This window comes from Otolemur garnettii, unplaced genomic scaffold (assembly GCF_000181295.1).
Source record: "Otolemur garnettii isolate 467f Iridium unplaced genomic scaffold, OtoGar3 scaffold00027, whole genome shotgun sequence".
In the NCBI taxonomy this organism is placed as follows: domain Eukaryota; kingdom Metazoa; phylum Chordata; class Mammalia; order Primates; family Galagidae; genus Otolemur; species Otolemur garnettii.
In genome coordinates this window covers 19,906,733-19,978,821 of record NW_003852422.1, presented here as the reverse complement: position 1 = coordinate 19,978,821, position 72,089 = coordinate 19,906,733, and the positions used below count along the sequence as shown (strand labels likewise).

Below are 72,089 nucleotides of genomic sequence, written 5' to 3'. Positions count from 1 at the left end.
GAAAATGAAGTAAGGGTGGGGGTACATAACAGAATAATAGACACCAAGTTATGGGAGCATAGAACAGTGACGCAGCTTAAAATTATCATCAGACATTATACCTGAACGTGAGCATGGTCCAGCTCCTGACAAGCAGAGCGTTCTGGGAGAAAGGACACTGCTGAGGCCCAGTGGGGAACACTGAAAGGAAGGCAGCTGGGTAGAGCTTGGCTCATAGTAAGTTCCCAGTCGCCTCTTGCCAGGTCTGGACCTCCCAGAGATTCCTGCCTGCCAGAGAAAAAGTAGCTATGCTTCAGAACCTTGGCTATCCCAGTTGTTCTATATATATGCGTTTATACAAAAAACTCAATTTTAAATAATACCGTCTATACACAGCCTACTCCCTGTACCTTCTCTTCTCTTCTCTTCTCTTCCCCTCCAGCCTCCCCAAACAACGTTTCATTGACCAGGTTCTATTCTTATGTTGCCGACAGGTCTACATCAGAAGGCCCCTCATCTCTTCGCATCTTCTGAGTCAAGAAGCTCTACCCACAGGCATGGAGTTCTCTGCTTGACTGAGGTCTCCTTGCTGGTAACAATATCTGTATATAGTTAGCCAGGAGTGACAAGATCATGTTAGAGATTTACAGAACAAAGACATTTCTCACCTGTCCTGAGTTCTCTACAAATTTGCAGAACTATAACATTTTTAGAGGACAGAAATTTTGTTCCCAAACCACAGTTGAGCATTTCTTTGGTGCAGCCCTTTGCTTCTAATGAAATACAAATGTTCAATAAATATCATCAGCAGAAAGAACACTTTCCTTCTAGAATATTTAATGTCCACGCATATTTCTAATGACTACCCCGTCCTTTCAATCAGGAGACATCTTTTGGCTCCCACAGATGGCGATAGGAACCATAAGACTCATGTGCAAAGGAATTCTTTTATCAAGAACTTGGTAGACAAGGATAGCAGGAATCTCCGACAGAGGGAGTTTATCCAGGCTGATCTAATGCTTCCTAGCACCTCATCTCCTTTTATGTAATTAATTGCACATCTCATTAAGTACCTTTCATTCATGCAGCCCAGTCTCATTTCATTGCTTCAATTATCTTGCACTGATGAACACCTGGGTGAAATATGTGGCTTTCTACAGGGTATGATCGCAAAAGCCCCATCAGCCCTAAATTATTCCCCCTGAAAGGCACTCATTTTAATAAGGGTACTGCCTGCAAGAAATGCGCCAAGTCTGGTCATTTAATTCAGTTCCTAATCAAAAGGGCCAGAGCAGAGAGCCCATGGCTGAGAGCCATATGGTCAGCAGCTGGGGAGAGAGGTGGGTCACTGATCAGTGAGGTTCTACAGTAGGGCTCACAGGTGGGAGGTGCCAGAAACTCTGAATTTCCAACAAGTTATTTGAGTAACAGAGAGAGAAGGACCAAAAATAGATTAGGACCAAGATAGGGCCTGGGAAGAGAGCCGGACAAGGTAGAAACTCAGCCTAGAATGTAGGAGGCCAGAAAAGATTCTTCAGAAGTTACCAGGAGCCCAGTCTTATACAAAGAGTCCTATACAACTTGCCCCTCGAGATCAGTGGTCTTAACATAAGGGTTTTGCTTCCCAGCAGCAGTGGTGGTAGCAGCAGCAGTTCTCAAACTTGTGTGAAATGCAAATGCCCCGGCCCATCCGGGACCTCCCTACACTGTGGGATGGGTGGCTCAGCAGCGTGTGACTTTCTAGGCTCTCCCCTTGCCCCATGCCTGCTGGGATCTAGAGCCCTCACTTCAGATCAGCTGGGAGAGTTGGCAGGCGCTAACTCATCAACTTCAGTCCTTGTCTTCCTACAAGGATCCCCCCACCTGAGAGTACACCGTAATTTACATTTTCCTCACCCTGTTTCCAGAGGATCAATAACACAATGCCAGAGGCTACTTTTGTAGGCAAAGACTCTTTGCTTCCCAAACCCACTGGCCTCTTTGGCTCAGGTCATCCTGTCAGTCAACGCTTTCTGTTACAGAGGCTCAGGATTTGAGAAAGAATATTGACATTTCAATGAAGGGAGAAGAGGGTGTTAAAGTGAGGCTCCTTGATTAATTACTGGACAGGTGCAGGTGGGGGACTCCTTCGGACAGTGTGGCTCAGGACATGCCTGATGTAGGACACTAGTGTTTATTATTCCTTCTAAATTCTCCTCTGAAAGAAATAACTTACTCTGCATTGTTTGTAAGTTCTAACTTTCTGCTAGAACAATTTTCATTCATTATCTGTCTAGGGAAAAGCTAAACAGAAAAAGCTAAACGCCAGAGGCTGGACTCTGGTAAGTATCCGTGTGGGCAGGGGATCTTTGAGCAAGCTGGATGCCTGGAATCAAAGAGAATTCTCCACCTTTGCTCTTTCAGGACAAAGGCAGGAGACGATGACTCTCCTGTTTCCTGGACTCACGGATTGACAGCATCATTACGAAGCTTGGGTTTCAGCCATCTCACTCGTTCCTAACATTTACTGGACCATCTGACTGTGAAAACTTGCCTGTCACCACGACCTGAAAGCAAGCAAAGGAGGAGCTGGGCTGAATCACCGGAGCGCTGAGTGACATGCGTGCTGGTCCGCATGCTCCGCAGAACACCAGGAATTCAAATCCCTCCCCTGGCTTAGGACTCCCTGCAAAGCCTCCAGTTCTCTTCCGCGGTGGCCTCCCACCTCCTCCACTAACAACAGCCACGCTGGCTGTCCTCAAGCACTGGGGCCACTCCAGGCTCCTTCACCTTAGAGCCGCAGTGCTTGATCACTCTTCTGTCTGGAAAGCTCTTTCCCAGCTCCACCCCTGGCTATGTCCTACTCACTCTTCAAAAGGTCTTTCCTGACCCTACAACCTAAATCGTATCCTGCAGTTACGCTCTTTGATAATGCCCTGAATCTCAGCCTCGTGGCATTTGGTTCACATTTCAGCTTTATGTCTGTCTTGGCACTGCCTGTGGTCTGTGTTGTGCTCGGAGTGTCAGGGTTATGATGACGGCTTGTTCTCAGGGCCACTGGGGAATGCTAGTTATTCTGATTTGCCATTATTGAACAATTTCTTAGATAATCAGTGTGCATACTTACGGGTCTAGGTCAGCTGTCTTCCTTAGGGTCTCTGCAGCTATGTGATCAGGAAGCAGCTCTATGTAGAAGCTTCACAATTGTGTTTAGCCAGGAGCAGTCAAAGCTTGAACTAACTCATCCTCCCCCAGCCGTGGTGCCTCCTCTCCTCTCTCTAGGCTCCAATTTGAATTTCATCCTGAATTGTTTGGGAAGCACAACCGTATTCATTTCCTATTGCTGCTGTACCAATCACTGCAAACACAGTACCTTAAAGCAACATTTTTTTTCCCTTACAATTCTGGAGCTAAAATCAATGTGTTGGCAGGGCTGACTCCTGAGGCTCCAGGGAAGAATCCATTCTTGCCTCTTTCAGATTTTAGAGGATGTTGGTTTAAGGCCGTAGCACTTCAATCTTTGCTTCTCTCATCATATTATCTCTTTTTTTCTTTTTTGAGACAGAGTTTCATTTGTTGCCCTCCAGTGCTGCGGTGTCACAGCTCACAGCAATCTCAAACTTCTGGGCTCAAGCCATCCTCTTGCCTCAGCCTCCTGAGTAGCTGGGACTACAGGTCCCCACCATAATGCATGGCTTATTTTAGAGAAGGGGTCTCACTCTAGCTCAGGTTGGTGTCAAACTCCTGGGTTCAGTTGATCCACCTGTCTTGGCCTCTCAGAGTGCCAGGATTACAGGTGTGAGCCACCGTGCCCGGCCTCTCTCGTCAGTCACCTTGTCTTGTCTCTTCACATTTGTCTCCCCCTTATAAGAAACCCTGGGATTGTATCAGCCCACCTGAATAATCTAGAATGATCTCCCCATCCCAATGTCCTTAATTAAGTCATATCTAAAAGTCTTTTTTACCACATACGGTAACACATTTAGAGGTTCTGGGAGCTTACACTGTAAACATCTTGGGGGATCATTATTCAACTTGTCACAGCACCAGAGGAAAAGTTTGTGCTCTGAATTGTGAATTAACTATAATCCAGTGTAACTACTCCTTTGTTTCTGGTTCTTGCAGGAAGCCACAGTTTATTAATGTTACCAGTCGGGGGTGGGGTGGGGGAAAGACTTCTCTTAATCCCCTTTCCTTTATTTTTTTTTTCATTTTCACTGTAGCCAAAATCATTTCTTCATTCTGGTTAACAGACACACAGACAAGTGCTGGAGCAGGTGAGTACCTTTTAGTGCAAGAACAATTTTTAACATAAGACAAATCCCTGTAGCTAAATTTTGGATATCCAAGCGTATATACATTTGTAAGACTTCTAAAACATTTTACCCAGTTGTTATATTGGTTGGGTAATGTTGTATAATGTTCAGAAACATTATAGAAATTTACTTTCCTGCCAAAAATAGGAGTGTTAGTTTCTTCACACTGTCGCCAAGACTAAAGAGTATCATTTTTAATTCATCCCAAATTGACATAAGAAGATCAAAACAGAAGATATATTACTTTCAAGACATTTTAAAGTAACGTGTCCTAAGAATTTTAATATATTTATTTTATTTTAGGGGGACAGAGTTTCACTTTGTCACCCTTGGTAGAGTGCCATGGCGTCATAGCTCACAGCAACCTCAAACTCTTGGGCTCAAGTGATTCTCTTGCCTCAGCCTCCCAAGTAGCTGGGACCACAGGTGCCCACCACAATGCCTGGCTATTTTTATTTAATTCATTGATTAATTTATTTTTATAATGTGCTGGTTTTATATACAATTTGAAATATTTTCATCAAACTGGTTAACGTAGCCTTCATGGCATTTTCTCAGTTATTGTGTTAAGACATTTATATTCTACATTTAGTAAGTTTCACATGTACCTGGCTATTTTTAGAGACAAGGTCTTCCTCTGGCTCAGGCTGGTCTCAAACCTATGAGTTTAGGCAATCCACCTCCCCAGCCTCCCAGAGTGGGAGGATCATATATTTATTTTTAAAGAGAGAATTTGTGCCCTGAAGTAAAGCAAACAAATTCTATGAAAAAAAATTTATCTTTTAGTCTGCCAACAGATGTTTCTGAGAGCAATAGTTGTTTATGAAAAGAACACCTTTGTGGAGAGGGAGAGACATCTGGTGGACACCAGTTACAAAGAATGCAATAGAGTCAGTGGGTGCCAGGATTTGGAGAGGGTTTTTTTTTTGTAATCTGTGTGCCTTCACAAGACATTACTAGCTAAATAAAAACAAAAGACAGTAAGGATATTAAAAATCTTAATAATTTACTGATTTGTGTTTGTTAGCAACAGTTAAATCTCTCCGATGTTCCATCAGAAATGCACAAGAGAACATGTAAAACCATATTCATTATGTTCGTTTGTGACAAACAAAAACCTGGAAATAACTCGGATTTCCATTGCAGGGAGAGTGATTAGATAGTCGTATGTTAGGAAATGTCGATGTGATGAAATGCAACTGCTGCACAGAACGGGACAGATCTTTTGTCATTAAGTTGTTTTCTGAACAGTATTGCAGTAATAAATCATTTGTGTAAAAAAGACATGTATATACATAAATATTTGTTTAGAAGTTTAAAGAACATGTATTTTAATGGAATGCTACATTCATTAATCAATATCTACATTCTTCTAATGCTGAGGCCAAAGTCAAACATCCCCATTGAGGGAAAGGGACTGTCGCAGAGGTCCATGCGAGTGAGCTGGGCCTGGAGAAACAGGGGGCAAGTTATTTGGGGGAAATATGCCCAAATCCTGGAAATGATGGATGCATAGATGCAGTCTTACTGGTTTGATAACCATTTCATACAAGTAACTTCTTGTTGAAGAAACACACCAACTGAGAAAACCAGCATTACTGTGAAGTTTCTGAATGCTACCAAACAGCCTACTTGTCTGTAGTCATTAAGAGAACTATTTATTAAACTGTACAAAACATTAAAATGGTCTGTTTTTTTTTTTTAAAGAGAGAGAATAAACTCATGGGGTCAAAGAAAAAATCTGATATATTTTTTAAATCTGATATTTTATCATGTACAATTATGATGAAAAATTTGTTATTAAATTTTTAGAATGAAAATACTGAAATTTAATATTATAGTACAAGCAACATTGACACTACCGGTGCTGCAATGGTCCCTTTATTATGCCTTCGTGATACTTTGGAGATATTTTCATTTTGAAATGAAATATTTTACAATATAATTTAACTTCTGTACAGCAGAATACAATTCGGGATGAAACATGTTTAGTAATCCATTCTCAAAATGGTTCATTATATCTGGGTTTGGAAGTAGAATTTTGTACCAATAACTTTGACGAGATTTTCGTGTAAATCTGAGGTGCTAGGATCTCAAAACTATAAGTAACTGTCTTAACATAGTTTTCCTGGAGTCTGGTTGTTTGAAATTTTAATAGTGAAAGCAAAAGAGGTTCTCAATTTTCTCTCTGCATTTTTGGATAATTTTTATTCAACCTGTTTAATACTTTTCATTTTATATTGATTACCTATGACATTTTTATATTCATGATTTTGGAGTTTTTCTTCATAAAGAGATTTGAGGAAATAAAATTCGAATGTATTCCTTTTAATTTATGCCCTAAGGATGTGAAGAATTCTCACACAGAAGGTCTTCTTAAAAAACGTATAGTCTAATTGGAATTAAATTGCTAAAAATTGAAATGTATCCATAAAGAGCACATATAATGACCACTAGATAATACACTATTTTACAGTAACATGGGCTACTATTTTAAGGATATATTAAATACCTAACACATAGCGGATGAATAAATGATTTAATTTTTGTATTTACAAAATTAATAGAGGAAATACAGGCTACAGACATTCAGAGTTGGAAAGAACTTAAAATTGTTCAGATACATTTGCTATTGTTTTATAAATTTACTGAATTCTTTTTACAATAATATATTTCTTAAATAAGTACTCATAAGGTTTTTTCAAATAGGGCAGCACCTGTGGCTCAAAGGAGTAGGGTGCTGGCCCTATATACTGGAGGTGGAGGGTTCAAATCCAGCCCCGGCCAAAAACTTAAAAAAAAAAAGAGATTTTTTCAAATAATATTATAGTTGCATATAATGCATAATAAATAAGTTAGTTTTAATAAAAACACTCATAGTAGATCAGCATATTGTTAATATTGTTTTTAAATAAAATATTTAATAATATTATAACTAGATAAAGCATGTTTTTCCAAAATTACTTTACCACTAATACCGGTAGCCAAACTTCATGGCCACCCTGTATATCCAACTATGTTTAACTACCTTTACTTATATACAGCATGATTGGTTAATAAATAATTTCAGCCATACTATATTGTATTTGGTTTGGGGGACTAATATACATGAAATGTAGAGTTAATTTTGATTATGCCATAGTGTAAAAAATAAACAGAAGTGGCTTGGTGTTTTGGTGTTTAGAGAAGTGTCAGTCATTTAGTTCTTCACTCCTTTAACAAATGTTTATGACTAGGCCAGGTGACAGAGGTTAATTTGCTAGGTTCAGGAAACACAAGATCTGGGACAATGATCACCCTCTAGTTTTAACTAGAGGCAGCAAATTACCCTACCCTGTCTGCTCACTCACGGCCACTTCCAAGAACGTCTCTGCTCAGAGCTCCAGCTCCAGGGTGGCCCAGGGCTCATATTTTGTGTTATGGCGTCATGGACCTCACCACACTGACTCCACCGACTCCCGCCTCCAGCTGCTTCCCTCCAAGGTATATGCCTCAACGTACAGAGACCACCCTGCCACCCACTCATGGTTTTCTAAGAAGTGAAGAGCTGGGTTTATCAGATTGCCTGAACTGGAAATGTGAACTAGAACATGCCAGAGAAGGAAGTGATCAGTAGGTGAGAAGTTTGGGTGTGGATAGAAGTGGGAGAGGCCATATGAGCATTTGAAAGACCAGTTATGAAGGGGCGAATACCCTGATCCCAATGTCTGAGCTGGGGGAAGGGGAGACATGAGTCTGTGTCTGCACACATCCTGTGAAGCCCTGGTGGGAAGAGGATGAGGCCACACAAGAAAGGAGGAGCCTTGTTGAAAAGGACAGAAACACCTGAAGGGACGGTGTGGACATATGACCCCTGAAAAGTAAGTACGGCGCTCTGGGGAAAATAAGTCCATCCCTTCATCTCCATGTCTGCAGTTCTGGATAACTAGCTTGGGCATGAGAGTTGGCACATCCTATATAAGAAGCCAAAACATTCCTGAATTATATCTTTCAGATAATGCTATCTGAAAATTATCTTGAATAGAAAAACAAATCAATCTTGGAAGGAGAGTGGTGGGACTCTCCGTCTGTCAGGATTTGGGATGAGAGCAGATACTCAACTCCTCTACAATAAGGGGAAAGAGTAGTTAACCACAGGAGGGGGCTGAAGGATTTGGGACAGGTAGAGTCAGTGACCAGGTGGATAAAATTAAAAGTCTTTCAATTGAATAAGACCTTTTTCTAATTTAACAGAAGAATACTATGCTATTAAAAGGAGAGAAATTCATTGCATTTAATGCACATATCATATATGATACACAGAAATAGAAATTTCGGAACCTCTTTTTCACATTTGCAAAAAGTGACATTTCATGGCTTTCTACAGTTTCATTCACATTTTACAGACTTGCATTTATAAATTATATTAATAACATAAATAATACTTTTTTGGAAGATAAATAACACTTCAGTATAGATTGTATGCTTTGCGGTATTTTTCTAATGTCTTTAAAAATGTCTTTATATTAATCTGAGAAAAGACGGATTCTAGTGAAATTTTTATTGAATTTGTCTTGAATAGAAGTTGATACTGGGATATCCCATATTGAAAAGAAACATGATTGTATTTTATGAAAGATGAAAGCATACAAGTTAGAGAGTAGACACTTTTCAGAAGTTAGTTGATACCTTGGAGAAATAAGTTTATGCTAATATCATAGATGACTCAAAATTCATTCATTCTGCGTTAGGCTTTGAAGAGGTTCTTAAGACACAAGTACGCACTAGGCCTCTCCATATGGAGTTTAGCCCATTTCTGAAGCATCTTTATATGTATGAAGGGAGTGGAATGTCACTCGGGGTTCCTACCACAACACAGCAGGGTGAAGCAGAGACATTAGACCACAGGACAGGGGCTGCAATGGCAGAGCTGCCTAATAAGCAAAATATGAACTTCTAATATTCTATAAGATGAAATGGAAAGTACATATAATACACTTGAGATAAAGCATGTGGACAGTAGTTTAAATTACGAACTGAACCAGCTGTATTTTTCACAGAACTGACTATAATTATGCAGATTTGGATGTTTGGCAGATACTTTTTTGAAAATGAAACAACATGGAAAGTGATGGAAAGTATTTGTGCCCCAAGATTATTTTTTAAAAATAAACATTTAAGTGAAAATTTGAATTTTGGAGAACTTTTATCTACCACTGTGAGAGCTATCGTTTCCCAAAATGTAAAACATTTCAAATGAGATTGGTGGTGATAGCCACACCTGTACTTTTTTAAAAATAGTCTATGGGGAAAATGTTGCAACATTTAAAAGGTCTGCCTGACTTAGAGAACCAATATTTTCTGTGAACCACATATCATGTACAAAATCATGCCTGGGTAAAAGATCCACTCAACGATGGAAGATAGAACAGTGAATTTTAATGTAATAGCGCAAAATGTTCATTGGTAAGGTTTTGGGTTTCATATTGGGGCTAACCTTTAAGTAACTACCACTTGTGAAGTTTTGGTATTTGTACAATTGCAGAATATCTGCAATAATTTAAAAGACCTCTCCCTGTTCCGCTCCGTATTGTGAGAGCTAAATTTTCCTCATTTTACTTCATCCAGGACAACATGAATGTAGAAAGAATACACAGGAATCTAGCTGTTGGTGAGGGCTCCAGCCACATGCACCGAGGGTGGCGGGGTTGAACTCCACCAAGGCCAGCTAAACAACAATGACAACTGTAACAAAAAATAGCTGGGCATTGTGGTGGGTGCCTGTGGTCCCAGCTAGTTGGGAGGCTGAGGCAAGAGTATTGCCTAAGCCCAAGAGTTTGAGGTTGCCTTTAGCTGTGATGCCACAGCACTCTACCGAGGGCAACATACTGAGACTTTGTCTCAAGAAAAAAAAAAAAAGAATCTAACTATATTCCATTACTCTGAACACTGAAGAAATGTACAAAAGTAATACCACTCCTTGCTCTGTTTTCTTTTTCTTGGAAAATATACTTACTGTTCATAAAAATTATGTATGAATGGTTTTATGAATCAAGTTATAAAATTTTTGGTTTAATTTTAATTAATTTTTTGTTTGTTTGTTTGTTTCAGTTCTAAAGAGTAGCGGCACATCACTGAGACGCTGGAAGCAGAGGAGTAGCTAGCGTAGGCCTGCGTTTTGCACAGATCAGTCTGGGAATGGGGATGGAGAGGGGAAAGGTAGGAGTCGATATAGTAAAACAAGACCATTGAAGGAAACCCCAGGGGAGATCCCGGGTCTTTGGAGAAAGATACTAGTTTTGGAGATTGAGAAATGGATTTATTTGGGAAATGTTTTAAAAGTAAAATCCAGAAGGTAAAGAAGAGAGAAGACTCCACAGAGTTAGATGAAGCTGATAAGGGTGGAAAGAAATTCCACCTTGGACATGTTAAGAGTGAATTGTCTTTGAGAAGTTTTATTTTATTCTATTTTGTTTTATTTTTTGAAGCAGAGTTTCACTATGTCGCCCTCAGTAGAGTGCCATGATGTCACAGCTCACATCAACCTCCATCTCTTGGGCTTAAGTGATTCTCTTATCTCAGCCTCTTCCCAAGTAGCGGGGACTACAGGCGCCCGCCACAATGCCTGGCTATTTTTTTGTTGCAGTTGTCATTGTTGTTTAGCAGGTCCCAGCCAGTTTTGAACCCATCAGCCCCGGTGCATGTGGCCACCCCCTAACCCCTGAGCTATGGGCTTCGAGCCTCTTCAAGAAGTTCTAGAGGACATGTCTGAATCACAATTAGATGTAAAGGTCTGGAGCTTTGAGAAGATGTTGGGGTTAAAGATGCAAACTTCTGACAAAAATGTAAATAAATGTATTGAAGGATATTGAAGGCCACTTTTGCTGTTGCCTTGATTCTCATTAGAGCCTCAAAGCTGAGCACAGTAGGCATGAGTGACACCCTAAGATGCTTGAATTATAGGGCACCAAGGAGGGGCCAGGCAACCTTCCAGGGTCTTGCTGCAAATGAAGCAGCCAAAGTGGTCCTGAGATTCCCACCCGCCTCCCACTGTGCATAGTTCAGGACTAGGCATGCTCAGAGCACATTACAGCTGGGAATCATCAGCATCTAAGAGCCAATGAAAAATATTTTTTATTCTGTGTATAGTGACATAACTTTAAATGATTGAAGTTAATCATTCAAAAATATGAATAAACACCATTTTTCCAAATTAGATCATTCAACAGTGCATCATTATAATTACTGATGGAAAAAAATCACTCATTTTAATTACTTTATGATCACTCTCATTTGATTACCCCAATAACACCATACATCTAAAATGTTGAGGCTGAATGTAATAATTGCATTCTCTATCATCTTCTTAAATTTTCCATTGACTTTTCATCACCAAAGCATCCATTTCAATGACTTTCTCAACAACCATGTCCAACCTAAGGTTAGCCTCGGTGCTGCTATGACAAATTGTCTTGCCAGTAGTTACTTTCATAATTACCTCCACGGACTTCTCACAGTTTAAGCACAATGTTTTGCCTAAAGGATTCTTCCTAGAATGTCATGAGTCAAAGACACCTAATATGAAAACCACGGGACCTCGAGCTGACAATCTTCCATCTTAGAAATAGACTCCAGGCGTTTTTCTGTTAATTAATTTTATCCGTTGACAGGGACAATTTGAAAAAATATTCAGCAGGTTGCTGGGCCATTTCAGGATCTATGGAGCTTCCTGCCCGGCACCCTGGTGAATTGGTGTGTTGACTCCCTTGCTGGGCCCTGCCAGGAGGTGGAACACACACCGAGCCCAGCTGCTCACTGCTGCTTTTCCTGAGAATGAAATCACCTTGTATAAATACAGCCAGTACGTCACCCGCCCCAAATTATTTCTCAGTAATTGTACTCTGTCCAGTGGCTTCTTCCTTGAGTGTAAAAACAAGAGGAATGTCATTCAATGTCTCTCAGTTGTGTGACACCACAGGAAAGGAAACTTCCTGAATTTCCATGGTGCACGGAAAGCTGCTTTACTAAAGTAAACCAGTGTTTATTTTGTGAAGAATCAAGAAATCCAGTATTCTACATCAAAGTAAGTGAGATACCATGACGTGTTTTATATAAAAGGTGAGTGTACTGTCAGACGCACAAAGACCATGCGATCAATGGCAGCTGTCACTGTTATCTTTGTTCATAATGGCTATTACAAAATCTGCTTTAGAGGGTGGTGCCTGTGGCCCAAAGGAGTAGGACGCTGGCCCCATATGCCGGAGGTGGTGGGTTCAAACCCAGCCCCGGCCAAAAAAAAATCTGCTTTAGAGACTGATTGTTTGACCTTCAAACTTCATCAATCAATCAATTAATAGATGTATACTGGGAACATAATGTGGCAAATAGCCAATTCAGCAGCTAGCCACAAAGTGTAGTAATTTAGAGAGATAGGATTCACCATAGGGTAGATAAGCACTTTCTCTCTCACACACATACGTACACATGCACACACGCACACATGGTGGCATTTAAGGCAGGATTTAGAGGATATTTAGATTCTTTACAGGCAGTATATTTTCTTCCCATCTCTTTCCAAAATTATATTTTATTTTGAAAAATCTCAAGCCTACAGAGAAGTAGAAAAAAGCAATGTCTGTTTATTCTTGACCTAAAGCCTACATTTTTTTTTTGTTGTTTTGGTTCAACCATTTGAAAATAAGTTGCAGATAACATAACACTTGACCCCTTAATACTTCAGCATGGATCTCCAAAGAGATAATCACAATATTATTGTTATACCCAAGAATATTAAAAAAAAAATGCCATCATAATATTATCTACTATACAATCTATCTTCAAATTTTCCCATTTGTCACAAATATTTTTATAGCTTTAATCTTTGGTTTAGGAAACTGTCAGTAACAAGCATTTGGGTGGTAATAAGGTCGCGTCTCTAGTCCCAAGTGCTTTTTATACAGGTCGTTTTACATACGTGAAAAGATAGGCACTTTATCAATCCTTGAATTAACCATTTTTGGTAATGAACAAATGCTCCTAATTGACTTCTCATTTAATAGGATTTTCAAGAAAGTCAAGCAGAAAATTAAAGCAATTACTCATATAGTTCACTTTTTAAAGAAAAAATTCACGTTCATTTTCCAATAATTGAAGAGATAAAGAGGAAAAGGGGGTAGGAGGAAATGATGGGTTTTTCCTTAATTATCTACCTAATGGCTTTCATTCTCCAAGATGCGCCATTTGTGATGATCTGGACTTAGCATTACATTGGGAATACAGGGGGCTCACAGATAAATATTATTTTTTACCTTCTGTGGTTAATTTGGGATAGTTAGAAACAGACAGACCTGTTTCTTTTTCTACCCGCATTGTTGTTTGTGGAACATAGATCACATATCTTTAGAAATAAGTAGATTATGCAATAATGCTCCGCAGCTGCTGAGTTATTAGCCAAATGCTCACCAAATGGGACCTCTCATTAGGACTCATGAACAGGTAATCTTTCTTGATAAATGAACTTATAATTCTCATATCCATTATGCAATATACAGATTTCTCCTTTTATATGGGTTTCTAATGTCTTGGAACATAAGATGGCATATTTGATTTCCCATTTTAAAGGATGTAAAATCATTACTGACACTTGATTAAACTCTTGTTCAAAGTGGCACAAGGGCCCACTAGGAATTAGCTCCCTGGGCAGGGATGCTTTATGCATTAAGGCTCAGATTTTTTTTTTCTAATTTTAACTTCAAAGGAAAGTCACATCTTCTGATGAATAGTTTGATATCTTCACCATTAGGAAAACCCAGATGACAATCGTTATTCACATAAAAATACTTCTGATGTCCTTATTTAACCAAAGCTGCTGAATAAAAGTTAAAATTAAGTGACAAACGAAAACAGATAAAAGTGTTCCTGTATCTGAGCCAGATTGTTTCAGAATCGAATCTGCTCCCTGGTCATAGCTTAGGCATTTTGGGAAAGCTCATTCTTTTTCTGGATAAGCTGAGAGAATTCCAGTATCTTCCTTCATTGCAAGCAGGAAAAACTCACATCATTGACAGAAGTTAACAAATACACCTGCAGCATCTCCATTTTTTTCATCATTCAAAGACACTGTTGAAATTGGAAACTTTATGTGTCACTGATGGGAAGGTATAATGGTGCAGATGCTCTGGAAAACAGTCTAGAAGTCCTTAAAAAGGGTCAATATAGGGTTGTCGTATGACCCAGTCATTCCCTTCCTAGATATATAATCAAGAGAAATGAAAACATATGTCCTCACAAAAACCTGTTCAAAGCAGAATTTTTCAAATGACCCTGAATGGAAATGAACCAAATGTCCATCAACCGAAGACTAGATAAATAAAATTTACAATAACCGTATAGAGAAATATGATTCAGCAAGGATGTTATTTTGCAATAAAAGGGAATGAAGTACTGCTATGTGCTGGATGATAGATGAACCTTGAAAACAGAATGCTGAGTGAGAGAAGCTTCTTACAGAAGAATCAAAGGGGATTTTATGATCCCCTTTATAGTAATTTCCAAAATAGGCAATTCTGTAGAGACAGAGAGTAGGTTAACTGTTCCTTAACGCTGAGGGAGCTGGGGGGAAATGGATAGTGACTGCTCATGAGTTCAGGGACTTTTTTTAGGGCAATGAAAACATTTTAAAATCCATGTGACAATTGATGTTTGCATAACTACATGAATACATGAAAAGTCATTGGATGTATCGGTTGTATGGTATGTGAGTTATATCCCAATAAAGTTATTTTAGATATGATTAATAATAGATATTAATATGCTACATTATACTTAACATTACATTAAATGATGTCAATTTGTGACAAAATGTAATATTTATATAATAGTTTTTATTTTTCCTGGAGTAGGCTTTGTTATGATGTAGCCAAAGGGCAATGTAAATATTAATCCATGATTATTATTAATATTGGAAAGGTATTTGAGAAAGATTTCTACCCATCATATTTAATCAATTAGTATTGAAGACAAAGCACAAATGCTTTGATCTCATTATCTGTGTCTGCCATACATGAATGGGATTAGATATATATTTGATTGTATTATCTGTGTCTGTCATATATGAATGGGACATAGACAAGTTATGATATGATGGCCTGAAGAACACTTTCTCATTAGCAACAATGAATAAGGTCAAAGTTGCTGTTCTTACAGGCTCTGAGTTCCATAGTAACCTTGGAAGATGCCAGTTTTTGCTAATATATCTGATGTACTGAACATGCATATTAGGAGTAAAAATCACTGCCTACAACAATGGTCTATTATAATCTCTATTTTCCTCTTGCTTAAGACACTTCAGGATGATCCCAGAGATTTTGTATCACTCTGTAAAAGATATTAATTCAGTTGAAAACCCCCAATTATACCTCATCCACCTCCATGGCTCCATGGAACCTGAAAGGCAGAGAAAGCTTGTCTGTTCTCACATGTCCCCTTACCTCCTTTATCTTGTTCTAGAATTTTCAGGGAGCCTCAGGGAAGATGAAGAATGGGTGGCAGTAGTAATAAATATGTGTTTATTTAACTGGAGATGACATGGCACAATTTGTGGTTATTCTTGTCTGGTTAGCACTAATTAATACATGCTCTGTGGGAAGTGTCCAAGAGTCATCCACTCGATGACTGGCTGCTAGAGGAGACATCTCTCACGGGGTACAGGTATGATTTTTCCTTTGGTGTACCAGCTGGGTCAGGCTATTTTTTGCTGCAGTACAAATAGCTCTTTTAAATTAATAGCTTATAAATGAGAAGCCTTGTTTGTTTGTTTCTCAGTCTACACATCCATCATGCACAGAAGCGAGGGCTCCCACCCCAAATGCCCTCATGGTAGAACTCTAGCTGATGGAGTCTCAAATGTGCCCTCAGGATAGTGAGCTCTGGTGGGTCTGACATCAGGGTTTCATAGCAGAGGGTAAGAACAATTCTTGCAGAGTGTAGGAACAACTCTTGATGGGACTAAATGATACCATTTTATTGTTCCATAATTAGCATCTTCCAAAGACCCAGACACTCAAAAATTCTGGTCAAAGTTCAACTATGGATTTCTTGGTAGCATTTTGTGAACAACACTCTGTATGTTCAACAGAGTGTTATACATCAGGAAGAGTTGTGAGCAATACATATATCAGAGGGTAAAAGATAAAAGGTCTATAGTATTTGTGCTATAAAAATATAAAATACCCAGTGATGTCTAAAAGCAAAATTCACCTATCTTGCCACTTGCTGTAATTACTATCTGTAAGTTCTCATTGGAGCTGAACCAATAGTTCCTTAATAACAATTTTAACTTTGGATTTTTTCAAAAAGCCTTTTTATGTGGCTCTCCACCTTAGAAGATTATTTTCTCCAGTTGCTTCATTTATAAAATCAAGTCTTATTTTTCAGCAACTAGACACGTAAGTTCAATCTTTCTCAAGTTACAATGTCATTAAAAAAGCAGTATAATTCTGTCCTTGAGTCTCATAACTCAGGTTGAAACAAATTATTAAATACTTATGATAGTTATAAATCAACTTAGTGAAGCCTATTTACTCTGAAGATAAAACACACTTACTTTACAATGTCATATTGGATATCTCAATAACTTTAAAATACCAGTGTTGATAAAATCAATCCAAAGATTTCATTTCGAGGACTTTTATCCTTAGCAAATAATCTAAGAGATGCAAAAAGCTTTCCATATAATAATGTTCAAGCTAGTGCTTCTTATAAAGGGAAAAATCAGAAACCGCTAAAGTGCTCATCAAGAGAGATCCATTAAACAAATTAACCTACACTGCATGAGGAATATTGTTGCCAAGAAAATCATATTGTGGAAGAATATTTAATGACATGGAAAAGTGAAGAAAGCAGCTTACAAAACAGTATGACATATGTCCAATATGTCTCAATTTCATATTCAATCATTCATTTACTTATTCAAAAATATTTATTGAATGCCAACTATATGAAATTTACTCTGATGGGAGTAGGTATAAAATGCAGAGATTATGGGAAAACTAGACAGATGAAGATCAGATAGCAAGATTGCCATTAATGGTTATCTCAGTACATGTTTTTAAAGTAAGTTAGGAAAAGTATATTCCTAGAAGTTTATTTGGAACAATTTCTGCCCACTGATGCTAAGACCCCACTGAGTGGTTGGAACTTTTATGTCACAGCTCAGGACATCAGTCAAGTATTTCAGCAAACCAGGCATAAATTACATTGCCTTTTGTGACCTATCCTCACAAGTCCTTTCTTTTGCCCACTGATATATGGGATTGTTGGGTCTTTCACGTTGAATAATTTGAGTTCTCTAAAGATCCTAGTTATCAAGTTTTTGCCCAATTCATAATGTACAAATATCTTTTCCCATTCTGAAGGTTGTTTGTTTGCTTTGATTGTTGTTTCCTTAGCTATACAGAGGCTTTTCAATTTAATTAAGTCCCATTTGTATATTTTTGTTGTTGCTGCAGTTACCATGGAAATCTTCGTAAAATCTTTCCCAAAGCCAGTATCTTCAAGTGTTTTCTCAACACTTTTTTCAAGGACTTTTATTGTTTCATGCCTTAGATTTAAATCTTTTATCCATCTTGAATCAACTTTTGTTAAGTGGTGAGAGGTGCCCCTCACCACTTCAGTTTCAGTCTTTTACATGTGGTCATCCAGTTCTCCCAACACCATTTATTGAATAGGGATTCTTTTCCCTGGTGTATGTTCTTGTTTGGTTTATCAAAGGTCAAGAGGCTATAAGAGGTTAGTTTCATCTCATGGATTTCTATTCAGTTCCAAATGCTAATGTCTTTATTTTTGTGCTAATACCACACTATTTTGATCACTATGGTCTTGTAGTACAGCCTAAAGTCTGGTAGGATGATATCTCCAGCTTTGTTTTTATTACTACGAATTTCCTTAGCTATATGGGGTTTCTTCTGTTTCCATACAAAATGAAGAATTATTTTTTCCAAATTTTGAAAGTATGATGAGATATTTTAATGAGGATTGCATTGAATATGTGGATTGCTTTTGGAAGCATAGATATTTTGACAATGTTCATTCTTCCCAGCCATAAGCATGGTATGTTCTTCCATTTATTAATATCTTCTGCTATTTCTTTTCTTAGGGGTTCATAGTTTTCTTTATAGAGGTCCTTCATCTCTTTTGTTAGGTATATTCCTAGGTGTTTCTTTCTTTCTATTTTTTTTTTTGAAGCTACTGTGAAGGGAATCCTGTCTTTGATTAGCTTCTCATCTTGTTATTGTCATTTACAAAGACTACTGATTTGTAGGCATTGATTTTTTTTTTTTTTTTTGCAGTTTTTGGCCAGGGCTGGGTTTGAACCCACCACCTCCAGCATATGAGGCTGGTGTCCTACTCCTTTGAGCCACAGGTGCCACTCTGTAGGCATTGATTTTATATCCTGAGACATTGCTGTATTTTTTTAATTATTTCCAAGAGTTTTGTAGTTGAGTCTTTGGGGTTCTCTAAGTATAAGATCATATTGTTGGCAATAGAGCTAGAGTTTGACCTCCACTGCCCCCATTGGATGTTCTTTATTTCTTTCTCTTGCTTGATTATATTGGCTAGAACATCTAGCACTATGTTGAATAGTAGTGGTGATAGAGGACAACCTTGTCTGGTTCCAGTTCTGAGTGGAAAAGCTTTCAGTTTTACTCCATTCAGTATAATATTAGCTGTGGATTTGTTGTAGATGGCTTCGATCAGATTAAGAAATGTGCCACCTATGCCTGTGTTCCTCAATGTTCTGTTTAGAAAAGGATGCTGAATTTTATAATTTTTTTTTCATCTATTGAGAGGATTATACGATCTTTGTTTTTGCTTCTGTCAATATGGTGAATTATGTCTATGGACTTGCATATGTAAAACCAGCCTTCATCCCTGGAATGAAATCTACTTGATTTTGTTGAATGATTTTTTTAGTGTGTAGCTATAATCTATTGGCTATGATTTTGTTGAGAATTTTCCATCTGTATTCATTAGTGAAATTGGTTTGAAGTTCTCCTTTTAGTTAGTCTTTTCCTGGTTTTGGCATCAGGGTGATGTTTGCTCCTTAGAACGTATTGGGGGAAGATTTTTTACTTATCAATTTTTGGGAATAATTTTTGCGGTATGGATATAAGCTCTTCTTTGAAGTTTTGATAGAATTCTGGTGTGAAGCCAACTGGACCAGGCATTTATTTGCTGGGAGATATTTTATTGTTTCTTCAATCTCAGTTTTTTAAATTGGTTTGTTCAAGAGATCTTTATCTTTTTTGTTAAGTCTAGGAAAGGGGTCTAATTCCAGGTATTGATCCATTTCCTCAATATTGTCAAATTTCTGGGCATAGAGTTTCTTGTAGTACTCAGAGATGATCTCTTATATCTCTGTGGCATCTGTTGTTACTTCCCCTTTATTGTTTCTGATTGAGGTTATTAGAGATTTTAGTTTTCTGTTTCTAATTAATCTGGCCAAAGCTTTATCAATTTTATTTATTTTTTTCAAAAACCAACTTTTTATTTTGTTAATTTTCTGAATGATTCTTTTGTTTTCAATTTCATTAATCTATGATTTAATTTTGGTTATTTCTTTTCTTCTGCTGGGTTTGGGATTAGATTGTTCTTCTTTTTCCAATTCCAGAGTTTGTTGATGTGCTCTCTTTCTATTTTTTGAATGTAGGCATCTAACATGAGAAATTTCCCTCTTAAGACTGCTTTGGCTGAATCCCACAGGTTTGGTAACTTGTGTCTTCATTTTTGTTATGCTTTAGGAATTTAACAATTTTTATTTTTTTCTCTTCCTGAACCCAGCTTTCATTCAGCATAAGGTTGTTAAATTTCCATGTTATTGTGTGGAAATGAACGTTTTTGTTGGAGTTGAGTTCCACCTTTATTACCTTGTGGTCTGAGAAGATACAAGGTATAATTGCTATTCTTTTAATTTTGCTGAGGTTTGATTTGTATCCTAGGATGTTGTTGATTTTGGAGTACGTGCCATGGGCTGATAAGAAAAATGTATATTGCTTAGTTTGGGGATAGTGTGTTCTATATATGTCTATTAATCCCCTTTGTTCTAGGATCACATTTAAGTCCTCTGTATCTTTGTTTAGTTTCTGTTTAGAGGATCTGTCCAGTTCTGTCAGAGGGGTGTTAAAGTCCCCTGCTATTATGGTTTTATGAGATATCATATTGCTCATACCTATCAAAGTCTGTTTCATAAATCTGGGACCATTTATGTTGGGTGCATAAATATTTAAAATTGAAATGTCTTCTTGTTGTATTGTTCCTTTGACCAGTATAAAGTGTCCATCTTTGTCTTTCTTAACTTTAGTTGCTTTAAATCTGCTTGTATCTGAAAATAAGATTGCAACCCCTCCTTCTTCTGATTTCCATTTGCTTGAATACTGTTTTCCATCCCTTAACCCTAAGGTATGTTTCCTGAGGACAGCATATGGATGGTTTGTGCTTTTTTACTCAATCAGCCAGCCTGTGGCTCTTCGGTGGTGAATTCAATCCATTGAAATTTATTGAGAGAATTGATAAGTGTGGTAGAATTCTATTCATCTTATTTTGTGAAAGTCCACTGTGTAGTTTTATCCTTTGTGCCACTGTGGAAGCTAAGTTTTGACCTTTAGCTTCTGGGTGTTTACTCTCCTGATGGTCAGTGTTGAGAATAGGTCTAAGTATTTCCTGTACAGTTGGTCTTGTTGTGGTGAATTTTCACAGTGCTTGTATATCTGCATAAGATTTGATTTCTCCATCAATTTTGAAGCTTACTTTAGCAGGATACATCATTCTGGGCTGAAAATTATTTTGTTGGAGAATGTTGAAGGTGAATGACCATGCTCTTCTGGCTTGGAAAGTTTCAGTTGAAAAGTCTGCTGTCATCCTAATGATTCTGCTTTCTGCCTCAGTTGGCGCTTACTGGCTGCTTGAATAATTTTTTCTTTCATTTTGACACATTATAATGTGTCTTGGAAAAGCTCTGTTTGAGCCGAGAAGGCCTGGAGTTCAATATCCTTCTGAAAGGAGGGTGTCAGGGTCTTTAGTAAAACTTGAGAAGTTTTCATATATGATAGTCTCCAGTAGGACTTCCATTCCTTTGGGAAAATCTTCTTCCCCTTTAGGTATCCCTATGATTCATATGTTTGAATGCTTTATGGAGTCTTGTAGTTCTCTGAGTGCCTGTTCTGCTTTCTCTCTCTTCTTTTCTGCCTCTTTAACTACCTGGGTTAACTTGAAAACTTTATCCTCTAGTTCTGAGGTTCTTTCTTCTCTATGGTCTAACCTATTTTTGATACTTTATACTGCATCTTTATATTCCCTGGTTGTCTCCTTCATTTCCTTAAGGTCCACCATATTCTTTCTATATTGTACATATCCGTTAGACAACTTTTGGTTCTGTCTTTCCATTTTCTTGCCCATTCCTTTTATTATATTTATCATCCATATTTTAAATTCCGTTTCTGTCAAATCCATTAATTCTTTATAGGTGGAGTCTTCTGCAGTAGTAGCCTCATGGTCCCTTGGGGAATTCCTCTGTTTTGGTTTTTCATGTTGCCTGAATTTTTCTGTTGGTTCTGCACAAATTGTTTTAGGCTCTCTCTCCCAGCTAAGCAAAAATCTTTTCAGTTTTACTCTAAATTGTAACCCATATTCTCTCCCTATCCCCTAATAGCAGAAGAAATAGAATAAGAAAGAGAGAAAAATGGAAGAAAGGATAATAGCCTCCTTCCCTCCAGTTTCAAGTGGAAGTGGAGAGAAAAAGGAAAAGATGAGATTAGAGCTTATTAGGAAAGAAAAAATTTCTATAACTTAAAGGAAATCAGTTCTGTTTTAGAGCAGGCCCTAGTCTAATTGTTTTACAAGTGTGAACTCATTCAACTCATAATAGCCCTATCAGGTAAATACTATTTTAATCACGATTTCATAGGTAAAGTAAGCCAGACACAGAGAGATTTAATCAATTTTCTAGAGGTCACATTAAGTAAAGTGGCAGGCTAGCTAGTTCTTGGATTTCTGATCAAAACCATTACATGATATGATCTTTCTATGCATTAAGAACTAGAAAGTGTTGAAGTGGTTGTAAATAGAAAAATAAATAAATAAAACAATTTAATGATAGGACCCTAGCAAGTACAGACTAATCTGAACTGCACACATGCATATTTGTATATGAGCAAATGATAACTCATGCAAATATATTCTTAAAAATTATTTGAGGACTGAGTGGTGCCTGTGGCTCAAAGGAGTAGGGATCCAGCCCCATACACTGGAGGTGGCAGGTTCAAATTTAGCCCTGGCCAAAAAAAAAAAAAAAAAAATTATTTGAGGACCTCACCAAAATATTAATATCAATTCTCACTGGGAGGTAAGTTTATGGCTGTATATTTTATAAGAGGTAGGTTTTTTGGTATATTTTAGTGTTCCCCCCACCTTTTCTACCATGAATAAATGTATAATCTTGTTATTTACTAATTAGAAGCAATACAAGAACTATATAAGCAGTCACAACTTAAACTCAAATTCAAAATGCACCATTTACCATTTAATTGTTTTTTCTATTTTGAATTCAAGTGAGAGAATTTGATGATGCTACTGTATTCTTAGAAATTTTATTTACAATTAGTAAAGCAGATACGGAGGCAGAGAGAAAAAAATAATGACTATCCGTGAATTCCAGGAGGGAAGAGCCATGTCTGGCTCGCCATTGTGTCCTCAGCACTTGACCTAGTACCCACAAACTACCTCTCACAAAAGCACGTGACCTGGGTACATCTACGGCCTCAGCAGTAGTTAAGTTATAACAGTGAACTGCAATGCTCAGTACACATGGTGGTGCAGGGTGGCAGAAGTGACTAGGAGGGCCCTAAGTACCCATCAGAGATGGGGCAACATAGAGGATGAACAAAAGGACAGAGCATTATGGTGACTGAACAAGACAGATGTTTGGGGATCTTCATAGACCTTTAGGAGGGGTGCACATTTCAAGGATCTAATGTCCTGCATGCCCCCGGGAGCAAAAATGAAATGATATCAAGGTGATTGCTATCACCCCCTAACACATTTTGTACAGAACAAAATGAGTACAGGTAGCAAACTGCCCTGCCTGCAAAACCTTCTACTGTTTGTGCATTTTCTGGCTAAATATAAATCAGCCTCCAAATGAGTTAGTGGGATATTTTTATAGGATAACACATCCAAATAATCCTGGCCATTACCTGAAATCTAGAGCTTTGTCTAAAGTTTTGGCTTTTTGTAGATACGCTATAATATTTATAAGTTTATGTATTAGGTTATAAGCTCATTATCTTGGACAAAGATTGATATAAATGCCAGAATTTCCTGAAGAAGTGAAAATATTTTCAGGTTTACCTTAACTCACTGGGTCTTGTCAAGAATAATCATAAGTATCAGTTCAAATTATATGTAAATTGTTTTTCCTGGAATTCTCTTTAATTTTTCTTTTGTTACTGCTATTTCTTCATAAACAATGAGAAAGTCCAGGCCTTGGTCAGATAGTGCAATTCAAATTAGTGTAATTTAATCATAAGAATGATTTACATTTTAGCATTTGTGTTGAGTTGTTAAGCTCTGACTACTTCTTAGGTATATGGAGTACATAGAATATACAGCTAACCTATTGTTCTTCAATATCACCTTACATGCAATTTAGGGACTTTGAGACGAGGTGTGTCTGTCTGGAGTAAGTGTCCCATTAATCATTAGGATTTCTGCATTGTTTTCTTGTCCTGGTATAATGGCATGGTCAGAAAAACTTTGACAGTGGTTTAGTGCCATCTAGTGGGTAGTTTGTAGTGAACAAAAAATTTAAAAAACCAAAAAGCTTGTTGCATTTTATTACTTACAAAAATCACTAAATGTATATAATTTTAGTTTTAGGTTCCCTAAATTAGCATGTAATAGAGGCTTCACATTTTAGGATTATTTAATATCGCATTGAATAACCATTTTTAATTAGCTAAGAAATTCATTGCTATTGCCCAAATAGCTTACAATCACTCTCTTTTATTGAAAAAATTGAAGTTCTCAAACCTAACTTAGAGTTCCACAAAACACATTTCTCATCAATCAAGATTTTTTAATTATGCTACTCGGAAAGAAGTGAGTTGATAGTGCTATTAAACATACAAGTGCTAATAACAAGAATATAATTTCTTACAAAATTATTTAGATTGGAAAGCATATGATTTACTGCAACTAAATATTTTAGGGAAATAACCTAGCATATTTCAGCATAACGTTTGTGATGTTAATTCTATAAAAGTTTGTTCTTTATTAGTTTCAGAAACAGAAAACTAGTTACATCATTTGCTGTTATTAAATGAGATTATTTTTTAAATAATCATTTTTTTTATCCTAAATCAGCATAGAATATATTTGTGTGCTTGCTGGCCCACATCACCTGTTGAGTGATAGGTGCTGTGAAGGTAAATGAATGGAAGAACATTTTTGGCAAGGATGCTAGTGCAGGAGCACAGATGAGCTGATAGAAAGAGGCAGACAACTAGAGTTCATGTGTACTGAAAATCTCGTCTTTCTTTGACCTTCCTGGACAAGAGCTTGGTGACAATGAGAACTATGCAACAAGGGGATGGATTCTGAGGTCTGGATCTCTTTCACTACACCTACGACAACTATCGTAGATAATGATGTTGGTGATGATAGTGATGACCACAGAGAGGACACCGTAGTAACATCATAATGAACCCCCCCCCATGGAGTGCTTATTGTGTACTATATACCAACAACTGTTCTTATTTCTTTTCCTGAATTGTATTATTCCTCTCCAAAAAACATGAGAATTCATAGTATCAGTTTTCCATTTTATAGATTTGAAAGAAAAGATGTACAGTGTGTTGGCAGTCACGTGGCTAGGAAGCGGGGTGGAAGGATTTGAACCCAGGTCTGCCTACATCCAGAACTCACACTCTTAATTTCACTCTGTTGCTAATTGTAGCAATTATACATGATTTTCGATTTTATTCATTCGTCTCACGTCATTCAATTATAAATTAGTTTCTGGTGTTAATGTTTGTGGTTGAATTAGAAGGTCCCAGAATACCACTGAAGGTCTAGAATTTTGTGTTTCCATGTCAGGATCCTTTCACGTTATACAAAAGCAATACAGTAGAACCTCTGTAAGTGGACCAACTATGGGATTGTAACAACATATGGAGGTGGTGGACATAAGGAGCTAGGCCTACTGTACTGATATGTATATATGGTGCATTGTCGCGACCTATCAGGCTCCTATGGCCCTGGTCTCGGTTAGGGCAGGAAGGAACCAGGGGAGAGGCAGATTAGAAGTACAAGCTTGTGGAAGGCGGGCTAGCCCTTACTTTCCGGGTAGCCCCGAGCAACCTCCACACCAGCCTTTTATTGAAAGGGAATGATACAGGTGAGGGGAGTAATTAACAATGACTACGTGTTGAGGGCACGGGCTCTTCTTCCACAAGGAACTCCTGTGGAGGAATGGCCTGAGGTCCACGCCTCAGTTGCAGATCATCTTGCTCGGATGTTGGTGTCTCCTACATTTCCCCCCTCTAGTGTATTAAAGACATTTCTGAAGAGGCAAGGGAGAAGGTCTGTTGGTTGTTTCAGCCGTTCTCACTGAGGAGCTTTCTGTTGAGTAAAAGAAACAAAAGGGCACATAAGAATAACAAAAATACACCATCGGAGCTAAATCGGACATAAGGGAAACTCATTCTAGCCAAACTAGGCATGGGGGAAATCTTGTCCCCTATGTGCTAATCACCACTCAACTATGTCCTACGGGCTGACCCATAGGGCTCATGACGCTTCCATGGGAAATATTAAGCATCACCCAAAGCTTAGGTGGAGAAAGGGCTGCAAACTCAGACGCTTTCCAAAAGCACTATAACTTTAAGAAAGATCAGGTGCCCAATGAAATAGAAATGAACCCAAGAGGTGAAATTCTCTTACCTTGCCCATACCATAATAAACTTTACCTTAAAGCCTGTTGTTTGAGGTCTTTGTTGTCCTAATTTTCCAAGTTTTAGATGATGCAGCCTAAGCTTGCCTGGGGCTTAACATACAGCCCTAAATAATGAAATCCTATATCAATCCTCCCACTCTGCATAGAAGCTCCTGCTGCCTCTTCAGGGAAAAGGGGCGGTCAACGCCCCTAACGGCTTCCTGCTGAGGCTGGGCGGCGACATGGGAGAGGCAGCTCGAGTTCCCGCAGAGGAGATTGATCCAGGATTTCTCCACAGTGAAATTGCCTAAGCTAAGGTGTAGAAGAAAGGTTAGTGAAAACAAACTTGTTTAAGGTGCTGGTAAAGTTTCCTGCTCGTGTCGAGGCTTAATCCAGCGGGCTGGTAGCCACTGCTGTTCTTGATGTTCTGTAATAATATGGGCAAAGCCTCGACCCCATTGTAGTACATAACCTGGCTTCCACTCTGTCATATCTGGTTTTTTATAAAAGGTAGGTTGTGGTACTGGAGAGGATGGTGCATGAATGAGAGATGTCCAATGGCGTTCTGCAGCTGTCTTTTCATCATTGCTGAGACTGAGAAAATTAAGAGTGAAAAGAGTTTTAGTGAGCAGAAGCCTAGGACTATTATTGAAGGGGAGGAAATGAACTGATTCCTTCCTTTTAAAGCAGTAGCCAGTAAATTAGCCTTATAGGATTCCATCCCTATGTCAGCACATGTCCGTATATACTCCTCTAAGGGAGCATTTTGTGCTCTTAAAGGTTGCAGGGCCTTTTGACACTCTGAATTGGAATTTTCAAATGCTAAAGTTTGGAAAAGCATGTCTCAGCTCTGGCTGGGCAACAGCCTTATCGACTGCAGTTTTTAGTCGGGCTGGAAAGTCAGTATAAGGTTCATTTCCCAACTGCATTATTTTAATGAAAGATTTAGAGACATCTCCAGGAGCCTGAACCTTTTCCCAGGCCCTAAGACAACACAGTCTTATCTGGACTACAGCTAGGTCATTGTATTGAAGCTGATTGGGAATCCCCAGCCACTGCCCCGACCCAGTGAGCTGTTCAGATGTTATTGGGATGCCTCTCTGTAGGTTTTGGCGACTCATTAGGTCAGCCTCCTCCTTCCACCAGGTTTTAAACTGTAAATACTGTCCGGATTCAAGAACAGTTCTGGCTATCATATCCCAGTCATAGGGAATGAGCTGCTGTTCCTGTGCAAGCCCCTGTGACAGACCTCTGGAAAATGGGGACTGCATACCGTATTGTGCTACGGCCTGTTTCAAATCCTTAAGAACTGAAAAGGTGATCATATGGTGGTCAAAACGCTGGCCCCCTTGGGGGTGTTGCGGATCAGGAGGAGTATCAGTGACCATAACTGGAAAAAGCCCCAAAGTGTTTTCCCATTCAAAGTTACCAGTATTACGCCCTTCTAATACAGCCTGCATAACAGAAGTTACAGGTGGTTCATTTACATAGGGAGGTGCTGAGGGCAAAACAGGGTGCTCTGAGTTAGCATTTCTGACAATGAGACTATTTATCTGATCTCCCAATCGTTTAATTTGTTCAGCCATAGTGGTCATAGCGGTGATCACTTGCTCATTCACATCATATGCTCTCGCTTCCCAATTTTTCTTAGGTCCAGTTTCCCCCTGAACCTCACTATCCTCGCTTTCAGATACTGATTGAACATTGCTTTTTTCCTCAGTTTTTACTTCCCGCGACTTCCCAAACAGAAAGTTACCCATGACTTTGCTTAGTTTATCAGACACTTTACTTATTCTGAGCGCGGTTTCTTAATTTCTAAATTGCCAAAGGTCCCACTTTCCCTGAGCGGCGTTTCCCTTTGGACTTCCTTCCACTGTCCACCAAAGGTCTCACCTACATCCGGGTGTTGTCTCCTTTGGTCCGTGTCCCTGGTGTCCTGTTGTGTCCTGCTATATCCTGTCGACTTACACCAAAATGTCATGACCCGTCGGGCTCCTGTGGCCCTGGTCTCGGTTAGCGCAGGAAGGAACCAGGCGAGAGGTGGATTAGAAGTACAAGCTTGTGGAAGGCGGGCTAGCCCTTACTTTCCGGGTAGCCCTGAGCAACCTCCGCACCAACCTTTCATTGAAAGGGAATGATACAGGTGAGGGGAGAAGTTAACAATGACTACGTGCTGAGGGCACGAGTTCTTCTTCCACAAGGAACTCTTGTGGATGAATGGCCCGAGGTCCACGCCTCAGCTGCAGATCATCTTGCTCGGATGTTGGCGTCTCCTACAGTGCATGTCTGGTCTATGAAAGTTAGGTCAACTTAAGGAGGTGCTCAACGTAGGGAAATGGTCAACTATGGAGGTTCTACTGTCCTATGTGCATTGTTTTATTCCCTAAGACATCAAGGTAGAATTTCTCTTGTGAATAAGAATTGGCATGAAGCTTGAATATAACATGTCTAGTGGACATTGTCACCATCTCCTTTCCTAGTCCTGGGAACCTTGTTGTGTGAAGTTCAGCCTTCAGCACTAGAACAGGTGCTGACAGACGACCAGTGCTCTGTCATTTGGAGACTTCCATGTGGGACTTTGAGTCATGGACAAATAATAAAAGAAGAAGAGATGATAACCATTTACTTGGTATGCCTGGAGATGGTTACTGAAGAAGGGGGCCGTACAGACTGGTCCCAGTAAAAGTCGATGTCCTTATCCCTCTTGTCAGCCTGACTCTGGCAGCCTCCCATAGCCTCCAACATGCTTCCAATAAAATCTATTTCTGCTTAAGATAGTCAGAGCCAGTTTTTCTGCTTGCAACTTAGAACCTATACTGACACCGCACGTCGGAAACCAACATGATGTTACTGTTTGCCAACACTAAATTATTGTTTCTGTTGTCTTCAATAAATTACAATAAAAATATAAGTATAATTGATTATGACTTTTCAGCATAATAGAAGGAACTTTCACCAGATATTTGCTGATCTGACATTTTGGACGAGCGATTTTGCTGTAACTATGCTATATTTTTCAATGCATCTCAGAACAAATGCATTTTTTCTTCACTTACAGAATGGTTATTATGGTTTTCAATCTACTGTAGAGTTTGAGACTGAGATAACGCAAGCAAAAGACCAAAATGCTCTTTTTCTTCTCCCTGTGATGTTGGACTGTGGACTTAGAGGAATACAACAGTGCATTAATGCATTTTTTTGAGTTTTACATAGATGTGAAGAGCAGTCTAGCATGACAGTACCTTAGCATGGAGTGTAAGTGTGCAACCACATGGGTTTGAATGAATATCTGCTATAATTATGTACAATCTGAGGCAAGTTAGTAAACTTCTCCATGCCTCCATTTTTCTAGTTATGCTAAATAAATGTATAACTTTATTATGGAATAAAATGTTGTAAAAGCAGAGTTGCACACACAATTTTCATAGAGAAACTCTGAAGCTAGTGTGCCCCAAACACTTACTGAAGAGCTACCACGTGTTTGGCAATAGAGCAGAGCGGAATAATGACAGGCAGTTAAGCTCTGGGATCATGTTAGCCTGAAACAACATTTTAAACAAACTTCTGCCAGCCCCGTTCATCCTCCCATTACTTTCAGCCTGGATTCTTTTACTTATACTTAATTGGCCTCTTTCATCTTTAACTGTATCTTTCTCTGATCCTTCTTGAAAGACACTTTTCAACTGTTCTTCCAAGAGACAGCAGCTTCTCCCTGCTCTAAATTGCTGTGACTGTTGGTCACCACCAGCAGCATTTCTCCCTTGTGGTCCATGAACTACCTGCAGGTGGGTTACCCAGAATGCGTGTTAATAACACTGGTTGTCTTACCATTCAATAAAAAAACAAAAAAAAAGCTTCAGCCAAGGGGGGAAAAAAATAACACTGATTCTTGGACAGAGTCAAGAACGTTACACCTACAGAATCAGAACCTCCTGTCATTGGTCTTAAGAATATTCATTCCACAGGTGGAGGCTGTGGCTCAAAGGAGTAGGGTGCCGGCCCCATGTGCCGGGAGGTGGCAGGTTCAAACCCAGCCCTGGCCAAAAAAAAAAAGAATCTTTATTCCAAAAAGCTCATGAGGGCTTACCAGTAAAAGCTGCAGGATTCTGATTGAATCTCCACGCTTGAATCTAAGGCTCGCAGACCCTCCTCTCCGTGTTCTCCCTCCCGACATGCCTTCATGTTTACTGTTCTCAGTCTGGCTAAAAAGACAATATTGGAGATATTTGGGGGTGTATTCATATTCTCATGCTCAGTTAAATTATTTTATTCGGACCACACATGGTAACTTCCTCTAATTTCCTTCCGATTTTTGACTATAGAAACAGGATGAAAGGCAGGGAAGCCAGGAGTGACTCGACTGAATTTCCCATGAGCCAAGCGATGAAAGGACTTAAGATTTTATTGTATTCTAGTTTAATTCCAGTAAATTAAATATGAGAGTAGGGAATTTCTTGCTTCTCTGAGTCTACATTTTCAAAATGATACCCATTAGCTAGGGGCTACATGTCGAAACCTAGAAGTTAAGCATCAACCTGAAAACATGTACCATTTGGACTGAAGTCACTTCTGATTCCGATGCAGCTGGAGGACCAGCTGGACCCTCCACTCAGGACAGTCCCACCTGAACAGAAGCAGGGGGTGAAATCCATGCTCCCGAGATGAGGGTTGTAGTAGCACGGAGTGCAAGACAGCAAAACGGATGGAACAAATGAGAGAAGCTGATGCAGGGAGGAGCGAGGCAGCTGTGTCGGGGGTCTGGCCGAGAGGGACACAGCCTGTGGCAATGCCTGTTTCCAATTGGCATGGCCAAGGGTTTCAGGAATGAGAAGGTGGGAAGTTAGAGGAAAGTTTTACCTATTTTTCTATGAGAGTTAGTCTTTCGCATTTCTGGCTGAAACAGCTACAAAAGAGGACCGGGACAGAAACAAGAAAATAGAAGGCCATGAATCCCCGGGGAGGGACCCTGGCTGACACTAAATGTCCACAGCTTGGGGAAGCGTCAACACTAGACAGGACTGAATTCCCTTCCAGGCCTGTTACCAGGTGCCTGACAGGACCTAGTCTTGGAAATGTATTACATCAAAAACAAAATTAGCAGCTCTGTGTTTTGTTTTTAAAAGTTTAATTTAAAAAATCCAAGAATATATATTTTCACAAAAATCGAAGCCCATCACTGGTTAGAGAAATCCTTGGTTTTTTCCTTCCCCTGAAATAGATGATGTTCCATGCTCTATAGGGAATCCTTGCTTCAGAGATTCTTCTGGATGGTTCTAAGAACACCACTTGTCTTTGTTCACACAGTGGCTGGGCTGTTACACCGGCATGCATGTAGTCCATCTTCCCAGATAAAATGTTAAAGACCTCACAGATTGGCCCTCACCCATGGTTAGCCAAGAGTGAAATAGTGTTTGCTCCTCTGTGGAAAATTTCCACTTCCCAGGCTTGGCATTTGGAGGCCTAAGACAAGAACATTTATTTCACAGCAGTGGGCACTTAGCTCTTAAAGCTGTGTTTTACTTGTGCTGGTTTGTCATTGGATAGCCCCCAGTCTCACTTGAACGCATTTCTGAAGACAGAAAAAAGTATAATAATCTTGGCAGAGTTTTGACTAATGTGTGAATGCTTTGAAAGAAAGATCTCCGGGACCTATAACATGAGGCTTCCCCGAGTCTTGCATCCAAAAGTGGCCCCTTCCTCTACATCTTCATGCAAATCTATGCGTCCTTTGATACCTACCCATCCTACTCTTTATACAGCATAGTGATTGAGCCTGATTAAGAACTTGGGCTCTGAATCCATAGGTATCTTCATTTGAATCTCTGCTCTGACACTTACAGGTTATGTGACCTTGGACATGACTCCTGACTTTGTTTCACCTCTAAAATGGGGATGAGGAGCAAATGTAGCCCTTAGGGATGCTTTACTGAGAATTTAGCACTTAGTGCAGAATAATTTCTCAGTAAATATTGACTTGTATTATCATTATGTCTCTAACCTATAAGCTTCCTCATAGCAAAACTCATGTTTTATTCAACAGCCTGCTAGTCTGGTAGCCCATGGCATAGCCTCTGACACAAAGCAGGCACTCAAAAATAATTTTAAACAGACAAGAGAATGATGAGGCCTCGAGATTACAAAACATGAAAGGAAGACAGGAAGAGAAGCTGATGAAGGAAGCTTGTAAGAAATGGCCCCACATGTGGTTATATCCCAGGGACGCAATACTTAATTGAATGAAAACTACCTTCAAAGGGAAATATTAATTTAACCATTTTCCCACAGGAGAGAACTGAGACTTAAAGATTTAAAGAACTTGTCCAAAGTCCCATTATTGGTAACAGGCAGAATTGAGCTTTGCATAGATCCTTGTTCTACGACCCTCTGCATTCCAGTAGCCATTGCCTTCCATATCTGTGGGCTCATTTTGTCCTGGGCAGGACTGTGTTTCTGGAGCACAGCTTCTTTCTTTTCTTACCTTGTCGGAGTCCTTAGCATCAGCCTAAGGGATGCCAAGTCACACGGGGTCTAACACGGTCAGTCTGATTACTTAAAGTCTAATCTGGACGGCTGCATGCTTAATGCAATCAGTCGTGTGCTTAATAGGCCATTAAAATGGCTGACAACACTGTCCGCAGAATGCCTGGGAAGATCCATGGGTCACACACAGGGCTTGCTTTTATACTGTACCCAAACAAAACCATCTGAGAAAGCAGAAAAAATATCATCTTAAACTCTCTATCTATTCCGATACTACCTTATTTGTTTGTTTTCTTTTAGCTTTTGCTGAATTTCTCCTGGGACATAGAGAATTATTTCTATATTCTTTAGGTCTAAGGCTGTGCCCCCAAATCATCTCTGCCGGAATTCATCTCTTTGTGAATTTAAAGGAAGAATCACAGTGAAATTGGTTGTGCAGTTTCTAAGTACTTTAATAGATGTGGTGTATATCAAATATTTAGAGAGATGTCTAAATTGTTAAAAAACATGCTGATCCTATTACATCATCTTATTTTATTAAAATTAGGTATAAAATTCAATTCATAGAAATTTATGTAGGCATACTTTATATCCCACACTCAAATCCAGAAATTTAGAGATAGGTCTTGGTAGATGTTAATGCATGGAAGTCTTTTAAATTTTGCACAATCAAAACTCAATAAACCAAAGTCAACAACAAACTGGGAAAAATATTTTCAACATATAGAAAAAAATCAAATATTTTTCACATATAATTAGTTCTTAGAAATTAACGGAGCACTCATAGATATACAAAAAGAGAACTAATAGAGAAAGGATATTTATGTGCTTGTCTCAGAAGAAAAATCTTTGTGATGAATATAAACAGAGGGTAAGATGCTTGACCTCACTAATAATTTAAAAACATAGGAACAACAATAAAAGTGAGGTTTTTTTATTATTAGGTTTAGACAAATTTTCTGAAATGTGTTTTTTAGAAGAGATAACTGTGTTTGATATTAGTGGCCCACAAGAATTCATTTCAAAAATATATATTAAAAAATAAACCACTGGAGGCCTTGGCTACTGTCTTTGCTCATTGGACATGAAGACATGAGACATCCCCTTATGTCTTGTGTTTTCTCACTTTCCAGCTGTTCCAGGACACTTGGCCACTAGGCTCAGTGAACCTAGGCCAAAGTCCCCAGAGATTCATAAAGGGAGTTTTAGCTTTGGGGCATTCAGGAGAGTTGGGAAGAAATATCTTTTCCTTTGATTTTATCCCCCCAGAGGAGATGATTGAATAGTTTAAACAAAAGCATTTTAATCAGGAAAGTGTGATGATTATGAGAGTGATTCCAGTGGCTGGTCTACCACTCACTGATTGAATTACTCTGGGCAAAGGACTTCTTCCTTGTAAGCTTCAGTGTCCTGATTAGTTTAGACATTGTTTTTTTTTTTTTTTTCCTTCAGCTTTTGGCCAGGGCTGGGTTTGAACCCACCACCTCTGGCATACGGGGCAGGCGCCCTACTCCTTTGAGCCGCAGGTGCTGCCAAAGTTCATACATTCTTTCAATCAAGAAATACATACATCACTGACTGTAAGTTTCAAGGGGCAGAGCTTATGTTCATTTTTTTTTTTCACATGAAAAGTCTTTATTAATCCTCTTGTGAAAAATCTATACAATGACTGCAGATAACATCACTGTAGAGTCTTTACTCCTTTGCCTGTTATCTAATCCAGCTCACTTTTTGCCAGCACCAACATCAGCCTTTGCAGTCCCCCGACTTTCTTCATTCTGTTCTTGCATTCCTTTCACTGCTTTCTTGACGTCTTTTTCTTCTCATACAGGCCATGCCTTGCAAGTTTGGGTTCATTTTTCTTTGCATAATCCAAAGAATCATAAATCATGCCAAAGCCTGTTGTCTTCCCACCACCAAAGTGAGTTCTGAATCCAAATACAAAGATGACATTGGGCGTGGTCTTGTACATCTTGGCTAGTTTTTCTCTAATTTCTGTCTTTGGTACTGTTGCCTTCCCAGGGTGAAGGACATCAGTGACCATTGTTTCCTCTGAAGTAGTCGGTTAGTCGTGAACTTCCTGGTCCGGATAGTTACTGTGTCATTCATGATGGCGGGTGATCGCCGGGCAGCCAGGGAGGAAGAGGACCACTTTTTCTCCCAGAGTTTATGTTCTTTAAAGGTGCAGCAGAGGTCTGGCAATACACTGGGCACTCTCTGTTTCACCTGTTAAACGACTCCGTGAGACTGGGGAAGAACTAATCCTGGCCTTGTGAGAAGCTCATCCACCTACTGGCTGGATTTAGAGGAAAAGGTAAAGGAGGCTACAGATAATGAGAGGAGCCACAAAGAAGAACTGGGGGGAAGGCCTTCAAAAGGAAGATCGTAGCCTGTGATTGCTGCTTGGCATCAAAGAACACTGTCCTCTCAGAGGGAAAAAGAGAGGACAGATAATATCTGAGGAAAGACAGAATGCATTTAGAAAAGATGAAGTAGATTATTATCTGTATTTCAAGGAAATACATCCCAAACATGCTTAGTTTCGGGAAAAAGCAGCAACCAGGTGGCAAATGAGTACCATGGTGTGTTTCGGTATTTATGTTTGTGCATGTGTATGTATGTTTGCATACGTATGAACCCCGCAAGAGGGGACAGAAGTCTCTTGGCAGTGGTTTGCTCTAGAAAATGATAGGATAATGGAGGGTTTGAATTTTTATCGTGAGCATGTGCTGCTTTCAGAATCAGCAAAAACAATAGAAATCCTACCTCAGAGCTACTGCTTATGGTAATATGATCAATCCTAAAATCAATTTAAATAAACCGCAGGAAATGTACCTTTTCCTTGGTGTGTGTTGCCATTTCTGTTTTGCAGATCGATATCAATGTAGTTCTGCTATATGCTAATAAAGACACATCTTATATGAAATTTGCTAGACAGATGATTCTTCTTGTCTTTTGTTCTGTCATGAACGTTAAGATTTCTCCTCATGTGGGAAAGAGCTAGGGGAAAGCCATAGACATAAATCACAGCTCTTGTGTCCAATATCAAAACCTATGATGACTTAAGACCCATGAATCACCTCATATGTTCCAAATTTATTCTATAATTGAATCAAAATTCAATCAAATATTCTATTATACAGCTCAGCTTATGCTATCATTGCTCTCCTCAATTATATTTGAGTTAAAATATTCTCTGTGGTGAAACCTAAAAACAACTAGGCCTCCAAAGATGTCTATGAAGTATAAAAACACAGAACAACAGTGGAAAAATTCTGGAAAAGTTAAAGTAGGTTTGCACAATATGAACTTATCATGAGGCAGTTACCACCAAAGACACCATCCCTTTCTGTCCATGAGGACAGGCCCTTCTAGGGCAGAGCCTGATAGCCTTGAAGAATCACTATATCGAGTTTGTCTCTTGAAAATAAACATTCGGTTCTCAACTTCAGATAGGAGTCTAAGAAAATGTCCCAAATAAGTATTTCCAGCCTTTTTTGTAGTTATCGACCACTTATTAAACTGCAGGAAATAATCCATGAAAAGATGAGATGGAATCTACAGATTTCTGCAGGTGAGCCATGTTTGTGGATCTCCCTGTGGGTGGCCGTCCTCCACTTTGCTTGTTGACTGTAATGGGACTGGCTTTTAGCCATGTGGCTGTCTGAAGTGCTAAGTGCATGCAATGGAGAGATTGAACTGTCAATGTATTAGTCCCTCCAGATTTCCAGTTAATTGTCCCAGATCTGGGGGAAGTATAATGGTTTGCATAGCCATATTATATTATGCTTATATGCAATGCTGAATAGTGCTGTTCAGTTACAATTTCTTATGACTCAGAAAATCATCTTTGGAAAGTTAGACCAGAAGAAAAGAAACCAACCAGTAGATGTCTCTGTGGTGCTTTAGTTTGGTCATGTTCTTGCACAATTAGCCACAGATGTCTGTGGATCTGGAAATCCAATTGTACCTTTGATTCTGGGTGAGTGGGGGGAGGAAACAAAGTGCCCTAGAAATATGCCAAGACTCTTCAACAATAAGTTTTGTATAATTTCTGAAATCCAGCCATTAAGGTCTGTGCTTCTGAACTCATGTTTTTAAGAAAAGTATTTTATTTACAAAGACAAGCAAGTATGAAACCTTGAATAGGTTTTTATAAAATGATCACTAGCAACTTCAGAAGTGTGTATCTGGGTGAAAGAGGTTTACCTGGGGATAAAATACATCCTGTCCTACTAAAGAGTTCTAATCCCTGAATAGCAGAGGAACTGGCTCTCTGGAAAGAAACAGGACAACACTGAAAAATATCCACCAATTGTACAGACAACCCAGAGAGGTTCTGGGGGCCACTCAGAACTCAGGCTCTCCTGTTTTATCTTCCAAACATTTGCTTACTGATTACAGTAGTGTGCCCCTGGTTGGCCCATGGACCATTCTACATACAGTGTTGGTTAATCGCCCTTGGGAAAATCACATACTACTGAAGCCTCCCCTCTAATCCTCTTTAGCAAGACAGGGTTAAGAATGAATAGGGATTTTGCTACTACTAAAGCAATTACCCTGAGTCCATTTTGTAAATAGAATATTTGGAAGCATAATTATTACAGAATGGGGCTTGCCTGCTCTCTATCATAACAATGAAAGTGAAATTTAAAAAATGCACAACTCACTTTAAACAATGGGTATATTTTTGCAAACTATAGGATCCAATTTTTTCTCCTTGTGAATGTACTATACAAAGATGTGTATTTAAATTTAGATAAGGAATTCCTATGACTATTCTCTTATGAAGTTCAAAATATTTTTTCTTATTTAGTCAGGCAAATGACAAACTCCTTATATGTCTTTTCTGTTAAGTGTGGATTTTTTAATCAATTTTTTAAAATTGAGGCTTTCATTGAGATGACTGTACATTGACATGCAGTTGTGAGAAATAATACAGAAAGATCCCTTGTACACACTGTTCCCTTTTTTCAATATAGATACTGATACAACCCACTGACCTTATTAACATTTTTCAGTCCTAATTGTATTCATCTGTGTGAATACAATTTACAATTTAGATGTGACATCTTAGTTTGGAATTTTTCTAAACATAGAAAAATTGTGTGTGTACATGTGTATGTGTGTTCATTTAGTTCTGTGCAATTTTATCATTTGTGTACCTGTCATCTATGGAAATACCCAACAGGATGCTCCTGTGGCTTTGAACTTGTTCTGTTTTAATCGCACCCACTTCCCTCCAGCCCCCTTTACATCCTCCCTCACCTCCACCAAGTTCTGCTGAGGAAATGCCTGTCCATGACCTTTGTCCATTTTCCAATTGAATTATTTGAGGATTTTATTTTGGCTTTTGAGAATTTCTTATATATTCTAGATCCTGGGCCTTTATTGAGAATGTGGTTGGTGCATATTTTCTTTTGACTATAACTTGCCTTTTTATCTTTCTCATATCACCTTTCATAGAGCAAATTTTTTAAAACTTTGATGAAAATTTATTAATTTCCCCTTTGCGGAATATATTTTTGATGTCATGTCTAAAAACTGCCTAGCCTTATGCCCCAAAGATTGATCTAGTATGTGCTAATTTTGCCTGAGATGTGAGCTTTAGGTCAAAGTTCCCCTTTTTTGTTTGTTTTGCCTGTGGGTATCAACTTGCTGTAGCACCAACAGATCGATTTTGCTCATTTTATACCTTTGGAAAAATAAGTTGAGCATCTATATGTAGTTTTATTTCTAGGTCTGCTGTTCTGCTCTATTGGTCAACAGGAAGCATAAATTTCTATGGCTTGAGTTTTCTTAAAATCAAATATATATCCTTTCCCCTCCTTCTCCATATATGAAGACTCTTATTTATTCTTTCACACTCAACTCTCATGCAGTCGTAATTTTCTTCCTGGGTTAATCATTGATTTATGCTTCCATAACTTTTACTTTTATTTTTGTTTTTTAGACGTGGAGTCTTAATTTTTTGCCCAGGCTGGGGTGCAGTGGTACAATCATAGCTCAGTACAGCCAGGAACTTCTTGGGCTCAAGAGATCCTCCCACCACAGCTTCTGGAGTAGCTAGGATTACAGGTGCAAGCCATGGTGCCCAGTCTCCCATAACTCTTTATGGATCTCTTCCAGCATTTAATTCTAACTTGTATTTTATAATACATGTTGTTATTTGTATACAAGGCTCATACCTCTCCATTTCAAAACTTATTATAGGTCTATAACGATAGGACAGAGCAGCACTAACATTTCCAGGTCTTTAGGAACTCCCACGTTTCTTCGTGTCAGTAGCTGGGATCCTAACTTTTCAGTAATGGCCTCTAATCTGAACATGAGAGATGTGGCGAGGTTGTTCTTTCAAGTGATGCAATTACTCGGCAGCCTCTGATTAGAGACCAGTCTCTGAAATGAACCTAAATCTGCCCCTCGATGTTCTTGGCCCAGCAGAGAGGCATTCCTCTGGCTCTTGGGCACACTGATTCTCAGTTTTATTGTGTGCTGCTTTAAAGTAAGAATTTTGAGACTGAAATGCCTTGTTGTGTTTTGTTTCCTATCTCTGGTCCTGATATTCCTAATCACCATAAAATTGGCTGACCTTCCCAGAGGTCAGCCAGTTGTATCCTGGCCTGATACATGGTCCAAAGTGACACATGATAACATGATTGGGTGTTTCTCTATTGCTCATCTAAGGATCCCATTTTTCTTTCTTGGAACATAGTCAGACTTTCTCTGTCTATAGCCCCATTGTTCTATAACCCATCTCACATAGTCCGTAATCCTCTACAGGAATGTGCTTACAATTCACAATTTGGCCTTTTTGCTATATCATAAGATTTTAAATGCCATTTACATTAATTCTATTAAATTCATAACAAAATATATAAATAAGAGGAAGACTCACTCACCAAGAAAACTATACAAAGAACTAAGAACTGAGGACTCAGGTCTTGGGAAAGACAGGAACCAGAGCAGCTACAGGAGTCATGGTATTAATAAAAGCTCCCTGGAACTTCTGTCTGGCGCACGGCTGTGGAAGACTTACTTCAATCACCGTATGTCCTGTCACCTGTTTCTAAAATTCAAATAACCTGCAAGAGAAGCGCCAAGAAGCCAGGCTTGAATCATTCGCACCTCCAGGGGATGCTGGAAGGGGAACACAAAGAGAGGGAAATCTCTAGGAAGACAAAATTGGTACTCACAGCCTTCATTCTCATCCCTGTGTGATGATCATCTTTACCTTAAACTTTTGGTCTGCACGTCACTTATTTCCTTTGGATGACTATCTGGAAGTAAATTGGCTCAGTCAAAAAGCTGGGAAACAAATGAAGCTATAATTTCAGACTCTTGATATCACAATAATTGTCCCTGCAAGGAAATATTGATTTACTAAGCTTCCAAAAGTACCAGACAGTAATTTCACTGTGCTTTTAGGAGCTCTTGTTATTACCCTTTAAAAATGCAATTTGTGGGTTCAGAATGATATCTCCGTGTTGTTTGATTTAGGGTTATCATAGAATAGTGCAAATCATAATGTAACACATTTAAAATTCTTCTTCATAAAGCAACCCATGTAAGCAAAATACTTGTACCCCTGTAATAGTCTGAAATTGAAAAATAAAATACAAATTCTCTTTGTAAATATTTTCAGATGTTTTCATAATAGAGGGATTATTTTCATGTATTCAGAAAGGTGCCCACATTTGAAAAGAAATCAATTTATTACATGTAATTCAATTTTAATGTTAATTCATTTGGGAAGGACTCAAATAATTTTCTCTTTTAATGTATTCAATTATTTGGTGCAGTCTCTCAAGTGATCACACACATTTTGTAGCTAGTTTTATGGAAAAAGAGTTAACTTGTAACTGCAATTTTATCACTGACATTTTCACTCTATGTTTAGAAAAATTCCAGAGTAGGATGTCACATCTAAAGTAAAAGTCAATAAGTTACGTGTGAGTCAGAAATGTAACAGTTTCCGTGCTTACAGTGCAACTTACAGTTAAATAGCCAGGTCGAAATCATCATCACAATATGAGAGAATGCAAAGGTGAGATGTCTCCAGTGGTGGACTATAAGACTCATGCCAACATTTCACGAAAAGGGAGAAAACTCATGGAGACATCAAAAAAGACTTCTAGGGAAGAAAGCAGAGTTTAATCAAGAATAAAAATCTAAGGTCTTGGATTGCAATAGTTTGTCAAAACCCGCCTCAAAACCACAGTGGAGGATGCTGGAAAGAATTAGGTTTAAACTGTGGCTGAAAAAAAAAAAAAAACCCACGTAAAACAAATCACCCATCCAGGGGAAGGGACATGCGCAGTAAAACTGCTTCCCGCGACTGGTTGCATAGCAACCCAGTAGGGATGCGGTACCGGGAAGGGTGGAAGCCGGGAGGGAAGCCGCCCCGAGATAGTGGCTTGAAGAGAAAACTTGAATAGCAACAGGGCAGCCACAGCATTTCTGAGGGAAGTAATTTGACAGCCAGATTCCCGAGCTTTTAAGGAAAAAAATTCAATTATAGATATTAATCAAAAGAGCTTTAGCTGCTCTCATTTCTCTCCACATTTCCCCCACATTTTATGTCTAAAAAACTAAAAGAAAAAAATGAAAATAAGGAAGAGGGTCATTTGAAATTGAAAATAATACACACACAGGACCACTTTTTTTTTTGCAATCTACCACTAAATATTTAATAATTTGCTACTCTACTTAAGTGCAATGGAAGTCGGACGAAGAAGGATAAGACAGTCTTGGCCCCAGGAGAATTGGAACATTAGCAAGACTAAGCCTTGTCTCGGTGGGAAGTTGGGATCAATGGCAAAGGACAAGGAGAAATGAATGAACATCTACCAAGTGTCCTGTGTGCTGTGCTAAAAAACTTTTCATGCCTTTTCTTCATTTATCTGAATAAAAATTATTTACGTTATTTTTTACAATTCTATTCTGGGTCATGGACCCCTTTAAGAATCTGATGAAAGCTATGTGCCCTGTACAGGAAAAATGAAAAAGACATACCCGTATTAAATTTTGCTTACAATGTTGAGAAGATTTGAACCTTTGCTGAATTTCATCCATGCATTTGCTAAATTAAGAAATTCTGTGGCTAGACGTAGAGAGCATTGCACCCACTGAATTCAGGATGAAACTGAGCTTTAGCGGCTCACCTGGTTAAATTGCTCCATAATGTCCTGCAGCAAGTAAGGAATGGGTTGGTGGCTCAACCCTCTTCTTCATTATGATAAGATATCTCTCTAGTTCATATGTCAAATTGTAAAAGAAAATAGGAACTATACACGTTACTTGGATTTTCTTAAACCTTGCACTATGTATTAGAAACTTTGCAAAAGGCCCTAGAGTATCTCTAGGATGGTGCTGCTGTCTTTCTGAAAAATTGCCTCTTTTTCACTAGAGCTTTTCTCTATTAAATATTGATGAAAGCTTTCTGGAAATTTTAATTACAGATCTTTTGAGGTCAGAGTCTGTAAGTGCTTTTTTTTCATTCCAAGTAAAATAAATTCCTTCACACTAGCTTATGTAGGTAAATCGATCCATTAGTTACAGAGCATTGAAAATAAAGATAAAGGGGTATTTTGTATAGTATGAGAAAAGAAAGTATGGCACACCCGGGACGGAGAATGGGAGAGGTATCAAGGATCAGAAACTTTCCCGTCTCACTCTCCTTCTTGTTATTCTCTAGTTCTCTTACCTACTTCTCTGAGCCCGCGCTGGACCATGGCTGAACTTACCATGGTCTCACTTTCAGCAATTAGAAACACCTGACATATATGTTTTATTACTTTCTTGAATTCTAAGTTTTACTCCAATTTCAATGCAGAGACAATTTTATTTCTTTAGTCCAGGTGAGTTTTCACTCTGGTTCAGTCAGCTGTCATTGGGGCAGGGCTGGAATCAATTAAGAACATTGTGATGCTAGGGACCCATTTCATGAGCGCTTAGGGCAGCGGTTCTCAACCTGTGGGTCTCGACCCTGTTGGGGGTCTCCTGCATATCAGATAGTTACATTCTGACTCGTAAAAGTAGCAAAATTACAGGTATGAAGTAGCAACAAAAATAATTTTATGGTTGGGGGTCACCACGACATGAGGAACTGTATTAAAGAGAAGGCCGAGAACCACTGGCTTAGGCAATGGGAGACACTGACTACAAAAGGTTTCTGTAAAGAGCTACATAGTAAATATCTTACAGATTATTGTGGTCCAGAAAGACTTTGTCACAAATACTCAATTCTAGTAGCACAAAGTGAATATCTTACAGATTATTGTGGTCCAGAAAGACTTTGTCACAAATACTCAACTCTAGTAGCACAAAAGCAGCCAATACATGAGCAAATAAAAGCATGAGGTTGGACACTTAAGTCCGAGAACTCATCCTAGAAAAAGTGCTGCATGCCTCATTGCTGCATATCACTATGGTCGCCTTCAAAGTACTCCACTTCCCCATCTGGTAACTGTAGTGATATTTAGCAATGAGGTACACAGCACTTTTCTAAGATGAGTTTGCAAACTTAATTGTCTGACCTCATATGTGTATTCTAATAAAAGTTTGTGGACACTGAAGTTGAGCTTACTATTATTTCACATGTCCCAGTAATTATTCTTCTTTTGCTTTTCTTTGCCCAGCTGTTGAAAAAGTAAAATATTTTTAGCATGCAAGCCATATAAAACAGGCTGAAGTTTAGATTTGGCCCATAGGCCATGCTTTACCAACTCTTAGCACAAGAAGAGATTACAGTAGAACTCCTGTAAGTTGACCACTCAATTGACTGAAACAAACTGGTCCACATATGGAGGCGGTCAACATAAGGAACTATGGTGCATGTCTGGTCTATGAACATTAGGTCAACGTCAGAAGGTGCTCAGTGTAGGAAGGTGGTCAACTACGGGAGCTTCTCCTATATTTCTCCCTTATGGAGTTTTTGAAGGGCTCTCTTCTACCTAGTGACGTGGAGATCCATATTGTCCTCATATGTGATGTTCTGCTTTCAGCATGTGGCTTCCATGGTAATTGTACAGAGGAATACACATATTTTTAACTGTTTTGGCCTAGAACTGATGCATGTCACACAACTGTTCACAGTTAATCAGCCAGAAGTAGTCACATGATCATAACTTAATTACATGGGAAGTGCAGAGTGTAGGGCAGCTGATGAGAGATGTGATAAGTAGTTAAGTATCCCACCCACAGTATTAAGCCAAATAATAGTGATTTATCTTATGACAATCAAACATATTTCAACTTTTGCGTTTCTATTTGTTCAGTTTTTATTGTACAGCTGGATGATCTCAGAAAAGTTTTCCCCCAATAAAGTTACTGTACAAACTAAAGAATTCAGACATAGTGTGGTAAATTTAATTAAGGTTTAAGATAGAATTTAATTCATGTCTTTTTTTCCTGTGACCTTGGCATTTTTATTTTATTTATTATTTCAGGTTAATTGAGGGTACAAAGAATTAGATGACGATGTTTGTATTTGTTATTTAAACTCTCTCTTATAAATGTGCCCTCCCTTAAGTGGGAGCACACCTATCCCCTCCCTCCTCCCCTCTTCCTGCTCCCTTGTTTTCTCCACCCCCTTGAACTGATTGATCCACCTTGAATTGATTTGAGTTTTTCGTTTATGGGGGTATTAGAGCATCTACTGGCTTCATTTTAGAATTGAGTACATTGGATTCCTGCTTCTCCATTCTTGTGATACTTTACTAAGAAGAATGTGTTCCAACTCCATCCAGGTTAGTACAAAAGATGTAAAGTCTCCATCTTTTTTAGTGGCTGAATAGTATTCCGTGGCATACATATACCACAGCTTGTTAATCCATTCCTGGGTTGGTGGGCATTTAGGTTGTTGCCACAGTTTAGCCATTGTAAATGGAGTTGCAATAAATAGTCTAGTGCAAATGTCCTTATCATAAAATGATTTTTTTTTCTTCTGAGTAGATGCCTAGTAATAGGATTGCAGGATCAAATGGGAGGTCTAATTTGAGTTCTTTGAGGCTTCCCCATACTTCCTTCCAAAAAGGTTGTATTAGTTTGTAGTCCCACCAGCACTGTCAAAGTGTTCCCTTCTCTCCACATCCATACCGACAGCCCTGAGACTTTGTGATATGGACTATTCTCACTGGGGATAGGTGATATCTCAGGGTAGTTTTGATTTACATTTCTCTGACAATCAGGGATGATGAGCATTTTTCAAATGTTTATTAACTATTCATTTCTCTTCATGAGAGAGATTCTGTTCATATTTCTTACCCAGTGGTAGATGAAATTATTTGCTCTTTTTTTGCTGTTGTTGATTAATTTGAGCTCTCTGTAGATTCTACTTATCAACACTTTGTCAGATTTATACTCTGCAAATATCTTTTCCCATTCCAAAGTTGTCTTTTTTTGCTTTACTTGTTGTGTCCTTAGCTGGAGAGAAACTTTTCAGCTTAATTAAGTCAAATTTGTGTATTTTTGTTGTTACAATTACCGCTGAAGATTTTGTCATAAGATCTTTCCACAATCCAACATCATCAAGAGTTTTTTCCCACATTTTCTTCTAATATTTTTATTGTTTCGTGTCTTAGACGTAAATCTTTTATCCATCTCGAGTCAATTTTTGTAAGTGGTGAAAGGTGTGGGTCCAGTTTCAGACTTTTACATGTGGTTATCCAGCACTCCCAGCACCCTTTGTTGACTAGGGATTCTTTTCCCCACCGTATGCTTTTGTTTGGTTTGTCAAAGATCAGATGGCAAGTAGAGACAGTTTCATTTCTTGGTTTTCTATTTTGTTTCTTATGTCCACATCTCTATTTTTGCGGCACATTTTTATTTCTTAAATTATTTGTTTGTGTGTTCTATGTTTATATTGATTGTTGCTTTATAAAATGCCAAAATATGAGTTTTATGATCATCCTATGATAGTAACACCCATGTCTTTTTTTTTTTTTTTTTCTTGCGGTTTTTGGCTGGGGCTGGGTTTGAACCACCACCTCTGGCATATGGGGCCGGCTCCCTATTCCTTGAGCCACAGGCACTGCCCACAAACAGGTGTGTGATTTTTTTTTTTGCAGTTTTTGGCCGGGGCTGGGTTTGAACCCATCACCTCCGGCATATGGGGCCAGCGTCCTACTCCTTTGAGCCACAGGTGCCGCCCCGTAACACCCGTGTCTATACCTCATTAACATGATTAGAAACATTTTCTATTACTCAGTATTACCTGTCACGCTAAATGCCTGTGAAAAATTATATCCATGTTTGCAATGCAGTAACTTCTAAATTTTTCCTATTGGTTTAATTTGAAGTTTACTCTGTATTATTTGATTAAATCTAATTTCTTTAATCTGTCTGAGAATTCAGCTTTTCCATCAGTTGACCCTATCTCATCTATCATCCCAGTACACAAACTTCAAACTATGCAACCACGTAATTTCTATCTCTGTTGATTCTTGATTTATTTCTCTGTTGTTTTCTCTGCCTTCTAACACTGTTACCACCTTTTACCATTACTTAGCTCACATTTTATTCAAATAAAATTTCACATTTCTCTACTCTCCACAGTCTTTGCAGAATAGGAACCTTATTCCCAATATCAATTTCTTTGCACCATGGAGGATCTGAATCATACTATCATTCACTTACTAAGGTAGTGGCATACATTTTTATATAATTTCTTTAAGTATTATTTTCCATGTAGACTTTAGTCTTTTAATTATCAGGAACAATCTGTTTCCTATTCAACACAAAATTATTACATAAAATTATTATTATGATTTTTGAGAAAGAGTCTCACTATGTTGCCCTTGGGAGAGTACAATGGTGTCACAGCTCACAGCAACCTCAAACTCTTGGGTTTAAGTGATTCTCTTGCCTCAGCCTCCCAAGTAGCTGCGACTACAGGTGCCCACCACAATGCCCTGCTATTTTTTTTTTTTTTGGTTGTTGTTGCAGTTGTTGTTGTTGTTTAGCAGGCCTGGGCTGGGTTCGAACCTGCCTGCTTTGGTGTATGTGGCTGGCGTTCTAACCACTGAACTATGGGCTCCAAGCCATAAGATTATTTTTAATATCAGTCATCATACAAGGGAAAACAAAAAGACCACAAAATCTTTCAGTAGTTAATTTTTTATAGAAATAAAAATATTATTAAGTGTTATTTGTACATATTGCTGAATTTCAGACCAATTTCTTTTTGTGAGTCAATTACTGAAACATGCCATCTAGAAGACAGATGGTCATTGAGTCAGAGTGTCTTCTAACAGCCTGTGCACTCATTTCATGAAAGCCTTACTCACAAGACTGAGCCTAAGCCTGTACGTGCATCATTTTGTAGGGAACATTTTCTAGCACTGAACGAATATTAAAGATGCCGCAGATCTGTCATTTTAAAAATAAAGAGTTCTGACAATGAGTAGAGGCTTTTCTTCATGAATTATTTTCACCTTCTTAGGAAATGTGGTTGTGATTCAAATTATGCATTTTCATACATAGGGAAGACAAGAGTCACGAGGAGGTTTATCCAGATGATAGCTTCGTGGGAAGAGAAATACCTCAAAAGGGGAAGAAACACAGATCCTGGTACAAGGAGGGTGACCAGAAGCCCAGCAACCTGCTGCAGCATCAGGGGCCGTCAATTGTAATTACAGCATCTTACAGGTTAGTCTTTCCCCAGCGGAGAGCTCAAAGTATACTCCAGCTACCAACCTGGTCCCAAACCTAGTCATTCATCCGCAGCTCAGTTGTCTCAAAAATGAAAATGAAGGAATGACGTCCTGACAATTATACGGATAGCTTCCACATAGAAGAGAGATGAAAAGAAATTAATTCAGGATGTGAGCAAGCCCGGGTGACTCACTATCAAAATGAAAGAAATAAGAGGAAATATAGGAAATACAAAAAAAATGCCTCTAATTCTCTCTCTGATTTCTAAAAATTCTCTCAAATTGCTTCAGCATCTCATTTCAATGACTTCTAATGATGTAATTTCAGGAACTGTTAGATTTCAAACAGCTTGGTCCAATAGAAAGTAGTTTTAAGTTTATAAAGAATCATGCAGAGAATTCCTTTTGAAGGATAAATTAAGGCGTTTTAGATTTCCTTGAAATATAAACCTGCTAATAAACATCTTACACCAGAAAAATAAAAGGACTGATTTTAAACGCAAAAATAAATTCCTTCTATTTTAGCACATTTGTGCTATAGCCAAATGAGAAGAACTGAGTTTAGGACAAGCACAAACTAAGGAATTAAGTGAAAACTACATTGATTGGCTCCATACATTAGTTTCCTTGCTTGTTTCCATCAGTATAAATTAGGTTGAACATCTTTGCAGATATTAACTCCTTTTGAATATTTAATCATTGTGAGGGTGATGGGATACTTCCTTCATTTGCTCAACATTTACAAATTAATACGTTGGAATTTTGGTATCTGCTAAAATTAGGGTTCTTCCATGCTCCGGCCAGAAAGAACTTTTACCCCAACGAGAAAGAAATCACAGACAATAGAAGACAAATAATCTTCAAAGTTCGTCACTCTCCATCACTTTTTCTCTTTGAAGAGTAATGGCTAAAGCATATTTAAATATTTCCCTCACTTCTTTCTGGTCTTTATGTGAGGATGAGAAACTTCATAGAGTCTCCTGAATGGGGCTTAGCAGAAAACGAAGCATTTGCCCGGTTGCCCACAGCCACATCCCTGTAGGCCCAGACTGTCTTTTTAGCAACCCCAGGTAGCCCTCTGATCATGACCCAGGGTCATGACCTCCCAGGGTCATGACCTCCATCAAGGTGAAATTTCACTAGATCCATTCTTTTATTTAGAGAAAAAAAGCCAAGTCTGCTGCAAATAAGTCTGGTAGTTACATATTTTAAAAGAGTAATTCCATAGGATTTCTAGTCAACAGAATATTTTTTCTGGAGATTCGTGTATGACATTCTCCCTGGTGGAGTCATGCAGATACTTTTCAGGGAAGGTCGATAGTACTTTGTGTAACGTATATTCATTTCTCAACTACTGCCTCCATGGAGAAGTCTTCCCTGATCACCATTTCTAAAATAGTGCACAGACCTTCACTGTCACTCTTACGCCTTTACTCTGCTTCATGGCTAATGCTGCTATCACTCAGTGTTTGTGTGTGCACGTGTGAGTGCACATGGGGGCACCCACACACTTGTTTGATGTCTCTCCATGATGAAATGTAAACTCCATGGGGGCAGGGACTTTATTTCCCAGATTAATGTTTAGTAATAGCATGCTTTTAATACATCGTTATTAAATGGATGGCTAGGTGGGTACACAGATGGAAGACAGTATTTTGTAGGCTTCAAATGCACAAAACCCCAATTCATTCCATGGGAGCTCTTATCTATGGATAGGAGCCATTAATAGACTGGCTGGATTGCTCATGCCTATAATACTGGCACTCTGGGAGGCCAAGGTGGGTGGATTGCCTGAAGTCAGGAGTTTGAGACCAGCCTGAGCAAGAGTGAGACCCTGCTCTACTAAAAAGTAGAACAATTAGCCAGGTGTTGTGGCAGGCACATGTTGTCCCAGCTACTCAGAAGACTGAGGCAAAAGGATCTCTTGAACCCAGGTGTTGGAGGTTGCTGTGAGCTAGGACACTATGGCACTCTAGCCAGGGCAATGGAGTGAAACTCTGTCTAAGAAAAAAAAAAAGGAAAGTGATTAAGAAAATGCCATCGGAAGCAGAGAACCTGAGGTAGCCTTCAAATGATGTAAACAGCCAAGGATAAGGAATGTGAGGGATACAGAGGAAATTATTTGGATACAAGTGCAAAATGAGGAAATGCACATATGTAGATGTGATGTTTGAAGCCTGGAAGTTGTCCCAGGCTTTGTGTAAGGGGTGTTGTGACTGTTGGTGAGGAACATAGGTTCAGACCAGTTTTTAAAGACCTTAGTGCTCGACCGAGACATCTTAAATATTATTCCCCTCATAATAGGGAGCCACTGATGATTAATGAGCAAAAGGAATCAACGTAAAAAACAGGTACATTAAGTAGAAGTTAAAAATATATAGGTGGATCGGAAGTCTAGGAGACTAAAAGGATAAAGAACAGTTTGGAGCTATTTCAATGTCATGCGAAATTTTCTAGAAGGAGGATGAATGCAAAAAAATATTGTACATGGGAAGCTCAGCAAATCTATATAATTACTTTCTAAATTCTTAGGAGAGTAATGGAACCCATATTCTTTGTTAAGTCACTAAATATATTTAATAGTATAACACTTTACAGTCACCATAATTTGAAGTAGTAAAATGAGTTAATAAAAAAATAAACTAGTGTAGAATGAAATAATCTTCCTAGTTTACGTCAGTGAATTTTTTTTTTTTTTAGAGACAGAGTCTCACTCTATTACCCTCTGTAGAGTACTGTTGCATCACAGCTCACAGCAACCTCCAACTCCTGGGCCTAGGTGATTCCCTTGCCTCAGCCCCCCATGTAGCTGGGACTACAGGCTCCCGCCACAACACCCGGCTATTTGTTGTTGTTGTTGTTGTTGCAGTTTGGCCAGGGCTGGGTTCAAACCTGCTATCCTCAGTATATGGGACTGGCACCCTACTCACTGAGCCACAGGCGCCACCCTACTTCGGTGATTTTTAAGGACTGCTTTGACACACAGTCTTCCTATTTGATCCAGTCAAACTAAAAAGTTGAACCAGATAATTATTTTCCCTATAGCTGGAGGTTGGGCAAATTGTCATATTGTCAGGGTGGGCTCTCGTATTGCTTTATTTTTAAAGGCCAGACAGGGTAAGACTTTAAAATCTTTTTGAGCTCTGTAGCTCTATGAGACTCTAAACAAAAATATCACCAAGCATTAGGAAGAAAAGAACAAGAATAAAACATGTGATTTCATTCAGTAAGGTTGGAAGAAAAAATGTAAGAAAATGAGAAAGAAGAAATTGATTTAAAAGATATAAAATACAGTGGTTAAAATAAGATCATGATCTTTCTAGTTTCTCTTGATTACATCCGGGGAACATTTTCACTTGAACACTGGAGGCAGACTGTGTATTTTAAGACCTTTCTTTGTATTCCACACAGTGATGAGCATGTCTTCCTAGTTCTCAGAATAATGAATGTTAAGCTGAGGCTTTTCTCTCCAGGATCATTTTCCAATGAATTTACCCATGCTTTCCACTTCTGTCTACTCACTGTAGTTCCCAGTTTTATAGTCAAGTGACAATAGATTTCATTTATAAATATTCAAGTCCAATTAAACTTCATAATGCTAAATGAGACTGATATGTCCCTTAAATCCCACCTTTATTGTAAGAGCCATTTTTGTATATACATATCTCTGTTTCATGCTCCGTTGTTCCACTGTGAAATGTATAGATGATGCGCTAATGCTACACTTCCCAAAGTTATTCTAGTCTTATTGTGTGGTTTGATAGCTAATAAGGCAAGAGAACGCTGATCATTCTTTTCCCTATCAGCTGGTTTATTCTCACAAAACTTCTTTTGGCGATGTTATATTAAGTTTATAGATGAATTAGTGAAACTTATTATCCCTTCAGTATTAAATTCTTTCTTTTTTGTTTTTTTGGAGGACCATAAGTTGAGGGTTTAATCAAAGATACAGAGAGAGAAAAAAAGGACAAGATTACACACCCCAAGAAAGGAAAGACTCCAATGCAGAGGGAGCAGGAGTTGAGGTGGCAGTGGCCACTGCCTCTTGCTGTCATGGTCCCTCAGCTCAAGAAAAGCATATTAGCAGAATGGGACAGAGGCCTTTTATTGGTCTGATTAGTGTGTATAGTGGTAAGTTCAGGGAGAGCTTCCCTCTCTGTCCTGGCTCCCACCTTCCCTCCTAAGAGTTTGTGACTCATCCTGGGAGAGAAGAGTGTCTAGGCAGGGTGGCAGGCAGAGCCAGGGTAAAAATTATGGCATTAGGATCTGAAAGGGGTTCAGGATGGTGTAGAAAATGTGAGGTTGCTAGGCCATCCAGATAAAATGTCCATCAGAGCAGGGGTGGGGAGGAAGAGCTTCCCCTGGAGGCTCCCTACTGGGCCCTTCATGCCTTCAGCCTCTCCCAGATGTTGTCCTCGGCCTCCTTAACGCTTCGCTCCAGGTAGGATTTTTTCTGCTCTAGTTCTTTAATTTTTTCTTCTGCTATTCTCTGTTTCTCTAACAGCTGATTGTGAATTACCTCCTTGGATGGAAGAATAAACATTCTTCCTGCACCTTCATACATGTTAGTTTCATCTACCAAAGTCAAAATCTCTGTGTCTGTAAGATGTGCATGCTTTTTTGTTCTGTTCAGCTGTTCAATCTGTATGTCTGCAAGCTTCACCTTCTGTTGAGTGTCAATAACCTTAGCTTGAAGCTCTGTGAAGGCCTTTTTCAACTCCAAATCCACGGGGGCCGCCATCTTGATGCACCCTATACGTCTCATTAAATTCTTTCACTATAGGAACTTAGTCATTCTCTCCCTCTCCCCACTCCTATCTTATGGTTCTAGATGATGAATAGGTACACGTTTCTGCTAGGTATATGGTAGGATGACAGCTCTGATGGCCATTCTGGAAAAAGAGTTCAAATTGCTTTGAAGGGTGGATTAGGTGCTGGCATCACTGGACAACTTCCCAGAGGATGTGCTTTGAAGGTGACTGTATTGATATTCAGCCATGAGTATGTAGCACTTTTTCTAGGATGAGTTCGAGGATTTCATTGTCTGACTTCATAAGGCTTCATACAAACCTTCTTTTATGTCTTTTAGTACAGATCAATAGTTCCCATCATGTAATTTTATAGTTTCTATTCATTTCTAGTTGGGTTTGTATATACAGGTTTTATATATTTTTGTTACTATTATGAATATCCACCTTACATAACATCTTTTTTTTTTTTTTTTTTTTGAGACAGAGCCTCAAGCTATCCCCCTGGGCAGAGTGCCGTGGCATTACAGCTCACAGCAACCTCCCACTCCTGGGCTCAAGCGAGTCTCCTGCCTCCGCCTCCCAAGTAGCTGGGACCACAGGCGCCCGCCACAACGCCCGGCTATTTTTTGGTTGCAGCCATCATTGTTGTTTGGCGGGTCGGGGCTGGGGATTCGAACCCGCCACCTTAGGTGTACGTGGCTGGCGCCTTAGCCCGTTGAGCTATAGGCGCCGAGCCACATAACATCTTTATCTCCTTGGTTATTGAAGGTTTATAGAGCTATTAAGTTAGTTTCTGGAAGTGGCCAGAATCAAGCCCACGTTTCTGTCTTTCCTTAGCTACTCCATGTGACTGACTTGAGAGCCTTCCCTGCCTTCCGAGAGTGTAGCCGTTATAGTTAAATTCTGCCTCCACCCCACTTATCCCCTAGGTCTTCCTTGGACCACTGGCAGTTTTTTCCAGGTCTGTATCCATGCCACAGTTGTATCATAGCTATCTTCTTTTTAGCATGTTAGTAAGTTGCATGATTATATAAATACATATCAAATAATTTTATTTATTTATTTATTTACTTATTTGCATTTTTTGGTTGGGGCTGGGTTTGAACCCACCACCTCTGGCATATGGGGCCAGCGCCCTACTCCTTTGAGCCACAGGCGCCACCCATATAAAAATAATTTTAATAAATCCTTTGCTGTGATTGTGAAATTATTCTGAGCTTTTCTCAGAACAACAGAGAATGGGACCTGAGAAAGAGGGATCCACCTAAGAAACATCCTTCTCCCAACTCACCTACCATGATCCCCACCTTAGTTAGCAATTTTTAAAATTATGTTTTCAAAGGCTATTTGGTGTCAAACTAATTGACTTTCAGTGACCAAAGAAGAAAACGTGTTTCTGAACACTGCCATTTACAAAATTTCATTAGCACATGTAGCTGCAGACAATAGAGAAAATAGTTTCACTAGTTCTGTGATGAGCAAATTACCCCGGCTGGATGTTTGCACTAAATTAACCCATGGATACAATGTAATGATTCAGAGCCTGAAGCTTACGTTGGCTGGCTGGCATTCATTTTATTCTACTTTTGAAGAAAAATTTCATGCTATTTTACAAACAGAGAAGAGATTTTGTGTAAAATATGAGTTTATACAACAAAACGGAATATGCACGATGAAATTAGGTGATATTATATGATTCTAATTAGATTTGTTTTCTTTCCTTTTGCTTTTATTCTGGATTTTGAATTTTTAGAATTGAACAGATAACTTGATTATATTCTTTCCAACTGGGGTCTTTTCTGATTTTATTTGGGATTCAGGCAATGATTTCCTTGCTCATGTGAATTAGTTGTACATTTATACTAAAACTGTAATGAAACATATAAATGCTTATCTTCTGGTAGGTTTGGGGGGCAACAGAGTCATTTAAATGTTTGATCTCCAAGGCTGAAATCTGGACTCAGGGATTTCAAGCAGATCCTCCAAAGTAGATGATTGAAATTGGGCAAAGATTGTGACATAATATTTTAGGCTTGGTGGATACACTGAGGAATGGTCTTGAAGGGATTATTATAAACTGTTATTTGATAAACAAGCTATTTGCCCCAAAGAGCAAATTTTCCTGGGCAGATGGGTTTGCACAAAGTTTTTAAAGCAAATATTTGACTTTTTAAATTTATTGACATTCTTTTCTATCTGGGCAAGCATTAAACAAATAGTCAAATCATGTTGGCCCAAGGGATCTCACTTCTCAGTCCCAATAGCTGAGTTGTTTTGACACAGCTAGTGTTAATTCACATAAAATTGTATCGATGGCATTAAGCTGACTAAAATAAGATAAATTTATATTACAGAGAATCGTGAAAGACAGAGTGAACTATGTGGTTATTAATCTGAGTTTCAAATTTAGTGTGAACTATTGGTTCACAGTCTTGATTTTGCTCCTAGGAAGCCACGTGGCAACGCGGGCACCTTCTTCAGTGTTTCTCGGGTTTGCCTGTCTCTGCAGACACCCAGCCCTTCCCTTCCTCTGCTTTGACAGTTGAAACAGCAACGACTCCGTTTGGCTGGTCTTTTTTGCCCCCTGAAGCTTACCCAGGCCACAGCCAGAGCCCTGGCTCCTACCAACCCTTCCAGAAAATGTGCCACAGGGCGTGAGATTTGACTTTCCCGGGAGACACCAGGTAACACAACCTGGAGGTGTGGGGCGGTGAATTCCCCACGGGGTAAACTTTGATGAGAAAGATAAAGAGGTAGAACAGTCCAGTAGGTAAATGTTTTTTCCATTTTCCCCTTTGACATCGTATTTGAGGCATGGTGTGGCTGTCGGGCATCTCACTAAACAGCCCTTGTACTGTCCAATGACCGGCTTTGCCCCTTTGAGCTTGCGGGCAGCAGTGGTCAGCAGGATACTGCAGCTTTGTGCATTTCCTTTTCATCCTTCTCTACCCCATTGACTCTTTTCCTCATTCTCACCAACCCAGGTTTTCCTCCCAATAAAACTTCAGTGGTGAAGCCTTAACCCCAGGCTCCATGTTCTAGGAAACCTAAGCTAATACAGTGACCTTAAGCTCTTAAATCTCTACAGCCCTTGGTCCTCAGTTTTCTTGACAGTAACATGAGAGGATTGACCTAAATTATTTGCGATCCTTTTAAGCTTTACTATGCCATTATTATAATTTAACTGCTAAAATTCTTGAGGAAGGAAGGAAGCCAAATCTGGTAGTGCAGTTAGGATTGTAGGAAGCATAAGAAAAATAAACTAAAGCAATCTGGAGGGATCAGATATTTGCAGAAAATACTGTCCTGCTCTGACAACTACTATAGTGAAGATGATTTAACCATGGCTCTCAGTAAAGTTCTTGAAATTGCACTACTATAAACATAAATGTAAAGAGAAAGATTAAACGAAAACTTATATAACACATGCAACCATTGCTGACAGTCATTAAAACAAGAAAGGCTTCATAAATCCATAACTCATGCTGTTGACTAGACTATTGTAACTACTTTGTTGCCAGAAGATGGGAAGTCCTAAGCCAGTTCTGATAAGGAAATAGCATATTTTTTATATTAAAAAATTCCTTTGTAGTTCAGTGGCTTCTAAGAGGGTTTTATTCACCAGGATGTTGATTTATGTCCTTCCCAGTCCCCAGACTTGGTATAAGCCACGAGTAATGTGGATTTAGTTTGGGGCAAGGAGGGAGATGTCTGGGAGTCTTCCAACACAAAAACTTCTGGTGGCAGTCACACAGGCTAACATTGCCTTTGCAGGGATGGGTTTAGCACACCTCCTTGTCCTTCATTCTCTGCATAAAGTGAGACAGAATCCAGAAACTCATATGGGGAACGAGTCTTAGATATCACCTCCCTGAGTCCTTTAGCTTTATGAGCAGGAAAACAGAAGCCCAGAGAAGTGAAGTAACTGACCCAAGTTTGCCCAAATGAACGATCAAGGACCCTGTCAGAAGATGAGTTGTAGTCCAAATTGTTTTCCACATTTTACAAAAGAATCTGAATAAATCTGATTTTCAACAACAAAAATAATTCACAAACATGCTAATACACCATGGTGGGAATTTTTTACTTCCTTTAATAACAAATGCTTCTTTATCAACTGACAAAGTTATCTAGTTATACTCTAGTTATATTCCATAGACTATCTATATCTATTCCATAGATATTATTAGTATATTAATAGTTAGTATTAAATTCCATAGATACTATATTAATAGTTATTAATTAGTATAGACTATCTAGTTATACTCCATAGATACTATTAGTGTGTTAAGAGTATTATATTCCATAGATACTATAGTATATTAATAGTTATTAGTTAATTAGTATAGACTATCTAGTTATATTCCATAGATAGTGTTAATTTTGAGTACTTTTATTGTCCCTCTGTCATTTAGAACTCTGTGAGTAAACAAATCTTTAACACCATGCAGAGAAGACAAAACCCATGATCTAGTTTGTGTCTAATGTAATGAACAGTAATAGGCGGAGAAGTCCACCCTGCTTCCCAATTGGTCAAGTGCACTCTCGGGAACTTTAAGTATGTACCACACCACGCACCACCTATTCAGTGAGATGGATTGGTAGGAACTGCCCTCGTGAAGTATAATTAGAAAGAAACAGACTGATTCCTGGTTAGCCTGATGTATTACTATTGCATCTTGATGTGTTATAAGGTAAGTATAATGTGCCTAGTAAGTACCTCTTTTTAGATGAGTAAACAGAAGTAGCATAGATGTGAATCGCTAGTGAGGGCCTGGATCTGAAAATCCCAGGTCTTTAATGTTGGATGAATCATGAAGTTTTTGAGATAGATAGACTCTATCTTAAGAGTCTCTATCTTCTATTGGACAAATGATCAATTCATTCACTGAGTTATTCATTCAACAATAACATCTTATCATGTGGAAACACAATGAAGATTCAAAGAAAAAGAAGACACAAAGTACATGGTAACGTAATATAAAAATAAATAACAAAATATAATGCTTCAGAAACCAGTGGGTAGAAAGTATAATACAGGGTAGCCAGAAAGTCTGTGTGTAATTTTAAAAAGTATGTAATTGAAACTTGCATGTGAACTTATGGCCACCCTCTATATGACACATACTCTTTGGGGAAAATTCATAGAAGGAAAATACATTTTCTGGATGATGGGATGATGTGAAAATTTTATAAACGAAGCTACTTTTAACTTAGAATTTGAAAACTGGGTATGATTTGCTAAACTGGACAAATGGCATTGGATAAATGGTAAAAAGTGTATCAAAAAATACATTTGGGTTTAAACATCCACAGGTAGAAAGAGAGTAGGAGATAATTCAATTTGCTTAAAGTTCGGAGTTTGGCAAACAGACTAATAAAGGAAATTAAGGTCAGAAAGGCAAGTTGAGGCCAATGTGAAGAGTATTAAATGCCAAATAAAAGAATTTTAACTTTCTTCTGTAAGCAATGTAAATTCACTGAAGAATTATGAGCAGGAAATGAATGTGTAATTAGCACTTTTTAGAAAGGACACAATCTGGCAGGAGCATGTACAGGAAAACACAGGAAGATGAGTATAGAGGAGGTAGACCAGTAAGGTGTCTATCTCAGTGGTCCAGTCTAGAGGGAAAATATGCCAAAGGGAAGTGGGGAGAGGGGACAGGATGTTATGAAGCCGCGGGAGAAAGGATCAGATGTGAGTGTGAGTGAAGAGGGAACCCCGGCAAGGGGCAAGAGCCAAGATCTACGTCTGGGCAATTTCTCCCAGTTACAATACAGGAGGATGAAGGGTAGCTAAGAAGAGAAAGAAGGAGCAGACAGAGTAGGGCAAAGTGGAAAACTGAAGGGCCTTAGAACCCAAGGCAAAAGAGCCGCACAAGAAAGCACCAGTGATCTCAAAGGCCCGAGAGAGGTCAAGGAATTAGGCCAAAACAAAATATTCTGTTGCGACAAAGATAGCAGTAATATATGCCAGGGACAAATGGTCAAAAATGGGTGCTGAGAGTACGTGTGAGGTGGATGGGGGTGTTCTTCTCAGATGTTTGGCTGTGACACATGTTGGTGGTATCAATGGCTATGACCTTCTGGAAGAAAATGTGGCCATATGTTTAAAAGCCATACCCAGGACGTATACTTTGATCTGACAATTTTCTTTTTAAGATGGCAGCAAGGATTTGGGACCCAAGGTCCTCCTAACAGAAAATGCAGTAAAAATGTATTAATATAATAATCAAGACTAAGTTAATCTATGAGACTTTCATAAAATAGAATTTTAAATAACCTCTTTCTTCTGCAAAGAGGCAAATAGTATAATCTTCATCACAACTTCTTAACTCCGCTGTTAAATCTTTAGATTGTATATAAATGAATGAGCATGGCTGTGTTCCAATAAAACTTTATCTTCAAAAGCAGGTGGCAGGCTGCATTTGGCTTAAAGGTCATGGTTTGTCAACCAGTTTCTTTGAAGAATATATAATAAATTCCTCACAATATGACCGTTTTCACCATTAATGTGAAAAATGATGAAATAATATGTACAATAGTTCCAATTGTGTGACATAAAATGTGGCACATGAGTACTTGTGTGTGTATAAATCATTGAACAGAGTGTATCTTTGAGTATTGGCAACCCAGTTAATTTTACTTTCTTTTTGGTGCCCAATTCATATTTTCCCAATATTATAACAATTATATATTACCATAGTTCAGGGGGAAAATACTGTATTATGTAAAATTTTGTAGAGAAAGGAGGAAGATGATTACAAGTTCAGATGGCACATTAAATTATGACTCCAAACAGAAAGCCTAACAGGTCTCCATGGAGAAATGGAAAATTCCAGTTACACATGAATTTTGAATTAATGGTGCATAACTTTGAAGGCTTCTTTGTGAGCTCTGCCTGATGGGAAACCCACAGTCATAGGATGACTAAGCAGTATCTGCTAAGAAAAGCAAGGTCAAGTTTGCCAAGACCGTCTTCCCAACAAGGTGAGAAGACATTGCCTACGATAGCACGGGCATTAATTCTTAAGATGTGTCTGCGCACCACACTCCTCCTCCCCACCGTCACCCTCACAGGGCTTCCAGAACTTTCCTTAGAGCCCTCGTTTGTCCCATGTTACTGCTCTATCACCTGTGCACCTGCTTGCTCCTCTGTGTGGTGTGGGGCTTTTCTCACTTTTATTTCTTTTTAAAGAAGATGGATATTATTTGTGACACACAAAGAATTAATATAAGATATATGTTGGATAAAAAGCATAATCATAACATAAATGCCCATAAACCCAGGCATTAGATCATTACTAAAAGATTGCATGTCATGTTTTACTGTCCCGCCTTAGAGGTAATCACTAATTTTAATTTTACTAATTGTTTTATTTCGATCAATATTATATCACGTTGAAACTTTTGGGATTTACTTTCTTAGTTATCATCAGGTTTCAAAAATTTCATTGTGGGGGCGGTGACTGTGGCTCAAAGGAGTAGGGCGTCAGCCCCATATACTGGAGGTGGCAGGTTCAAACCTGGCCCAGCCCAAAACAGCAAAAAAAAAAAAAAAAAGAAAAAAAAAAAAATTTCATTGTGTATTCTATATTTTTGCTGCTGTATATTATTCTTGTGTAAATAGAGAGACAATGGTTTTTCTGGTCTCCTCTTCATGGCTATTTGAATATTTTAAGTTTTTGTTTGTTTGTTTTTTTAGTTTCTGGCCGGGGCCGGGTTTGGAGCTACCACCTCCGGTATATGGGGCTGGTGATCTACTCCTTTGAGCCACAGGCGCTGCCCAATATTTTAAGTTTTTATTACTTGAATATTGCTCTCCTGAGCATTCTTGCATATGTCTCTTGAGTAAGATGAGTAAGATAGCTGGATTATAAGATATTTGTTTTAATTTCTTTTACAATACTAGGATTGATCAGACTTTGTTTCTTTTGAATCCATTTTAGTAAATTATATTTTTCCAGGAATTTGTCCATGCTCCAGTTTCCAAATCTATCTCTCCAAATAATGCCGTATCTCTAGAATAATTTGATTTGTAAAATTCCATTCATACTTGCATGCTATTTAATTTTCTGTTTTAAATTACATAAATTAGACTTTTTAATCTACTTTCCCCCCATGACTTACAGCATCACGATAGTTTGTGCATCAATCTTTGATCGTTTTCTTATTCATGAGCCTTTAGAAATTGTCTTATATGGTTTTCTTTGTGATAAACACTCATATTTTTTAAAAACTAGAAAAGCCCTGGTTTCACCCTCATTCTTAAAAGATGATTTTGCCGGATTTCCAGTTCTAAATTCTCCTTCGTGCCGCTTGGCTTCCACAGATTCTGTACAGGAATCAGCTCTCAATCTAACTTTCATTTCTTTGTGGGTGATCTGTTTATTCCCTTTACTTTTCAGATCAGTTTGCACACATTCAAAGTCTTTTTCTATACCAAGCATCTCAATCTCAGCCATGACGCTCTACAGAGACTCACTATTAGCCTCCACTCCCAAGTCCTGGGGGGAGACCTGGTTCCTCTTGCCAGGATCTTTGCATATTTGATGCTGACATCTCTCAGCAGCCCTACCATTCCTGTCTCCACCTGGCATCATGGTGCAGATGATAACTCAGTGTATTTCTAAGCCCACCTCTGGAAATAGTGTCTCCTTCCCCAGTGAGCTCTGCAACATTCCTAAAAATCACTGGCTACAGAGGGGGGCCTGACAGTGGGGCATCACCTCCTTCACTCGCCAGCCATGTGTACACCCCGCTACAGTCCAGTCCATGTGCCATTCTGTACTCAGAAGGATCCCTCGAGATTGCATGAGCTCCTTTTGCTGCTGGTCTACTTTTATTTTACTTTTTAAAGCAGAATCTCATTTGAGAAAACATGCCGAATCAGGAAGAGTGGAAAGAAGTGCTGTGGGTAAGTAACCCCCAGTGCTCTGGGCTGTCCAAAGCAGTCCGTCACTGAGACAGGACCACTCGAGCTCCCCGACTCCAGCAGCCAGCAGGGCTCGCTGGCCTCACAGTTGTCCTGAGCCCCTGGCACCCACACACCTGTGTTCCCTCTCTTCACCTGTCTTAGTACCGTAATTTACTCTGCTAACAAATCTAACTGGAGTTGAGCTCATGGCCTGCAGGTGACTTGAGAGCAATGCAGCTGACTGATTTCTGAATCCTTAGCTCCTGAAACACACCGGTGCCCCTCATTGTCGGGGTCAGTCCTTCCCCATGCTGTTTGGGTCTGTCCGTTTCCTATGAGCAAACCTAGCCTTGAATTCTCCAAGCCTTACCCTGATCTTCCTTTTCTCCCCTCTTTCAGATGCTAAATCCCCAGCCTCAGCCTCACTGGCACACTAAGTTGTTATCAGCTGATATACCCTGTTACTGCTGCTGTACGGCATTGATGCCAGCTGACCACCCAGGTACTAGGCCTGAGCTGCCCCTCCCTGCTCCAGAGGCCCCCACAGCTTGGTGGACTGGCTCCCACCTGCGGACTAACTGCTAATACAAAGCTTTGATCCTGAGCCCGTGGCACCCACACACCTGTGTACCCTCTTGTCACCTGTCTGAGTACCTTCATTTACGCTGCTAAAAATCTAACTGGAGTTGACTTTCTAGATTCTGGTCTCTTCTGTATTTACCTGCCCATTGTCACCCAAACTCTTTACCTACATACTCTGGGAAAAAAGAATCCGTGCTGAATTCTCAATCCTAAACTTCCAGCTTAATATCATATTCATAACATCAAAATATAGAAGCCCCTACCAAATACAGCACATCCTGACTTATGCTGTTCATTTTTTATGGCAAATGTTTTATGCACCGGTAATTGTTTGATTATATACAGATATTGATATCTTTTCTCTGTATTGAAATTATAAGCTTTTTGGAGGTGAACATGTCCTTTAACACAGTCCCTTAAAGCAGTGGCTCAGTGTGTCATGATGAATTGAGTTTGCTAGGCCAAGAGATGAACTTCCGTACGTGTATTCGACAGTGTAATTCTCAGCTCGCTGCCAGTTCATCTTTTCACAAATATTTATTGGGGGTCTATTCCGGGCCGGGGAATCTGGCAGGGGCTACACATCACAGTCAATGCAACAGATGCCCTCACAGACACATTGCAGGGAGAGTTAGTTAGACAATAACTAAATTAAAAAAAAAAAACTGTCATGTAGGAAAAGGTGTTACAAAGGGAAAAGAGGGTGGAAAATGAATTAAGATGAAGGGGAGTTTGTATCAAGTGGCACAAGTGTGTTTCGCCTCTTTCAGAGCTCCTGGGGCCTCTTTCAGTTTCTTTTTCATTTATTTTATTTCGTGTTTCTGAACAGCTACATATGGACGCAAACACTGTTTGTAAACGTGTATCTACGCCATGATATGTGTGTGTATACACACATGTAGTAGACTTTTAGAATTCCCCTATTTTATTCTTTTTTCCTGTTACATGTTAAATGTGGAAAGGTCAAAACAAATGTTAATTCAGTAAACTCTTAATACTACTTAAAAGTAAACTTTAATACTCCTTAAAAATTAGTTTTCTCTCTAACCGTCCCTCTGGCTTGGCTAGTTTCAGTCACCATTTATTTAACTGACACCATCATCTACAATCCTTTTTAGGCTCGGCGCCTGTGGCTCAAGTGGCTAAGGCGCCAGCCACATACACCTGAGGTGGCGGGTTCGAATCCAGCCCTGGCCAAAAACTGCAAAAATAAAAAATATAATAATAATAGGTACAATCCTTTTTGATTTCCACAGCCGTGTCTGGCAGATATTAGCAGACTTTATTTCCTTTATCATTTTTTCCCCAACCCCAACCCCGACTGCTGATGATTAATAAGCTGTCATTCCTGAAAACCTTGGGTGACCACCGCTAGCTGAGTCACAGGGAACGGAGGCTCTCCGAGTCACCGCGGGAGCCACCTGCAGCCGGCGCTAGGACCGCCCCGACGCCCAGCTCCCGCGCGCTCCGCCGCCCGCCAGCGGGACCGACTGAGCCGCCTTCGCCGCCACACAAGGAGAGAGCAGGCTGCTTGGGCAGGCTCAGCATCCCGCCCCTTCTGGTCCATTAGAAGGTATTTACTCGCGATTTATCACCCAGGTTTTGTACACCGTCAATGTTCCTTTAGTGTTCCCTTAATCTGAACTCTGCCATGCTGCCCCCACCTATTGGGTTACTATATGATTTTATGTTAATTTCCACAGCTGATCGAAGCAACAGTGCCATAAAGAAATGGGCTAGACATTTCCAGAGGCTGAAATCTGGAGGCATTTGGCGGTGTAAGTACATAGGTCCCAGATCTCTGATGTGCGGGCTGTGTCAGTTGCGTCTCTTCGCCTTTTTCCTCATTCAAAGCGCCAGTGTGAGATGCCGTCTGCCTATTTCATTCATAAAGGAAAAGCGGCTTCGGGGTACCAGAAACCACTAATGATGGGCCTGAAACTCCACTTTGGAGTGGCTGTGGTTTCCTCTTTTAGGCTGTGGTTTTGCAAGAGAAGCTGGGTTTGCAACAGAGTTTGGATGGAAGAGAGGTTTTGCTGAGGGCTGCCAACTGCGTGCTTGGGTTCTGATTTTCATTTTCAAAGCTCCAAGATTCTCCTTTCTATCATTGCTGCGGTGCAGTGTAGGAGTCTTTCATGCTTTCTTATTTCTGCAGTCCAAATACTCTTCACACAGATGGAGACAGCCAGAAAGATGTTAAGCCATTTGGTACCTCCCAGTGCAAAGCCATTGAAAAGAAACCTAGTTGGCTTTTCCTTGACTGTGCATCACACACCATGTACTTTTTCTTGACTCAATACCACCATTAGTCGATGGCAAACGGAAACGTTACAAAACAATAATAATCTAAGATTCCTTTTCCAGTGCACCAGTAAATTTCATCATGCATTACAAGGGGGTCCTTCACTATTAGAAAATCCAAATAATTATGAGGAAATAATTTAATGGAGGAAATGTGAAATTCTCTTGAAGTATTTTTCTTTTCACAAATCAATGAAGATGCTTTTTGAGGGGTGTGTTGCTGATTTTGTGCATTAAAGACTCTTTGAAAACTTTAAAGCCCTGACAAAGTGTTAGGGATAGTTTTTGCCACAGTAATTAGTTTTAATGTAGGCATCTTATTTCAAAATGTAATAGGTAAGTGTATCATAAGTGAATAAAATATTGAGTTTAGTTCATGGTCAATTCATAGAAAATTTTAAGGTAAATATTGCTGTTAAAATTCATTTCAGGAAATAAAATAGGTAAAGAAGATGCAATGGAAAGTATCAATGTTAATGAAAAACAGTTCTTAAGGAATTTTTAAAACACTTTTAATGATTCAAAAATTTATATATTTAAGTCTCCTATCTTTGATATATTGAAATACCCTTAATAAGACTGCAAAATGTTTTGGTATCAAATTTTTGAAAATGCATCTTCTCCTAAAACTCTTTATTTAGTAGGAAAAAGAGAAACAGAGGAGATAGAGGGTATGGGGAGGAAGAGAGTTTTATTTGATTGTTCTATACTTTTTCATATTTTGAATATTCTGATCTATAATAATATTTACTATGTAGGTATGCTACCTATATTTTTAAACTTAACTAAAATTACAAATAATTGTGATCACTAATCTTCAGGACCCTTAAGATGCAAATGAATATAAATATGTAAAAAAATGTTAATATCACAATATAATAGTTATTAGGCAGGACGAATCATTTTTGAAAATAGTCACTTGCTTCTGAGGGGATTTAGGGAGATCAGATTGGGGTTAGTAATAGACTTTTGTTATTTTTTGAAGCAAAAGTGATTTTTTAAACTTATTTTTGCCAGAAAGATGTTAACATCACACCTACAATTTATTTTCTAGTTGGTGTACAGTAACTCCATAAATTTGTGTTATTAAGTTCTTTCCTCTCTCATTTTAAAAAAAATTTCTGTCTTCCAAGTCTGTAAAGATGATTCAAGTCTTCAGACTGAAAACTATAGGATGGCTGGCAGACAAACAGGGCTTAAAGCTAAACAATAAAATGCAATGACTAAAACTAATTTGTTAAAGTGTGAAAGTAGTGACTGTCTGGAGATTTTGATGCCAGAGGTTATCCCAAGACCTTGAAAAGTCTTGCAGCCCAGGAGATGCAAGTGAAGAGCAATATTATATAAATTTACCACATAATGGAATGTGGACCTTTCTAATAGATGGATTTTAACATACCTATTTTTAGTTAAAAGAGTTTTAATTAATGGTAAATCTGGTTCCTCCAGTTTCACTGTCAGCAATGTTTTTTTTTCCCTCCTAAAAGACAACATAGTCACTAATAAGGAGTCTATGAACAGAGCACTTAGTAAGACATTGTTTTTAAAGATAGCTTTTACATTATTTCTTTTTTTTACACATTTATTTATTTATTTATTGTTGGGAATTCATTGAGTATAAAAGAACCCGGTTATATTGATTGCATTTGTTAGGTAAAGTCCCTCTTATAATTGTATCTTGCCCCAAGAGGTGTGTTACATATTGTGACTCCCTCCCTCCCTCCTTCCCTCTCTCTGCTCTCCCCTTACTCCACCCCCAACACGCATCAGGTCATTAATTGTCTTCATATCAGAATTGAGTACAAAAGATTCTTGCTTCTCCTTTCTTGTGATGATTTACTAAGAATATCATGTTCCACTTCCATCCAGGTTAATACCAAAGATGTAAAGTCCCCATCTTTTTAATGGCTGAATAGTATTTCATGGTATACACTATTTCTACATAGGAAAAAGTAGTGTTTATATTATCAACCCCCTGAAGGAGCCAACATAAACGGAGAATAGTATCAGCAAAGTTGTTTGGGTATTGTAGCTTGCTTTTACTTTTTCTGAACACCTGTACTTTTTGTATAATAAAAAAAAGTTGTCTTCTAGTAAAAGCCATGGAAAATGCAATAAGTTAGCCGGGGCCCATCTTCTAAAGACAAGCTTGTGGAAGACAGTGTTTGTTGACTGGATAAACCATTAAATGTCAACAAATGACAAATGATCTATTTTTGCTTGTCCTGAAAGGTAATTACAATTCTGAGTTTCTATGAATCTGGTGGCTACATGTACATGCTGCAATAAGTAAGAAGTAAGAATTACATGTAACTTGAGATTTTTGGTTTGAAGTCCTGTTATGATTTCCCATTAAATAGAAGGCTGAAAGGGAAAGGAATAAGAGTATGCAAGTGGGGTGTCATCTCCACATCAGTTACAGTCATGTGAGCCAGGAGGAATAAATTAGGTATTTTGTTGAAATTTGGCAAAAAGAGAAATTACTATCCACATATAATACCTTGGGGGAGGTGTTCTTCTCGAAAGCAAAGTTCTCATCATTTTCAGAATTGACTATTACTTTTAAAGAAAAAGTTCATAGGTACAGCGGAAAGCTTTTAAATATATGAGATTTTGTCTTTAGGAGTCTAAGTGACTAATTCACAATATGAAATATGTGCCCTGTTTCTATTGATCAGCAGGTTTATCCAAAATGTTTTCACTTATCCCTCCTGGATTACACAGTTATTAACTGATGCAGATATGGAGTATCACTAAGATACTCTCATTCCCCTTACTTTAAATCTTTTATTAATAAGGAGGGAGTTAAAAATTCTAGGGAAAATTGTTGAGAAATATTAACCATGCTTCCACAGATGTTTAAGCTACAAATAAGTTTTGTTATTCCCTATAATGTAATTTACCAAATTTGCATGCTGAAATCAGTGTAAAATTTTATGAACACAAGCATTCAATGCCTTTGGATTGTGTTTTTAAATACACACTCATTGATCTCTCACTGTTCCCCAGGTATGAGATTTTGAGCAGTAACCATGATATGCCCACCTTTGATGATCTCCATCATTTTGTGAAGAGATATAAGCCAAAACCAAATAATGAAATACATATTATTAGCAAAATGCTTTATTACTGAAATTGTGTTATTACTATTTATTACAAATTAAATAAATCCAAATGTATCCAATAAGCGCTGACTTGAAAATTAAATGAGAGTGTTATGATAAAGGAGGGCTTTGTAGCTTTTTACGATGGGGTTGAATAGAAGATTCCCTGCAAAAGTGATCCAGGTAAAGGATGCAGCTAGATGTAAAAGGCCGCGGGCTACCACAGAAAGAGTGCGGGCATAGAAGCCAAGCCCACGTCAGTTGACATCATTCTGTGTCATCCTTAAACTTTGAGATCTTGAGCAGTTTGTCCTTGGAGCCTCCTTGGCGGAACTTTACAGGATTTTCACAAGAGACATGAGATAACATGGGTTGAGTATCCAAAGTAATATCTGGGAAAATTTAATTTCCACGGCAACTTATAAAGCTTTATGAATTCATGCCTTTGAATATTTAGTCAAATAAACAAGTCTTTGAGTATTTTATCACTCCTGTACCCCTTCCTTTAAATTCTTTTGGTGATTCTATCTCATAGTTGAGGAGGAAAAGGAAGGTATTTCAGCAGACAGGTGAAAGAGGTAGCACTGGTCCTGAATTTTCTAAAGACCAAGTCTGAGGTAGAAGGTTTGTTAGAGGCGTACTTGATTGATTTTTCTCATCTCTTCAGAAATCATCAACAATGGGTGATGGGGATTAATTATGGTGCTGTTTCTTCCAAGGAATGCTGCATTAAGATGAGTACATTCAAGGAAGTTAGACATATTCCCTGGAGGGACTGTGCTTATTGGGCTCCGCCCATCAAATCCAGCACCTTGAGAAATTCAGTGAGATGAACACGGGACTTCAGGATGCACACACAGCACAGCATTCAGGCTCAAGTTGAAGAGGCAGTTCCTTTATCCACTCTTCAGTTGATGGGCACCTTGTTTAGTTCTGTATCTTTGCAATTGTAGATTGTGCTGTAGTAAACATACAAGTGCAGGTGTCTTTTCAATAAAATGACTTCTTTTCTTTTGAGTATTTCCCCAGTAGTGGAATTATGGATTGAATAGTAGATTTGCATTTACTTCTTTGAGAAATCTGCATACTGTTTTCCATAGGCATTTAGATGTTCTAAATTACATTTCCACCAACAGCAGGTAAATGTTCTCTTTTCACTGCATTGGCACCAGCAGTTATTTTTTAGTTTTTCAATAATGACCATTCTGGCAAGGGTGGGGTGGCATCTCACTGTGGTTTTAATTTGGATTTCCATGAGGACTATTGTTGTTCAGTATTTTTCATCTGTTTCTTGTCCATTTGTTTCTCTTCTTTTGGAAAATATCTGTTCATGTCTTTTGTCCACTTTTAAATGGGGTGATTTGTTTTTTTCTTACTGACTTGTTTGAATTCCTTACAGATTCTGGACCTTTGTCAGATATTTGGCTTGTGAATATTTTTTCCCATTCCAGAGGTTATCTATGTATTCTTTTTATATTTTTCGCATCAACTTTTAAAGATAATCTTCAAGGTACACATATATCAGCTTGCTTAATTCCCTGGCCACATTTAACTCATAGTTAATTAAGCATTTATTTAAAATACTAGATAATTTAAACCTTTTTGCAATTATATTATGACAACTATGACTCCTTTTAGGTTCACTAATGCTTTTATTTTTTATTTACCATTAAGCATTATAAAACAGTAAGGGTAAAATGTCATAAAATATTCATATATTTCTTCATAAAATATTTCTGTACAAGGACAAAGCTATGGGCCAACTATTGGCTAACAACAGAAACAGGCATGGTGGCCAAAATGTGTACTCTTTAGGAAATATACTTTAAAAACGCACATTTGGATTACAAAATAAGTCTTCAGTGGTGAAGAGTTTTTTAAATCATGATTTGGATGTGAAAATTAATAAAGGTACAGCTGAGAGAATCTTACAAAATACTGATTGAGGAAGAAAGTTTAGAAATTTTTAGAAGGATCCCCAAATTCAGCCAGATTGAGAGAAATATGACTTAGCAATAGAAATGTGGAAAACACTAGTTAGAATTCACAGTAAACTAAACAACATGATGTGGGGGCTAGAAAAGCTAACGCCTGCTTAGGCGGCATGACTGGGGCAACGTGTCTAGAGTCAGACCATAGAAAGTGATAGAGCAATAACACTGTCTTACTCAGTGAGGGTTGCCCTGCTATTCAGTGTTCTGTTCTGGGCTCCTCACATTAGGAGTCACTAGACTTATTAAACATCATATTAAGTTTAAGAGGATAGAGAAGTTTTGATTCTTTCAAAAGATGCACAGATATTTTGTTTGGTGGAGAAAATAATTAAGAGTGACATTGACTCTTACTTATGATCTGTCTTCAGCAATTGGAATGGCTGTGACATGAAGAAGGAATGGTATTTGTACTGGAGGGCACTGTCAAAGAAATGTTTTCTAGACCACAGGTGGAAGCTTAGGGAGACAAAGCCCAGTGGACCTCATTAGGAATGGTGGGTCCTGTGGCAAAAAGGTGTGTTTTATGGCCATGTGGTATGGAGGGAAGGACATGTGATGGGGAATTAGGTCGATCTGGAGCTGACTCCAAAGACTTCCTCTTACAACAAATCTTTCTAATCTTTCTCATTCTGATGCCAAATGTCTGGGTCTACTTTGATACCTGTCATCTTCTGTTGGTAAACCCTTATTTTTAAGACTAACATTAACCTATAACTGAATTTAAGATGATCTATATTGCAATATCTTTTATTTTCTTTATACAGAAAATCTTTTAACCACTATATAAAGTAAATCATAACCAAATCCAATATTGCTGGCATATAAAAATGATTTATCAGGCATCATGAGTATTAGAGGTGTTATACTTCTATCTTTGTTGTTTTAATTAATTATTATCTCACCTTTCAATTATTTTATAAACTATGTTAAAGTAACCTAAGGATATACAACTTTTTTAGAACCTTACCACACCATTCAAATTTCCTTCTTTGGCAAGTTTTAGTAATTTTTCATTTTCCATTTGTCTAAATTAAAATTAGATCAAAATTCCATTTCAGATCTATAGTAACTTTGCTGTTAGTCTAGAAAAGGGAAAGAGGTTTATTATCTGAGCATTGCATATGTCCTCTGATAAAGAATAACCCTATTTTATGTCTTGGCAAGAAGAAGACTCTAGGAAAGATGTAAATCTTGTATCTTTCTATGTGGATGTCAAAAGTTATCTGTCTAAAGAACAAATGGCTCAATTAATGAACAATTGCTCCTGGCAAAGTAATCATTTAAATAGTACTTTTCCATTTAAAATGGATCAACTATAGTTGTTAGTGAAATGAAAAGATTCGTGCATTCCAGGGCTGTTTGAGTTCTTATCATAATGTTCAAGTTTCTTTCTTTCAAGAATATTCTACCTCCATTAATATCTTCAAGCTTTTCAGATTTAGAATACTTAGAGTGAAGTTTGAAAGGGCCTTTTGAAATCTTGGCCAATACCCCCACTTTAGAGATGATAAGCCAGAAGTTCTAATTGATCAGGTGCAGAGCCCAGTGTCACGATGTATCAGATCTGGAAAGAGAAGTCACATTTGATGACTTTCAACCTGATTTTACTGTATAAGCATATAGTTTGGTTAAGATATAATTTCAAAAGAAAAATTATAACTCTCAGGAAAATATAAAATGTATATGTGCAAAAGATTTCCCTTAACTCCTTAGTTAATAAAGGATATGAGTAAGATGTAATGACTAGTTCAGTGACTATCTAAGAAATTAGGTGTTTATTAGCAATTTAAAAAACAAATATTAGGATAAGATTGCTGGGTTAAAAAACAATGGTAAATACTGGGATTGTTTGTTCCACCAGACAAAAATTATTTGCATTTCTACAAGACAAAACCACAAGGTAAAAAACACCTTCACTAAATGTGGGACTTTTAATCAATAGGAAAAACTAAAATGAATTAAGTCCCTTTTCTTAGAAAATCCCCTCCATGGCCTTTGTCCCCATATGTTCTTGAAAGTACTTTATGCTCAGTCCTATTTTGCCTTATTTCCATGGTTCAGATCAGGGATCAGCCAATTAGTCCATCACCTGTTTTGTAAATAAACTCTCATCGGAGCCCAGGTTTGATCTAGTTATTTTCAGATGTGCATCCAGAACATTAATGAGCCATATGATTCTCCTTGATTTTGCTCTGCCAATCTAGGGCCTTACATAACTGAGCAACCACTAAGGTCACAAAATTCACTTCTTTCTGGAAATTTTCATAAGGAATTTTGGATTGGACTTTTAGTTTCTCTTGCTTTTCTAGTCTAAGGCCGGGAAACTAAGCCCCAAACTTTCCCTGTATGAGATTTCACCTACAGTACCTGTAAATTTAGGTGAACTATTCTAGAGGTCCCCCAAATTTGCTTAGGTCCTTAGCCTACCAGAATTAACGTCTTTCTTTGTCCCTGTGCTGCGGAGTCTGGAAACAGGTCTTGGATCAGCTGTTGCCTCAGGGAGACTTTGCAGGCATCAACTTCACATATGTTCCTTAATGATGAGCTTCCCCTTGATTAAGTAAGAATCCTTCTCAAGTATGGCACTCCAAGCATAGACTTGGTCACTGCATTAATTTTTGCATTTATATCCTGATAAAAACAGGGACAGATTCTTATTTATTCTATGCAAATAGCCTATTACCTAGAAAAATAAGGAGAGTCTAAAAATTTTTGCTTCCAAATTCTGAGTGGGTGAGGGTGACTTAGATACCACTTAGGACATTTATATTTACAAAAGCACAGTCTACTAAGAAAAGGGTTAAAGATGGCTTAAGAGGAAAGAAAAAGTATCTCCTTATCTATTTACTAAAAATATAAATTAAAACAATGCCAGCCATATTCTAGACAAATAGCTACAAATAAATTTTCTTTATGAGCTCCTTTAGTCCTGGTGATTAGCTTTTGTTCCTCCGGATCTAAGTGAGCAGTCCGCCTTCATGCAATGTGTGCTAGAATTGCAAGAGTCCAGGGAACCATGACACATTCTGCTGGTAGAGTCACAAAGTTGTCTAAGCCTGTCCCTA

At 38.5% G+C, this 72,089-nt stretch overlaps 2 pseudogenes across 1 annotated transcript; both read right to left on the bottom strand.

Moving 5' to 3' along the window:
* Positions 1-34,445: 34,445 nt before the first annotated feature.
* On the bottom strand, positions 34,446-34,871 carry LOC100963723 (annotated as a pseudogene).
* Positions 34,872-51,759: 16,888 nt separating this feature from the next.
* On the bottom strand, positions 51,760-52,121 carry LOC100963405 (annotated as a pseudogene). Its single transcript, XR_002773050.1, has one exon. The product of XR_002773050.1 is annotated as a prefoldin subunit 1 pseudogene (transcript).
* Positions 52,122-72,089: the final 19,968 nt, after the last annotated feature.